Source organism: Aspergillus sclerotioniger (genome assembly GCF_003184525.1).
Source record: "Aspergillus sclerotioniger CBS 115572 chromosome Unknown BO94scaffold_56, whole genome shotgun sequence".
Lineage (NCBI taxonomy): Eukaryota > Fungi > Ascomycota > Eurotiomycetes > Eurotiales > Aspergillaceae > Aspergillus > Aspergillus sclerotioniger.
The window spans coordinates 34954-101598 of NW_020291046.1; the positions used below are offsets into that span (position 1 = coordinate 34954).

Sequence of the window (66645 nt, forward strand, 5' to 3'; positions counted from 1 at the left end):
TACTCTATCTTCTATCCTAATAAGTGTCAAACCCTAGGATCGCTTCTCCCTGTTCCTGTTAGCTTAGCTCCCGTTCCGATACGTACCTTGTGAACTGAATCAAAGGTAGTCAGGCTGTTGACTATCTAAAGGTGACTTGATCTTGAACAGAAGAAGAGAAGTAAGGCCAGATAGTGCCGCGCAGCTATCCGTAAGTAAGTGTGGACGAGTGTTATCGCTAAGCTCTACTAAAATGTAGATTACTTAAAGACAATTTGAATTGAGCACGAAGAACAGAACTAGCTAAGTATATGAAAGAGTGTTTTTATATCCTATCCTTCATCATGGCGTCGCCATGATATGTTATGTTGCCGATATATTATATTATAGCACTGCCATGTCTTATCATAGCACTGCCATGTCTTGTTATAGCACTGCCATGTTATAGCATGTTAATGATATATCTGTTATGGTTACGTGTTGTATAACCATCCCGGTTTATAGGCTGCTCTGATCAGGATTCTATTTGATAAGAGTTCTTACTCTCCGGACATGGCCTTCTGCCTAACATATCCGCCTTACTAATTTGTTTAGCTAGCAGGGGTCTATAATACTACTCTCCTTCTTTCAAGGTTTCTTGTCCCCAAGAAACATAAATCTGCAGTGCCTCTCTCTTGAAGTAAGTATCTGGTATCATTTTCTAAAACTTTATTCAGATTATTAACCATGTCATCTAGTTCTTCCGTTTACAAGAAAAGTCTTTATCAGCGGATTGAGAATAAAGATTTTCTTGCGGTTTTTCCTTGCGAGCGCTGCATTCATCTTTACAAGATTTGTATCAAATCTGAAAATTCTGATTACTGTAGCAAGTATGTTAAAACGAACAGTGTTCATTATAAAATACCTGATCCTTCCTTCTCTGACGCTGAGTGGAAGTGTTTAGTCAAGGCTCAAAATTCTATTAAAAAAGAGAAAGAAGTCATTCTGGCAAAACTTTTTCAGTTATAGAAACAAAAACAGCTATTGCAAAAACAAGCTGGTGATTTCATAGCTCATGATATAAAGGAAATCAAAGAGCTGGAGAAGCTCAAAAAGCAAGAGTAAAGAGAATGTGAGGCGCAAGCGAGGCTGCACGATCAACGAGCTACAATATCTAAGGCCAAGGCTAGTACTGTCGTGGGTAGTGTTAAGCTAGCCACCGTATCTGAGCTTGATCTTAGTTTATCTTAACTTGTTGGCTCTTCTTCTTTCTAAACAAACTTTAACTTGCTTGTTAGTAATACTGTTCTACAAACTGGTAACAGTCTGTTAAATTCTTAATAAGTTTTCATATGTTCTCTGAGATATTATATCCTATCTATTTTATCAGATATTTTAATCTATCACTAATCTTCTTATAATCTAGGATCTTTTTAACTTCATATTCTTTCTTTGTATTATCATTAATCTCTACATTTTCTATAATTCTAGTATTCTTTGGTGCAGGTTCCAACAATAAGATATAAAATACTAGGTGAATTTTGCTCATCAATTTTGGCAATCTTAACTTGTAGTTAACCAGTCTCTTCTTATCTTTAATAATAAATAGTCCTAGCTTGTAATGATCAAGCTTTTAACTTAATTATTTTATCTTGATATTTCTGTAGAGTAAGAACACCTTTTTCCCTCTTTTAAGGTCAGGCTTTCTTCTGTATTTATGATTATAATATATCTTGCTGTGTAAGTTCATAAACTTAATATCTTAGAACAACTATAGATATATGTTTTTCATAAATATAACAATATTCTTAGCTATATCAGTAACTTACTGCCTTTTTAATAGTGTTTCCAGAAACCTCGGATAATATCTGTAATTAGTATAGAACAGTAAAACTCTAATAATTAAGTAACTAGTATTATTATATAAGAACTGTATTATTAATAATAGATTTGTTTAATCATCCTGCTGGTAGTTCATGTAATGCTTTAAATATTGCTTAATTATCTGATTAATTCTTTCTATTTGTTTATTTATCTGCGGGTGGTAAGTCATTATTATTTATTCTTTTATTTTCATGAGATCTGTGAGTAATCTCTAGAACTTTAAGATAAATAACTTGTCTTGATCTGATGTGATGTACTTTGATATCTTATAATATGTAATAATATTTTTTAGAAATAGTTCTATTATCTATATTACTGTTATTATTATCTTACTTGGTATAAGATAAATGTATTTAGTAAGATAATTAGTAATGATTATAATAATATTAAACCTCTCTGATTCCGGTAGTAGACTAACAAAGTTAATTATTATCTATTTCTATAGTTGTTGTGGCGCCTTCTGTACTTGTATTTATCTGTAGGGTTAGTATCTTGCAGGCTTATTCCTAATATAAGTTTTATATTATCTAATATAATCACGTACTTTCTGTCTGAGGTTTGGAATATAGTAATTTTTTGTGATTAGTTCAGTTATCTTTTCCACTTTTAAGTGACTCTTAAGCAGTTCATTATAGTATCTAGCCATAATCTTTATTCTTATTGTAGTTAGTACAAAGATTAATCTGTGAAAGTATGCTAGTCCTTTTTTATTAATAATGATCTTATCTAATGAGTCCTTATTCATTTTCTAGAGTATTTTATCATTTTTTATATTTTTAATTAATTACTTAGTTAGGTTGCTGCTTATTTCCAATATTGCTGCTAGATTGGTCTTATTATAGTTAATCAACTTATCCGTGTTTTGCTTCAGGATGGCTGGTTTGATAGCCTTTTTATCTAATTCATAGTCTGGCCTGCGGCTTAGTATATCTGTGTATCTATTTTCTACTTTCTTGCAGTGTATGATTCTGAAGTCATATTATAATAGAATCTCAGCCTATCATGTCTGTCTTTAGGTCAACTCTTTGGTTATTATGAAGTAGGTCAAGTTCTTATGGTCTGTCTTTATAATAATGATATACTTTATCTCTTCAAGATAGATCCTTTACTGCTTGAACATTACTACTATAGCTAGCAATTCCTTGTCGTGAATGTTGTAGTTGAGTTCTGCTTAAACCAACTTTTTTGAGTGAAATATAATCAGTCTTAGCTTTCTATCTTCTCCGGGTTGCGTCATATACATATTAATAGTGTAGTCTGATGCGTTGGTTTTGATAGTTGTTTCTTTCTCTGGATTGTGCTATACCAGTATTAATGATGTAGTGAGTTGCTGCTTGATATCTTCAAATGTGCTCTACTGTGGTTCTTTTTACTGGTACTTCTTTAACTTCTTCATAAGCTTGAAGAGTGGTATTATATAGATAGCGTATCTGTTTATGAATTGTTGATAGTAATTAATTAATCTGATAAACTGCTGTAGTTCTTTCAGATTCCTAGGTTAAGATTAATCCTGTATGGCTTGTACTTTTGCTCGCTCAGTATGGATTCCTTTTATAGATATTTAATATTCTAGGAACTCTGTTTTCTATACATGGAATTTATACTTCTTCAGCTTATATTATAATTAATATAGACATAGTTTATATAGAACTAGTCTTATATACTTTACATGTTCTTTCTTAGTTTTTGAGAAGATCAATATATTGTCTAAATAAGTGATTATAAACCTATCAAGATGTTCTCTAAGAACTTTATTAATGTATTGCTGAAATGATACTAGTATGTTAGTAAGTCTAAATAGTATAATCAAGTACTTAAAGTATCTATACTTTATTCTGAATATAGTCTTCTATTTTTTACCTTCTGTAATATGTATATGATAATATATATTTATAATATTGAGTTTAATAAATCATTTTATTTCTCATATCTTATCTTGGATTTCTGAAATCAAAGATAACAGGTGTTAATTCTTAATCATAATAATATTTAGTAACTGATAATCCATGTATAGTTGTAAACTGCTGTCCTTTTTTAGTATAAATAGGACTCTATGTTCTGCTAGTGACTTTGAAGGCCTGATATTACTCTTAACTAGCTGATTATTAATATATTCTTATAATATCTGTAATTTCTTTTTAGATATCAGGTAAATCTTTCTGTATACCGGTAACTTTTCTTCTTTTATAAGAATAGTATAGTCATGCTTTCCATGCTGAGATAATTCAGGTTACTCTAGCTGCTTGAACAAGTCTTTAAATTACTCATACTATGGTGGAATCTGTGTGTTACTCTTGACTGTAGCTAGAAGTTTCCATAAGTTTTCTAATTTCTAGATAGTTATCTTGATCTTTATGTCAGAGCTGTTAATGCTGTACTCTTAGTACTTGTTTATTATTATTAATATCTATCTTGATAATTCTATGAGCTAATTTTTTTATAATGGCTTGGTTACTGTTATTACTTGTATAACTATATTTGAGATATTATTTTCCTTTAAGTTATCTCTGATGCTTGGCGTGTTAGGCTTTTGTAGCGATCTTAACCTCTCCTTACTAGATTGCTTAGTCCTTGCTTCAGCTTCATGCTGAGTAGTGGGCTGTACAGATCCAGACCCTATATCTAGTCCTTGCTGGTGTTGTCTTGGGCAATCACAATTTGTGAATTAAAGACTTTCAGTCTTCTAATCAATCTGCAGGTTATGATTCCTGAGCTATAAAATCCTTAATATAATGTTATACTGTTTTAAAGGTGTCACATTAAAGTCTATATACTTATAGTAATCCTTTATAGTTATAGATACTGGTCTTGACTTGACTATTAATATAAGAGTTTCCAAATTCTCTCTATTTAGTCCTGTGATTGGTTTAGGTTTTTCTTTCTGTTATCTGAATATTCTAAGCTGTTATATAAATCGTGGGTTCATAAAGTTCCCGGTTGCTCCAGAATCTACCAGTACTTAGACTGGTTGATTTAATATAATTACTTGGATCTTCAGATATAGTCCTGACTTTGTGACTGTTAATTACTGTTTTGGCTAGTTAGGTTTTAATTACTATAGATATTTTCTTAGAAATCTTGAGTCTTTTATCTTTACTGCGTAGTGTATCATACACTGATTATTAAAACATGTTAGCTAATATATTAATCTATAATAAGAGTGTCTCTAGTATTCTTTACACGCGCACTTAAAGGTATTACATGGACAGTAGCTTGCCTTAGTCCTAATTACTTCCAGTATTTTAGATCAGTAGTTAGCAATATATTTTTAATCATAGTATATTAAGCATATATTTATATAGCATATAAGTTAAGAGAGTTTATTATATTTCTAATAATCTCTGTTTTCTTTGAAATGAATGTACAGATATGATTTATTATATTAAGACTCTGTTTTTGTAATATTTATCTTCTGGCTAATCTTTAATAGCTGGTAATAATAGTTTATATTATCTTATCTATATATTAAATAAACTTTCTGATGATAAGGGCATCTCTGTAGATATTATTTTCAAGTCTTATTCTATAATTCTTAATATTTTAAATCTTAATGTGGGCAATGCTGCATGATTATTTTAAGCTCTGGGCAGAATCATGCTAGATTCTCCGAGATCTCTTTCAAGATATAGTCTAACTAGTAAGTAATATTTTCTTAATTATTCTTCTAATTCTCTTTGTCCTCGTCTCGCTGTGATGGACAGAGTTTATTAATTTCTAATAAGGATTTTTTAGGGATATCAGATATCTTGCTGAGTCTCTTCTTACTAGATTTAAGGTCTTTAAGCAGTATATTATATTCTTTATCCAACGGTTCATCTTCATTCTAAACTATATTAGGATAGTTATTTCTTGAAACTGGCTTATAACTATTGTTATTAACTTCTATAGTCCAAACTAATGGTACAGATAATTATTAATCCTCTTGTTGGCTAGATAGTACTGTTAACTCATCCAGTGTGGTCTGTTGTCTTAACTAATCACGGTGCGTTCTGTTCTCTGATAGCTGACTATGCTGAATGGCATGTAACTTCTTATTACCTGGTGTCCGCGTTGCGGAATCTGTCTAAATCTTGTGCTGAATAGTAATGATATCATAGACTTCTCTGTCTTGATCTTGATGCATAGCCCTCAATTGCTTCTGAGACTGTTGCTGTTTCTGACTACAGTTTTTTGACTGGTAATCTGCTTTGCCGCAGCTGAAGCACAAGCGGTCTTTTTTATACTGTTCAAGTTTTTTCTTGGACACTTGAGTCTCTTGAGTCTGATGCTGTGCTGCATCCAGCTCCATAGGCTTTGGCCTGTAGGGATCTTTGTATCCCAAGCTTCTAGGTTGTGCTGACCTTCTGTTGTTGGCTTGGTAACCTGGCTGGTTATTGTGTTGAGATGTAGACCTGCTGGTCTACTGACCCTCTTATTATTTTATATTGAAGTTATATAGCTTATTATCAATCTTTACTACTGCTTCGATCATTTTGGCCAAGGTGTCTAGTTGTTCTTGCTAAATGATCTTCTCTTGGATCTTTATCTTGAGTCCTTTTTTAAATCATGAGATATAAGTATTATCATCCCAGTCTAGGTAACTGATAACTTGCTGAAACTCCGAAGCATATATAGATATTAATCCTGTCTACTTAAATTACTATAATTTTTGTTTAATATTTTATACTGTATCAATATCTCCGAATGTTTGTTTGAGATGCTGTTTAAATCTGGTATAACTAATAAAAAGTCGTTTTGTATCATTGTCCTGGTTGCTTACTAACTTCTCTTATTACTTATGAATATACAGTTTAAACTAATCAAATATCATTCCGGTAAGGTACGTAGACGTGAAAAAGATCTTATCCTCTTTATTCTTGAGCTTTTCCTTATTTATGTTGAGGTATAAGTCTAACTGGGTCAAGAAAGCCCTGAGCTTTGCTTGTTTGTTGTCAAATGGCTCGGGTGGTCGGATCTTGACAGATTTAACTGATAAGCGACCTTCGAGTAACTGGTTTTTTTGTTCTAAGGCCGTGATGCTTTCTTGTAGCTAACTAATCATGTTCATCAGTTTCTTGGTTATTAGGCCCTGCTGCTGAGGCGCTCGCGATGTGTTTGATATAGTTAACATGATGACTGGTTATTACTGGGTAATACTCGTACTGACTGGTGCTTAATGTGTTAAATCCTAGGATCGCTTCTTCCTGTTCCTGTTAGCTTAGCTCCCGTTCCGATACGTATCTTATGAACTGAATCAAAGGTAGTCAGGCTGTTGACTATCTAAAGGTGACTTGATCTTGAATAGAAGAAGAGAAGTAAGGCCAGATAGTGCCGTGTAGCTATCCGTAAGTAAGTGCGGACGAGTGTTGTTGCTAAGCTCTACTAAAACGTAGGTTACTTAAAGACAATTTGAATTGAGCACGAAGAACAGAACTAGCTAAGTACATGAAAGAGTGTCCTTATATCCTATCCTTTATCATGGCGTTGCCATGATATGTCATGTCGCTGATATGTTATGTTGTAGCACTGCCATGTCCTGTCGTAGCGCTGCCATGTCCTGTCGTAGCGCTGCCATGTTATAGCGTGTCAGTGACATGTCCGTCGTGGTCACGTGTTGTGTAACCGTCCCGGTTTGTAGGCTGCTCCGATCGGGATTCTACTCGATAAGAGTCCTTGCTCTCCGGACGTGGCCTTCTGCCTAACGTGTCCGCCTTACTAGTTCGTTCAGCTAGCAGGGGTCTGTAACAATAAGCTTTGACTGTGTAGCACCCTGGAACCATTACTAAAGCAGATCTTAGATCAGGCTGCTTTGATTAAGATAGATGATCATACTGAATAGAAAATAGAACAGATTCTGGAAAGCTGTCTACAGGCAGGCATACTATAATACTAAGTTAAATAACTGGGATTTGATGAGAATAATCACGAGTAATATCCAGCTAGGAATTTAAAGAATATCTCTTTCTATCTATATAATTTCTATACCCGCTACCTGTCTTGTCCAGGGCCACTTAAACAACTCCCTATATAGATTACTGCCGCGGAAAATGATGAATTTGCACCAGATCATGAGGATGACAATGTTCTCCTGACTAAGGACAGGCCTAAACGGGGGGATGATGTGACGGCGGCGGACTCATTTATCACGTGACGCTTATGTCATGCTGTTTGTCCTGTTTGCCTTTATATTGCCAGTGTTGTATGAAGCGAGGCCCACAACACTTCGTGTTTCTGTTTTTTCCCCTCACGTTTGAAGTTCTAGAGTAGTTAGCACCAATACGACCTCATATTGTGTTGAACGGCCGTCTCATCAAATACATTACTTGAAACCTCGCACGGCCAGGCGAATTTGTAAACTATGATGATATGTCAATATGGATACTATAATCTAGGATATCAGAAAGCCGGTATGCTAGTTATTCCTGTTTATCTCCATAACCAGGCTTCAATATTTCTGGGTATCATTTCATAACCTATTTCAGTTCATTTTGACTTGCCACGACAGCACCCCCCCAAGCTAATAATTTACTAGTTATATAGCCCCGATGGTACCAACCCAAGGTAACTACCAGTCACATTAATATTAAAGAATCCCACGTATCATGCCTCTAGACAAAAGCAAACTCTGCTCATGGATAATCTTAAGAATAGAGTATTATAAAGCAAATCAAGAAACATCATGTTTTTCTTACTCTTCCGCGATTATCCCTGATGGGCTTCCAAGTACAGTATAAAATATTAATATATAATGATTCGAATAATCAACGATAAAGCGGTAGGTGGGTCCATTATTAGGCTAGTGAAAGGGTTATGGTGGGGATACCTACCGTGTCCGTGCTATTTTAGCTGGGATTGACACCGGCCCTTTTACCGTTTACGGTTTACGAGCTTAAGTAGAGAGAATTGCGGGAAGTGGGCATTCAACTTAAGGATAGAGAATAATACCAAGTTAAATATTAAGCTTATCCGATGAGTATAAAGTCTGGGGATCGATCGGCAACCTACATGGACACAACTTTTCCAAGAAATCCGGAGATTATACTCCTGTAATAGACAGCAACGGCAACAGCAACAGCGAGTAAATAGAATAGACTTATATAGCTGAAAGTATATGACTATAAGTATATAGAAGATAGTGATCATGGTCCATGCTTGGACTAGACCTAGTTATCTCTGTATAAACATTCACGAGCCTTCTATAAACCAATCTATAGTATCCAAGTAGATATATCATTATCATCACTGAACTCCCCTATACATGCTAAGCCCTACCTGAGATAAGTGCGATCATTTCAAGTCATATCCCTCTGATTTGCAGAATGGTGTATCTTCCAATCGATTAAGTAACTAATAAACCAACTAGATTAGCCTCATTATCTCAATCCAGATCATAGTCCATGCAAGAAAACAAACCATTTCTTCACCCCCCTATCTCATAGAATATTCTGCATCCTATAATCCATACTAACCACCCCACAAGCCGTACACTCCCTTAAAACCCACCAAGTCAGTCCTCATCTCCAAAAAAAAAATACAAAAAAACCTACACCCACGCCTTTCTAAACGCCCCCCTCAACTCCTCCCGTTCAACACCCCCCATAAAATTCCACACATCAGCCACCCTAACCCCCAGAACCACCCCCATCACTACAAAACATTCAAACCTACCAGGAACCCACTACCCCTCACTCTGCTTTTCTTTGCATTGAATTAATCAAACCCGGCATACTTGAACACCCCATCCTAGTTAATATCTCAAGTGCCTCAACCTCTATCTCACTTCTAGCTGACGTTTCCGTAACCGCCTGCTTAGCTCAAACTGAGGCATTTTGGTCAAAACTTCCCTACCAAGATACCCTACACCCGTTATTAAATCCATATACTTAATGAAGGACAAGTATGTACGTACTACATATGGATCTTAACCACTGCAATGGAAGGACCTTCACCAGCAAGTTTGCATACTGTGAATACTGCACGTACTTCAGAGATGATTTTTCCTTCTTCATGGTCAAGTTAATCGTAGATATCTTCCTGTTCTTGGATTTTTTGTTCGAGGGTCCAGGTTGATCCGGAGAGGAAGGTGAGGGGTAGGTTTGCGTAGTCAGTAAAGGGGAACCAGGTTATGTTGGTAGGGATTATCATGTTGAGAGATTGGGTTTACTGGTGCTTGGTGCTTAGAGGGTAGGTAGAGGTGTTTGGTGGTGGGGTTAGGAGTTAAAGAGCCGCAAGGTAAGAGGCAGAGGTCAGCTGATTGGGATGAACCAAGGGCGGTAAACAAGGCAATAGATAAGATACCAGGCGAGTCACGGCTTGGCGAATCAGACCCTGGCCTTGGCACTGGATGTGGAGATGGCGATTACTGTTCCAACCAATTGGTTGGTTGTCCGGCGTGGGAGAAAATTCCGCGTTCTTTATTGATAGGCAGATTTCATGATGTCTTGGCTAAATAGATTATAGATGTGGAGGATTCAGTGCACTTCTTCAAGATACACGTGGAGTAGTGGGGAGTGAACTTTCATAAGTAAAGCAGAATGACTTCATCTAATAATATTCAAGATCAACAAGTCCAGTATTACTATATATTTATTTCTCCGAAATATCAAGTAGATACGAGAAAGCAAGTAACTACCAATCAACACCATCCTATATATCTTAATCAAACACTCATCCTGACAAGAGGACCTTACAGCACATCACCCCAATATAGTAACTCCAGCTGTTGACTCTCATAATACCCCTTCAAAATCAGAGACAATACCTTCTCCCCCATTTTTTCAGGATCCTGCATCCCCACAGCCATAGCATTTGCATATTCCCATCTTATTAGAGACAATACCCAATTCCATGGATCATTCGAGTACATGAAAATCATTTACAGATTTCCGGTCACAGCGGTTCAATCATCCGCGATATAAAAGACCTTGTTACTGATAACACTCCCTACACACGTCCGGGCAAGAAATGCTGCCACATCAGTTTCCATCATATCGAGGAATGGGGATATGAATGGTGTTACGGAGGATGAGATGGCTGAGTCGAGGATGAGTTGTTAGATGGCGTGTTTGGAGTTTGTGGATAGGACGATGAGGGAACGGGGGTCTGGTTTCTTATCGTATACTTCAGCGAGGATTTGTGTAAGAAGCTGTGTGGGACAGATTGTTAGTTTAGAAATGGAGATGGTTTGTAGGGTTGGATAATAGTAGGTTCATGTTTGATTAGATTGATTCATCGGTGCAGAAGATGCTGACGAGGGGGCCAGTTTCGCTATCACTTTTTGGCTGGGTGGTGGTGCGTTTTATTAATATAGGCAGATTAAATTAAGATGTTTCGGTATTGGAGGTGGTAAAGGTGGCATTTTTTGATAATATAGGTAGACTGTGACGAGACATCTTGATAGTATTGGTGGTGTTTATGGTGTTGGTGTTACAGGGCTACTTATGTAAGTACAGGACATTGGGATAGGACAAAGCAATCAGAGTTTGTCTTGTATACAAGTCAGTGAAAGAGGTCAGCTATGGAGACACGAGGACAAGTCTATTATAGGGTCAGGAACTTCCCGTCTTGCTCTGTCATTGCTTTATTGAATCGCGATGGACATGCCTTGGGGAACACCGGGTGATTCATTCAACTTTTATGGTAAATAAATACAAAGGAGCATTCCGGATCACACTTTTGGAGACTAGACAAATGATAGTTTTTGATGAAACCTGGGTTCTATCTCGTATTGAGTGACTTCAATAAGTCAAGTAAAGTTGCCAGAGGATGGTGAGTGAGCTCTAGAGAAGGCGAAACAAGGTAATTTGAACCATGGTTGATATACTCAACCTAGGTATAACGCGTGGCCCATCCAGGGTAGTATCGTCTTCAGAGCGGTATAAGTCTGCTGGTGTAGAAGATTCATCATGGACCTGAGATAGAGACCATGGCAGATAGCCTTGTGTAGATGATAACAACGAGAACACGAATGTGCGGGACAAAAGAGATAAACAAAGGCGTGAACGATGCCCGAGTCACCTGACCAGCCAGGAATCTACGGTTTATGAAAGTTCCGGGAATTGTGGGTTTTATCAACTCAGAAATCTCCTGAAAGGTATGGTTTTAAAGGGATACATGTAAGAATACTATACTGCTCCAGACCAGATCATATTAAGACTCGTATGAACAAAAACCATCACTCAAACTAATGCTACTAACCCCCTAAATCAGACTAAATACCACTCTCGACCGTGATGCCACCCCCCTAATAATCCCCATCAAGCAAAATCGCGTCGTCCTCCAGCTCCTCCACAGCAGGCTGCCCCAAAACACCCTTATACACCCCATCCTCATCCACCAAGTCAATCAAAAAATCAATAGATCTCGCTCCATGATTCAGCCTTGTCGCCTCAACATTGGCATATTCCCCTGCCACCCGAACCACTTCCCATTCTTCCGGATTATACCCAACAACGAATAGAAGGGAATCGTCCTCGAGCGTTTGCGCATCCGCAATAAGCGAAATTCTATAATCAAGAAGCGAGTTTTTGGGGACACCTTCAGCCAGAAAGGTCTTGATGGCTTGAGTGTTCCAGCCCAGAAACGGTGAGACGAAGTGCTCGGTGATGGGGGGGCTGGTGACGTCGTCAAAGGTGAGGTTCTGGAGCTGGTCGGGGGCGAGGGTGGTCATCAAGATGAGGGATCGCCGGAGGTAGGGCCGTTTTTCGTAGGCGGCAGTTAAGATATGATCAAGGGTCTGGGGAGGAGAGGAGTTAGTAGGAGTATTGGGGTTGATAAGGACAGGAGAGGAGAGGAGAGGGGGGGGGTACGTCAAGTGGGATCTCGACAGTGCAGAAGATTCCATGGATTTCGCAAGTGAGATTCGTTGGTCGGCTTTGAATGGGATACATTGCATCGGACGGTTTAGGGATTTTGGTATGGAAGCGAGTAGATTTGGTTATGCTTGGGAAGTGGGATGAAGAATGTGTTGGAGAGGATGAGAACCAAGAATGAAGATGGCAATGCCGCCGGATATGACTAACGGACCCCTCTGCTATTTCCTCCGAAGTCACACACCTTGTGCAATTCTGACAGACCACTGTAACGGACAGACTGATGTTACTTCCATTTCGACAAATGGCATTCCTTATTCCTTGTGAGCAATTTGTGCTGTGATATGCTGTGAGGCACACAAGGAGGCTGGAGACTCCGTCGTGTGTGATATGGAAGTTATGGGATAGTGGGTTTGTCTCTCCCTTGGATGCCGCCCCTCAAATGCGTAACGTTTCCTTCTACCAAGTATACAAGCTTAGGGAGCTTGATGGCTACATTTATGCAATATGCGAAAGCCCACCATTTTCAATTCATACAGATAATCTCCCTCGCATAATAGTAAAATCCCGACCTGTCTATTGGTCGCACCGTGCAACCGCAAGGCTTAGCAGCGGGGTCATTGGATAAAGCTTCTGTTACGATCGTGCACTTGTAATAGGAAGTTCAGCTATCAATAATAGCAAGATTTCACAGGTCTGCCGTTTAGCAGAGGGCTGGAATCCATCAGGCCTGGAATGCGCATCACTTACGTAGTTGGTTAGCCAGACCTCTGCAATCTGTACTACGGTTTACTAATAAGAGCGAGGAGAGGCGTGTCATAACTCGAGATGGGACAAGAACAGGGTAGATAGTGTGTTGATTCACATCTGGCCAGGCATCCTTGGGATAGGTTTCAGACATATGCAATGCATTGGCACAAGGATATGGGGATACTGCAAGGCAAGATGCAACCCGGGACAATGAAAGGGACAATGAAAACGTTCTTATTCAGTTGTCTTTGTTCCAAAAATAAGTGTACCGCTTCTCAGTGGCCCACTCCTTAACAGTCTTGCCCGTGGAATCCCTCGCCTCGGGATCTGCCCCATACCGCAAAAGGGTGTCGAGTACTTGGAAATTGGGATAAAGGTTACTTTGGACATAGAATGACAACGGAGCCCGTCCGAGTTCATCCTTGGTGTTCACATCCCTATCTGCCCCATGTTGAAGGATGTATTCCAAGGCATCCAACTGGCAACCTCTCATTGCGATATGTAACTGTCTCACCCGCTACCGTTCGACTAAGCTTGGCTCCAGCTTCTAAGAGAAACTCCATGCAGGCAATGTTCCTAAAACCCATGACACGGTGGAGAGGGCTCCAGCCGTCGGGGGAGCTGCAGTTTACTTCCGCGCCCTGGTCGATAAGAAACGATAGGAGAGGAAATTCACTACCAATTGCTTCATACTGAGCGGCTAGAAGAAAGGGAGACCAACCGTCCTTGGTCAAGTCGTTTGCCAGGTTATCCAAAATATTTCGCGAAATTGTCCAGAGCAGCTTCACGACTTCTAAACAACCAGCCTTGCACGCCGAGTGAAAAGGCAGGGCATCATTGTCATCCCGCGCTGAAGGGTCCGCGCCATTTGCGAGCAGCAGCTCTACAGTCTCCAGGGGTGCCTGATATGCCGCGACGTGCAGCAGAGACCCGCCGACCGGTTGATACATGTCCCCGCTCCCAAAGTTCACCAGTCTTTCATTAATTCGGTCGCTCATTTGCTGAAAAGAGCGAACAACCTGAGGATTTCCATTCTGGACTGCAACATACAGTAGAGTGTCACCCATTGGGCTAAGGGCCTCCATGTCTGCACCGTGATCAAGCAGCATTTGGATTGTTTCCATACCCTGCGCCGTCGAGACTGCGTAGTATAAGATTGGCAAAGACATCTCATCGTATGTCCAGTTTGGGTTTGCCCCTCTTGCGAGAAGAAGTCGCAAGACTTCAATCTGAGCTTGCCATAGAACCTCTTTGGAACGAATTCTTCCTTCGTTCTCGTCCCGGATACAGTACGCCGCAGCCTTGGCCAGGCCTTCGTCTAAGATCCGTTGAGGAACGTCTCCAGGATAGCATCGCAAAAGAACTTCCAGGGGCTTCGCATGCCAATTTTCTGCAGCCAGAGCGACCGCATCTTCCCATTCTGCAGTGGTGATCTGATCGGGCGACAACCAGTCAATCAGGACCTGCATCACATCGGCAGCATCCCAGTAAGCCGCTGTGACAAAAGGAGTCCGTAGCACCGAGTCTGGCCTTTTCCTCCCAGGACGATCATTCTGATCGAGTCTGATAGGATCCGCACCAGCCCCAAGAAGAAGGCAAGTAATATCCGCCTTATTATACCATGCGGCGAAATGCAGAGACGTCATACAGGGGTTGTTGTATGCATCACCACCCTTTTCCTCGACTCTGTAGCCACGGTCAATTAACCGCTGCACGACTTCCACATAGCCGCCCATAATAGCCTCATGAAGTGGATTACGCCATTCGAACCGCAAGCCTGCGGCTTTTACGTCCGGGTCATCCAGAAGCCGAACTAGACCATCCCAGTTCCCCGTTCGAGCCAAAGACTGGATGTCTCGGGTCCACCTGGTATGCTTCCTTAGGGAAGGTGACAGTCGGGTTGTCATTAGGAATCAGACAATTCGAGGCCGGGGTAGTGAGTGCGAGAAGGGACGAGATTTTGGGTGGGTTGGGAGAACAGATGAAAGATAAGGAAGGCGAAGCGAACAGACTGAAATCGTCTCTCATTTGTTTGCTGGTCGGAAAGACGAAATTCTCCAGCTAGTGTCTAGTCTATAGCTAGCGGTTGTCCGGCTCGACCTAGCAGCTAGATCGCATGCCATTGAAGGCATCATATAAAATTAATTCAAATGAAGGTCCTCTGGTCCCATGACTGGGGCTCCCCAGGGCCTCAGGCAACCCCTTCGTACGGGGCTGAGTGATGCTCAGCCTCGTTGTCAGCTTCTTTTTGGTCACACGTCAGGGGGCGTGCACATACCCAGCCTTCCCAGCTCATCACGGGAAGGTCGATGGATGGGGGTTCACCCTCATAACAACTACACGATCAGGCTAGTCTGTGCGCCCCCCAAGGAACAAACAGCGGGCATCGCGATGCCTGAGCAACATCATGACGAACTTGCCAAACCTGACCATGATGCGTACAGGCTGGGACCATGAACAAACAGAATATGGTGATCGTGTGTAAACCCCTCCTTTCTAGAGGCTGTTGCCCGCCTTATGCGAGTAGCCGACGCCATACCCCATTGTTGGTGATGGAGACGCTTCATTATCGTACCGGCATGATCGTGTCAGAGCCGCTATCACTCTGGATGGTTCTACTCAGAGGCTCGAAATACATTTCTTGACATTTGATAGATTTTCACCGTTTGCTGCAATGTTGAAAACTAAATGCTTTAGACATATGCGATCTATTTCCCCGCTAAATCCTCTTTGATCAAGTCCACTGCCCGTTCCGCAAGGGCATATACCATTGTCTGGGGATTAGCCTTGGGCGCAATAGGGATAACACTGGCGTCTACAACCCGCAGTCCCTTGGTGCCCCAGACCCGTAAGCGGGAGTCTACAACGCCACCCTCCTCCCGGGGCAGCATGGCACATGTACTTGTCGCATGATATGTGCTTCTCCCGGCAGATTTCACGTAATCTTTGACTTCGTCCAGGGATGCTGTCCGCAGATCATCGGGCACACCGGGGCTGCGTTTACCACCGGGTTTCAACATGCAGGCAAGAGGCTGCGATGAGGCAATCGCGTCAATGAATCGCGTATGACGGGCCGACATCTCCAGATCGGCGGGGTGACTTAGGTAGCGTGGGTCGACGATGGGAGGCTTAGCTGGGTCGGCGGATGAGACGTGACATATACCGCGCGACAGCGGGTACAGTAGAAAGGAACAGATTGTAATATAGTTCTCAGGGAACTTATGATCAGGTTATTTGAGAATCAACGCTGGAGCCTTTGGAATTTCTCCGGGCAGGGTAAGTGAAATAGCCGCCTGTTGCTTCGCGAGGATTTTGCAGGATAGAACGGATAAAGGCAGCAAAATCTGCGCTTGATGAGTCCGGTACAGTGGCTGCAAGGATGGTGGCAAGATCTTCGGAGCCGGTGTCTGGCTTGGAGAAATCGGAGAGGGGGAGGAGGGTGGAAGAGTAATTGCCTCCGATGGTGAAGAGGCCGAATTATCGGGTTTTGTAATCTTCTATAGCTGCTCCAAGAACTTCGGGAACCCGACGCATGAGATTATCTTTAGTGTTGATAAAGACTTGGACCTCAAAGATGACTCCTGGCAATGGGTGGTCTTGGAGATTCTCGCCGACATTGGGATTGTCCACTACTACCGGGGTGTTAAATTTTTCTAGGGTATCTAGTGAACCAATGCCTGACAGCTCAAGAACTTTGGGTGAGTTGAAGATTCCGACTGAGATAATGACTTCGCGGAGTGCTTTGACGGTGAATTCAGTGTCGCCCTTTGTGTATTTGGCACCGGTCGCAGTGACATTGCCATTGGGAAGGGTTTCCATTGACCAAGGCCTCACTCACCACATGGAGGTTCGGATGTCCTTTCGCAGGCAGATAATATGCGTTGGCCGAGAAACTGCGTGCAGGATCGATAGCTGCTGCATTGGTATAACCCCCCAAACCATCTCCGGAAAATGGATCGCTGGACATGGGATAGCCCAGCCCTCTCACAGACTCAATCCAGGCGTTGGCGAGGGGTCATCAATTGCATCTGGGAACAACGCCTGGAGAGGACCGTCGATACCATTTAGTTTCGGATCCACGTATTCCAGCCCAAGCTCCTTTATTTTTTCCTCGGACGAGAGTGTAAGACTAATTTTTCGATAGTAGGGGCTGAACGTAGCCCAGTTCCAGCCTTCATTTCCCAAAGCACCCCAGGTATCGACATTGGCTCGGGAGTTGGCGATAAAAGCCATTCCATTCATGGCGCTGGTGCCACCGAGCATCCGGCCATGGGGCAGGGGAACATGTTGGCCGCTCAGAGATACCTAACAGACCGGTTAAGCCAAGCGAGGCCAAGGGTTGGACGGAAATACCTGGGGCACCGTGATAAATTACCAGTCAGAGTCTGTGGCTACCAGAGCTGGCCATAATTCTGGAATACCCGGAGGTCCTCGGTCTAGTCCTGACCAGCTTCAAGAACAATAATCTGGTCGGGGTTTTAGGATAGACAGGCGGCGAGCACGAGGCCGACGATATCTGCCTCGGTGACTGACATTGTACGCAGGATATCGAGCTTTTATTGAATCTGTAGATCCTGTAGAGCTCGCATAGTTACTGTGGTGTTAACAAAAAGAAAAACATACAACAGAAGGGATTCGCTGGTGGTCACCCACCCAACTACTAACCTCCCGGCGTGTGGCTTAAGTACGGCTGAGCGGACGGGAAGCCCTGTTTTCCACACCCTGTGGTCGTATGTACTGATTATATCTCCAGGACAAATTATAGAGGGACGTCTGCTGAGTAGGCGCAACGCACTTCATACCTGGTGTGAGAAAGTGGTCAGCAATGCCCCAGTCATACGCTCACGGGCCAGCGTACAATAGTAGCAGAAACCTTTGGACACACAGCCACAATATGCGTATGAATAAAGATAGGACGAGAATAAAAGAGGCAGTAGATGGATTTTGGTTAGTGAAAGCCCGTGGTGGCTGTGAGGATAGGTCACATTATATACTATCATGGCCAACGGCTACAAGGTGGAGGAGGGCACTGGAATCAAGGACCGTTGGTCAGAACAAAGGACATCCCTCACAGCCTTGTGATGGCCTGGCCGATCACAAAATAGTCCATAAGCACTAAACAGGTACAGCCTGTCAGAAAGGAGTATCCAGTGTTAACTGGCGGAGTGGCGGACATTGTCCGACCAGTGGTGGGTGAGGGGTGGGGGAGGTGGATTGCAACGGGCGATCCCGCCAGCGGTCGGACGAAAGAACCGGCGTCTAAAACGTCAGCACTAACAGCACGTGATTGTAGGCCACCACGTCTTAATGTTGGCTGGTCCCGGTTCTCCCTTTTTTCAATGGCTGCTACTGGCTGCTGCGTCTACCATTTCCCGTCTCCTTGTTGCCCACTCAATGCTATCCCCAACTACCGAGGAGCTTTGCTCGCGCCTGAACAAATCCGGTAAACAACGACAAAAGCAGTGGAGGCCCAGGTCTAAGACTGGCTGCTTCACTTGCAGGTACGAGACCCTTGCTGCCCGGGTGGACAATGTATCATCCGGTACCTGGCTGACTGCGTAGAATCCGGCGAGTCAAATGTGATGAGTCCAAGCCGAGGTGGGTACAACAAATTCCTTTCTGGATTTACTCCCGTTCCTGATCTCCTGGGCCAAGCGATGTCCACTAATCATTAGAGTACTTGCAGCTGTCGGAAATGCACTTCCACGGGCCGGAAGTGTGATGGCTACGAAGGCCCGAGCAACAAGCGCACAAAAAGCACACTCACTTACACCCACAACTTGGTACAGGTGCCGTCGGACTGGAATCTTGTCGGGCATAATTCAATGGAGAATACATATTTCAACTACTTTCGCATGGTGACCATCCCCAGTTTGACGGGTTTCTTTGACTCGGGGATCTGGTCCTACCGATTACCCCAGGTCTCACATCACTACCCGGCTCTGTGGCATGCAATGGCCGCGCTTGCGTCTTTGCACTGGGACTTCCTTGAGGAAGAGACACCCATCACTCCTGTACGGGTATCTCAAAGCAACCGGGTTCAATTCGCGTTGAGACAGCATACCAAATCCATTCAGCTATTGAGGGAGATGATATCATGGACGCGCTTGACGGTCCACGATAAGTTGGCTATTCTTGGGACCTGCATTATATATATCTGCCTCTTCAGTCTGCAGGGCTTACACTGGGAATCTTTCAAGCATATCGGTGGTGCCTTGATGATATGCTACAACTGGCGTCTTGAATTCGAGGCACATGACTCTGTGGACATGTCCCCACTAGTTGTTCTCTTGGCCCAGCTCGACAGCCAGGCCCGTCCAATGTTTCTGCTCCAACAACTTCCTATCCCTTGGGCGCAGACCCAGTTTGCCCTGCCTGCACCCCAAACCCATTTCACATCTCTCCCCGAGGCGCATGAATCCCTGGAGGTCCATATAAATAACATGTTACAAGTTGTTACAAGTGGCTCTGACATCGCTGCGGCGGAAGGGCCTGCTAAACTCGAGAAGTGTCATGAGGACTTTCGTCAATGGGATGAAAGGCTTGCCCGGTATCTTGCGACTTCTTCCCCCGATCGGGAGAACAAAGGCTTGAACATTCTCTACCTTCGGCGGTTATATGCGAAAGTGCTGCTGTGTCTGGATCCATCCAAGGGTGAACTTGGTCATGATGACTTTATCGATGACTACGCGCAGATGCTCCAACTGGTTGGTACAATCTTAGAAGACGAATCCTTGGAAGAGGCATTGACTCCTGCTTTAATCCAACCAAAACGGCACTTCAGTTTAGAAAGCACTGTTACCGAGGCTTTCTTCCTAATTGCGGCTCGTTGTCGGGAGCCGATGATTCGACAAAAGGCACTAAAATATATGAAACTATATCCTCGTCGCGAAGGCATCTGCGGGACCATGCTAGCATTACATGCCGGAGAGAAGCTTATTGAGATTGAGCGCACAGCATGCCAAACAGCTCCACTTGGGTCATGCACCCACGGGCGATGGGTATGTGCCAACCATCGCATGGCAGTTTTACGATTCGCCGATCTCACTGGGGAGAGGGTTTCCTTTGAGATGTTAACCGCGGAGGAGGCGAAGCGTGGCATACCGGGCAGAGTGTTTATATTCCAAAAGACCCGGTAGCCCATCCTGGTTCCATGTTAGAGTCTCCTGTACATACTATATGACTTATGATGACATGGTCAGTGCATAAATGTCCGTGATTCTGACGCCGCATTGAACGGATAATGGATACATACCGTATTTACATCCTCATAGATTGCTTGGATCTCCGATCCATGGTGCGATACGGCTATCGGACCCATCGGCATTCGGTCCGACCGAACCGGGGATTATCGGTTATCCGACTGATAAGCATCGAGGTTATCAGACCTTATCACCTTATCGCCCCGCCTCTCCAAGTGCTTCCCGCAGCCCCGCCCGGATGGCCTCACCCCTCAGGCAGTGGAAAAGTTACCAGATCCCACCGATAAGTGGTTCAGCACATTGCTTCAACAAAGTTCAAACAACAAACCTTCAACCACAATGACTCAACAAACACACGATCACCCTCTTCAAACCCCCGAGATGATCAATGAGGTTACCAAAGCCATCGACGACGCCAGCGAGGAGCTGCGTGCATTGAACCTCGAGGCAAGTCACATTCTTACTTCAATTCCATCAACTCTAACATCCCCTCTCTATCTAGATCTTCAACAACCCAGAAGTCGCATTCTAAGAGGTTAAGGCCTGCAAATTACTCTCCGAATGGCTCGAGAACCGCAGATGGAGCGTCCACTGTGGCGTCTACGGAATCAAAACCACCTTTAAAGCCCGTTTCTCTGTCAAAGAAGGTGGTCGTACCGTTTACTTCAACGCCAAGTACGGTAAGTCTGCACCATAATCTCCTAAATACTCAGGCAGTCTAATAATTTGTCAGACACCCTCTCCACAATCAGCCACACCTGCAGCCACAACCTAATTACCACATCTGCTCTCTTCTCCGCCATCAGCCTCAAATCCATCCTCAAAGCCTACTCCATCCCCGGCATACTTGTCATAATGAGCACCCCCGCTAAAGAATTCTAAGAGGGGAAATGACTCATGGCATAAAACGGCGCCTGGAAGGGATTCGATTCCTGCGTTATAATACACAGAATGCTGGATTTTAGTATACCAGTGTGCTACATTAAGGCATCATTGAAGTTACATGCTAAGTTCAGGGGTAAATCTGCGCATACAGCAGCGGGGCCCTGAATAAAAAAGAATACATATGATGCAATTATACATACATATACAGGGATTATCTTGTTAAGACAATATATTCAAAAGAGTGAGAGTATCCAGAGATGTATATTAAAGGTGGGAAAGATAGCCAATATAATTCCGGATTATGCGGAGGGGCTGTTTAGTGTTAGGGCAATAACAGTGAAGGGCGTGGAGAAGTTGAGGGAGAGGATGGAGAGGGTGTTTCAGGGGGTGGCAGAGGCGACTGGGTGTAAGGTTGAGTTGGAGTGGTGAGTTCTCTTTTTTGATAAGTGATTTGATTAGGGGTTGGTAGTTTGGAAGGGGTGCGCTAATAAGTGGTGATAGGTTCGCCCTTTATGAGGACGTCGTGACAAATGATACTCTCGCGGAGCAGTACAGGCAATATATGTTGCAGTATCTGGGATTGCAGCCGGAGCAGATGGTACTGATGAAAGAGGCTAGAATGGTCCATGACTCACTGGGAAGCTCGTGAGTTTTTATATATATTGTTTGAGAGAGAACCACGGGTGCTAACTACAGCAGTGATTTCGGGAGCTGCTCATATATCTGCCCTGGTATTCAAGCAATGTTCAATATCAAGGCATCAGATCTTCCACATTTGATTGGATTCCGCGAGGCAGCACAAGGCGATATTGCACATGAGAAGGCACTTCGGGCTGGCAAAGCTAATACTCTGATATTTCTGGATATGTTGACAAATGATGCTTTTACTACGAGGATGAAGGACGAGTTTAGGGCAGCGATGAAGGAAGCTGGGCGTCTATCTGAGTAATCCGGTCTTATTCAAAACACTACCCACGAAATAATTCCAAGCAGGGGGTTATCAGCATGCAACCTAAAGCCTAGATAAGACCCAATGTGCAGATGAATCAATCATTTCACTCCTCCACCTTGAGACCATCCAACAAATTACCATATGAAGCCTCAACATCTCCACTTGTATCAACCTAATAAACCATCAATACCAACCAACAAACAATAGAAGACCACCTACCTCAACCAAGAGCCCCCTGCGACCATAGTGCCCCAGGACTCTCTCATTCTCAGCAACATAGTGACTATATCTCTGATCGAACGTCTCTCCATCATCCACCCGACCAGGAATATTCCTAGTCCGAAACCTCTCCTTGGCGACCTCCCTCGGACAGTTGAAGAAGAGGACCAGATCCGGCGACCCGATCTGCTCGAGTCAGCACGTAAAATGAACATGCAGGAGGCGTATCCTTACAGCTTCCTCAACAGGCCCTGCCTGCTCCAGCACGCGAGGAACGCCATCAATCACGAGGTTCTTCTTCCCCTCTCGCTCCAGGCTCTCAACCTCATCTCGGAGAATCATGATCAGATCTTCGACGTCGACCAAAACGTTGCTCTCAATTGCCTTGGTGGCCTCTGGACTCAATTTGTTCGAGTTGGACCAGTCGCGCAAAAGATCGCCGACTGAGAGGTGATGGTAGTGATACTCTTCAGCTAGTTTCTTGCATAGTGAGCCCTTTCCTGCGCCGGGTGCACCTGCATAGGTGTTTTAGTGGAGTTGTGTGAGGCTGGATCTAGCACTTACCTATGACGTAGATACGGGAGTATTCACGGGATTCCATGGTGCTTGTGATGTTGAGTTTTTTATTTCAAGTTGGAAGTGCGGAAGTACAGGCTGAGAAATGGTGGGTGACATCTTAAAAGCCATGGATTTGTCTTTCGGTATATTAAATATTAATAGTGTGAATTATGAAGAAATTTTTTCCTCGATAGTAGTGAACATGGCCTGATGAATAAAAGCTTGGGATGTGAAGTTTTGCTTCTTTCACCCGTAGTAAGAAGTATGGTTCTGCAAAGCCACCAGTCCCCGCCTTTGCAGTATCACAAGAAGAAGAAAAAAGTTTGCGAACTTGATTCACCTTTCCACTAAAGATCTCTGCCCTTGATGCAAAGAGGTTTATCCCTATAGAGCTCCAGACTCTGACAGCTGTGCTAACTCCTTACTCCATACCAGACAGAAACCCTCACACACCAACCTACAAATAAAACCCAACACTCCTCCCTTCTACCTCAACGCACATCCATTCCCCAATCCATCCACCCCCAACCCTCCAACCTCCAAAAAAATGCTCCTCCTCGAAGTCGAACGCAAATTCCCCCGTCTCACTACAAAACTCCACCTCGCCCCAACCCACCACCACCCCCCTTCCGCACCATCAACTACCTCGGCACCAAAACCCTCCACGACACATACTACGACATCCCCTCTTCCTCTTCCAGCAGCACCCACCCCCACTACCTCTCCACAAAGGGTATCTGGATCCGAAAACGCAACAATACCTGGCAAGCCAAGATCCGGCGCGGAGGGAACTACACCAACTCCCAATTTCAGGAACTTTCCTCGCCTGCAGAGATCTCCTCCTACTTGGCGACCATCACTGGTGTGAACAAGCCCGAGAAGGTTAACTTTGGACTCGTGCCGATGGCGGATTTTGTGACTGTGCGGGAGAGTTGGATTGCGGATAGGGAGTTTACTATTGTGCAGGATGAGATGGATTTTGGACATACCGTAGGGGAGGTGGAGATGGAGTGGAAGGGGGAGTGTAAAGGGGATGTGGAGGGGTTTAGGAGGAAGAAAATGGAGGAGATGGATGGGAAGATTGGGGAGTTTATGAAGAGATATGGGTGGGCTTTTTGTGGGGGGGTGGCGAAGGGGAAGTTGTCGGCTTATTTCGAGATGAGAGGGGGTCGTTAGGTTGGTGGGGATGGAGAGGTGGAAGGATTTGAGGTCAGAATAAAGGTTGATAGTGGATATGTGGCTGTGGGATACTAGTGTTGTGGTTGGAATCGGTATTGGGTAGAGTACTTGGGGTTTGGTACGATGTGTGGGGGAGGTGGGTTGGGTTTGGAAGCTATTCGCATACTGCAAACAAGTAGTAACCTTAATACACATATGTTCTAACTTTATATTAGTCTACTACTACCACAACTGTTTTTCAGCGCTGCGATTGCCATTAGAAGAGCTATTGAAGACTTTCCCTTATTCTCGTTTAAGCAGACCCATAGCTCCACCCAAGCGTTCTTGATATAAGATCTATAGGAGTGGGTCAGAGTGGGCTGACAAGATGATATGGAGACGGGCGGGTCTCCCGAACAATGCTTTCTCGGCATTGAGCTTAACTTGAAGTCAAAAAAGAATGAACCATTGAATGTATACAATAGCTTCCGGATCCGTTTCCATGGAACTAGAGTTGAGCTACATTGGATGGTTCCCCCACCAATCAATATGCATGGCTACAAGGGGAAAGCCGAGGCATTAGGATGCCTACTATGGCCTAAGGCATGAATACTACAAGGGTGGCGGTGTGGCGGTGTGGCGGTGATCGTAGTGTGGCTGTAGCGCTAGTAGGCCTCAGAATCCTGTATGGAGTTGTCGACACCTCTCCGCTTAGTCTGACGGGCCTCCCACTCTCCTCGGTCGGTTAATCGCAAAATTGGTGAGATTCATTCTCTGCCACCCCCAGCATAATGAAGACCAAACGGCAACGAGCAGCGACGCCAAGATCAAGAACAGGATGTCAAACCTGCAAGTAAGTCCAAAGCTCAACCGCAGATGTGCCTATCTCACTAACCCAGCCTCTGATCAGGATCCGACATGTCAAATGTGACGAGCAACGGCCCGAATGCCATCAGTGCAAGCGAACAGGAAGAAAGTGCGATGGATACACCCAACAGCGCCCGCAAAGCGACGTCGTACCATCCATGAAACCAAAGTTAAGCACCGACCATCGGATCGTCCTTCGGGCGGGGTCAAGAGAAGAACGGCATTACCTATACTTCTTCAACACACAGACTGCCCACGCGCTATCCGGGTTTTTTGAATCGGAGCTCTGGGGACGCAATCTTCCGCAGCTGAGCGAGTGCGAGCCTATCGTCAGACATGCCAGTGCGGCTGTGAGTGCAGCCCATGAGCGGGCACTCGCGCTGCAACAACATTCATCGGGCGCAGTCCGACGGAACAACGACCGGTTTATTGTGTATCATTATAACGAAGCAATCCGGCATTTGATGGCGTATCTGGCATTTCCAGGTGAAAAGACTGATTTGACTCTCATCACATGCTTTCTGTTCGTGTGTCTCGAGATGCTGAGTGGTAATTCCAGACAAGCTCTGGATCACATGGAGGCGGGATTGAAGATCATTCAACGGGCAACAGACCAAACAACTGGGTCAAATGCGACCGACAAAGAGCTTTTGCATTTGGGTCTCCGATTGAATATCCAACTCGCAATGAACGGACGCTCTATGGTTTACTTCGATCTTGAGTCCATATGTCCTGAAGAATTGGTAAATGAAACACCCGTTTGGTCGAATACCTCTCAGGCCCGACATGCGTTGGATATACTCATGAACAGGACATCAATGTTTGTCTGCCTGGCAGGGTATGAGCCCACGGATCGCACACACTTGGAGCCCCAGCAGCATCAGCTCCTCCAAGAATTTGCGACATGGAATAGGGCGTTCAACGCCCTCAAAAGTAAACCACGACGTTCTGCAAAAGCAGACCCCAGGGCGCTGCTGCTCCTTCGCATGCTGTACCTTGACTGCTGGATATGGGTGAAAACTTGTCTGTCCAGACACGAGACCGTATACGACAGCTTCACTTCTGCTTTCGCAGAAATTGTGAATTGTGCAGCCCAGATAATTGATATCGATGCTGTCGTCGATCGGAAATCAACCAAATGTGCTCCGGACATGTTCACGCTTGAAACCAGTATCATCACCGGTCTATACTATACAGCAATCAAGTGCCGCAATCCAATCATTCGTCGAGAAGCCATCCGGCTCTTGGATCAATGTACCAAACAAGAGGGACTCTGGAATAAGCGTGTTGTCGCGAAGGTCGCCCAAGTGATCATGGAACTGGAAGAAGAGAATCTGTCATATCTCCCTATCGCAAAAAGAATACCGGAGGAGAAGGACCGTATATATGAGACCGTCAAATCTATTCCGGTGGGCGAGAGTATGCAATGTCGCCGCCAGTTGGTTCTGTTGTCGAAGCCAAACGGGCCAGACGGAGCATGGCTGACTAGATTCCGTTTTGTGGAGTGGTAGCATTATTTATAGGCTAGATTATTTTTTTTCTCGCATTATCCGTGTCACTTATCATTCGCACCTATGCAGCCCTGCTATTGGAATACGTGTAATCGATGATAGATAGTATGGTTGGCATCTCGCTTGATACACGACTCAGCCAATCAGAGTGCATCGCTATTAGCGCGGTTTGCGAATTTTCCAGAATGGGTAATCCGCTGGCGCGGCCCGTGCCCAGCGCACGAGGCTTGCCAAGCTAGGATTCAGGCCCCAGCGCTGGATTCAGCATCACCCGATTCTAGGCATGGTTTTGTGCCTGGGTCGTTGTCGACGGCATCGCGGATGATGAAGGTCAGTACATTTCCACTCTGGGTGGGTTCTTGGTCAAGAGGCCTCCGAAGTGTTACAACGGGGTGAGTTTGCCAAAGACCTTTTTCTCCGATGGTCACATCCAATGACTCAGGCCCCCTACTGACACATGCTTTCGAGTTCTGTAGAACGGCACTAGAAGGGAATGACGGTTTAGATCCACGGTGGTAATGGCATGGTATAGCCTAGTTTATCCAATTTTTCGCCCGTCCGTTTACTACTTACCTTCTACTGTTACTAACTTCATCGCTCTCTAAAGGGCTCCAATCTATGCTATGTCAGACGGTCGATCACCGAAATTTGGAAGCATTTTTCAAACATTGTGCCCTATCTAAGGCTACACTCATCCCTTCAACTTCCCAAGACCAACCGGAACACAGTTCCTCGTCGCTTTCCGAAAACTAAGACAAGTGATCCTAAGGAGAAGAACAATTCGATCTGTCGAACTAGCCTCATATCTTGGACCTCCTATCCCTCATTGGGTGACGATTATGGTCATGGTGTTAAGCCTCTCTTTGGTGAAGCCGGTAGTTGCTTTGCGCCAGGAGAGTGGGGATTTCCTCCTTCCCTGCATTTCCGAGCGTACAATTGAGCTTTGGTTCTACAGGACAGGATTTGTGCCCCCCGACAACGGTCAGTACATATCGTCAGGTAGCGATCCACATGTTGAATATGTCGACATGTTTGATGACACAGATAAAATTCAGCAGGTAGATCTGAGAAGACTTTCAACGAAATGCACCCGCTGTTCCAAGTTCTCCAATTCTCGCGGGATGGCTACAAATTTGATGCCATGCTTTTGGAGGGCTGCACGAAACGCCCGACCGAGTGATCTCCATTCCTCGGTGTCATAACATTTCATCCTGACTCCATCGCTAGTTAGCCAACTCTCATTGCCCGGCTCGCAGACAATGACAAGTGCGTTCTTCATCCGCTCCTTGAGTATATGCCATTCCTCAAGTGCGGTGAGCTCCTCTGCCGCAGATTGTCCGAGAAAAAAGCCGGCGTATACGATCGGGTCGATTCCAGATCTGTCTGAAATAAACCAGCTTTCGTCCAGTTTCATTTCAGTCTCGAACTGAGCCCGAAGAGTGCGCTTCTGCAGCTCTAGCCCCGCATTTGGCTGTCTGACATGGACTGCAGAGAAGCCGTCTGTGCGCATGACGTGTCGGACAACCTCATCAACACTCTTTGGCCCTTTTGTATTTATCGCAAAAGAAGCTATGTTGGTCGATAGATAATTTTTCAGCGCCCCATGGAGGGTCGTCTTGCCTGTACAATGGGCACCAACCAAGTAGATGTTTGGCGGGTGGATCATGGTGGAGAGATATCCACCACGGTCACTGGTGTATGAATTATCAGTGTGCGTTCAAGCGCTGACGTCAATGGCGTACCTTTTAAAACAGCTTTGGCAATATGCGATCAAATATTTAACAAGAATGTGCGCTTGTGAGCAAAGGTGGCGTCTAGCCCAGTATTAGGGGTGTTCAGTAAGCCCTAGAATCTGCTGTCATGATTTACTCCAGTGTGATTCATGCATCATTTGCTGATATTGTGATAGCCAAGATTATATTCACAACAGCAGCAGCGATGTGATAAATTCTGACAGAAACCTGTCAGCATACTTGACTTCACTCCTTGCTGAAACTAATTCACAAAGTTACTCAGCAATACTACCAGGTGGAATCACTGCTATGAAAGTTAATGACAAGGTTTTACTAATTCTTTCTCTCTTTGTCATTCTTGGACTTGCTGTCTTCGTGCTTTTCTTATCCTGGTTCACAAAGGCATCTAAGCTTTTCAACCCTCCAAAATGCCCTGTCTCCGTGAATTATCATTTTACCCGGCAGTGCAACAAGAGTTGTGGCTTCTGTTTCCATACTGCATCTACTTCCCATGTGGAAAGTATTGAGAATGCCAAGCGGGGACTTGCCCTCCTCCAAGCCGCAGGTATGAAAAAGATTAACTTCGCCGGCGGGGAGCCGTTCCTGGACAAACAACGTCTTGGGAAAATGATAGACTACTGCAAAGAAGACTTACACCTCGAATCAGTCTCCATCGTCACAAACGGTAGCTTAGTCACCAGGAACTTTCTCGCTAGACATGGACATAATATCGATATTCTCGCCGTTTCCTGTGATTCTTTCAATGAACATACCAACACCAAGATTGGCCGGGGATCCGGCGATCAAGTTTCAAAGCTTTACAAGATACGAGACCTGTGCCGCGAGTACGGTATCAAGTTCAAGATCAATACCGTGGTCTGTCGGCTTAACTTCCAAGAGAATATGAATTCCTTCATCGAAGACCTACAGCCATTTCGCTGGAAGTGTTTCCAGGTACTGCTCGTCGACGGAGAAAACGAATCCGATAAACGACTTCGAGATGCACGCAAGTTTCTCATCACTGATGAGGAATTTGAGTCTTTTTGCAATACACACAGCCACCAAAAAGCATTTGTACCAGAGTCGAATGCTCTCATGGCCAAGTCATATCTCATTCTGGATGAGTATATGCGGTTTCTAGACCGAGATGGTCGCGACCCGTCGCCTTCTATCTTGGAAGTTGGAGTTGATGAGGCACTTGAGTGCGTATATTGGGATGAGGACAGTTTTAAGGCCAGGGGAGGAGAGTATGATTGGTCGACACATCGGGGTATTTGCTCGGATGCTAAAAAGGGCTTGGAGTGGTAGATATTTTGTGATAATCTCTTGTTAGGGTTCTTATCTGCTTGGATGTTTCTTGGAGATGCATGATGCGTTGAGGTATGATATCCCGACATTGGGCTTTTGTCGAATACTTTCAGCCTTGTACTAAGATAACTTCCGACCATGGTCAGTTGAACCAATTTTGATACTGGGCTACGATAAATGGACTTCAATTATCTTGGATGAACTCCTGCCCTTGATATTTTATCCGGTGGAGTACATTGATACTTGAGTCTGGGGACCTCTGAGCTATACGGCAAAGCATCTATAATTTCGTTTTTCCTATGTTGATTACGACCAACCCAGCCTTCTATTACCCCGAGACATCTACTCAACCTTGCTCCAAACTGGCCCCATATGCGACCCTGCTACTTGTCACTTCGAAGACGAGCAGTAAATGTAATCAACCTCGTTCTTCACTCCTAATTCTTTTCCCTGCGTTGCCAAATCCAATCCCTCCCCTAAACGCCCAACCGCCGCCCATCCCTCTCTTTTCTACAAAGATAACCCTCCAAATCCAACACAGACATATCCTGACGAACCCCCTCCAGCGCCCCCATATATTCCGAAGCAGCATTCCATTCATCCACAACATTCTCCAAACGAAACGGCACCACCGCTGGCCCAGCCCGCGCCTTCGCATGGAATTCACAGGTTCCAGCCCCCGCATCCCCATTTCCCTTCATGTACTGAAAGCTCCCCTTCAGCGTACCCATCTTAGGATCTATGCATATCCTCCCTTTAGTGAAGTTCTTATTCCATATAAGATCATTCGGCGACGATTCCCTAGCCCCACGCCAGCAAAACGGTAAATAGATCCCATCGTCGGATAACCTAGGCCCTGAGTCAACTAGAAACAGGCCCGTGGTGTAGCCGAAATCAAACTTGCCCCAGATGCGATCATAGTCCCAGAGCAACCAAATGTCGTTCCCATATTGGGCGTTGGGAAGTTCTCCCAGTTGAACGTGGTAGGTGTTTTGGATGTTGCGGAATTGGTGGACCGCGTCTTCGGTGCCGTTGATGCTTCGCAGCCAGGTGTTTTCGTTGAGGGTTTTTGCTGCGGGTTCGTTGATACTGCGACGCCAGTTGTCCATTGTGTTGATGCTGGTTTCTTTGGTCTTACGTGAGGTCTTTGTTTGTAGTGGTATTCGTACCTTATCGGTGTGGCTTGGCGGAGTTGGGTTTGTTGTGTAGATGATGTGAGGGCGCATGAATTCAACAATGAGAAATGCCAGGCATGGAACACTTTTTAGACCCTTTATGTAGGCGGGTGCGCGTTATAGACTCCCAACTTATGTGGAACGCCTCATTCAAACGATGGGCGGGATCCGCTGGCTCCTGAAGTACCCCCCGCGAGGCGCCGGGATCTTCCACAAACTGGATGCATTCTGTGAGGAACAACACTAGTTTGAGTTGTGTAGTCATATCTTTGCTCCCGAGGATAATGTTATATAATATCGAGGGAGTCATTACCCGCAGGCGTATCCTCCTTGGAGAGGGAACGATCCCTCGGTTGCTATCATGGTCGAACAATTGATTCGTGTTCATAAGCCCACAAGCCTGTAATTATTCCCGGGAGGGGAAAGTTTCATTCGTTTATGGGGTTATCGCCTATTTCTGTCACAGATGGGCCCTGTGGATGATATTCCGGACCAATTACATTATTTTGCGCTCTATATCACTTGCTTCTATGTTGTGTCCTGTACATACGACCACAGGGTGTGGAGAACAGGGCTTCCCGTCCGCTCAGCCGTACTTAAGCCGCACGCCGGGAGGTTAGTAGTTGGGTGGGTGACCACCAGCGAATCCCTTCTGTTGTATGTTTTTATGCCTATATTTTTGACAATTTCCGATTCTTCTAAATCATCATGTTAAATACAAATACTGGTCGCGCTGCCAACCCACCCCTTTCTCTATTATTCTCATACTAACACCACTGGGTCGCCCAAATCGTTTGCCTTGCTATGGTTTCCGGTCTATCTCCAAAGTCCGACGTCTTCTATCTAGTCGAACGTTCTCTACCAGAACGTTGCGAAGCTCGCAAGAGAGGGGTTTCGGAGGATTCGTGTCCCGGATACTAGGGAATAAGACATAGATTTCGCAGCATTGTCCAGGTAGACATATAAGAAATACCCATTAACAAGCTGTGACCTTTCAGCCTGCTAGCAAAATGTAGCTATGTGTGGTAAATAATAGCATCTCACAAGATATATTCAGGTCCTCCGACTAGATTTTACTGAGCCAGCTAGATGAAAATGATTTCCCAAGCTTTAAAGATGCACATTTGGCACTTATTATATCATCATCACCATGAGACGAATTCTACTAGACACCAGCCCAACTAATAATCAATCGCTTGAGATTTAGGGGGTGCTATTGCCTCTGGTTTCTTGTTTTCCAATCCTTCCATATTTTGCCATTATTAATACCCTCCGATCATGTGTCAAAATATTGAACACCTGACATATCAAATCCTCGATGGTCTAACGGTCATGATTTCCGCTTGTCAATCCCAATCGGGAACAAGCGCGGGAGACCTGGGTTCGACTCCCAGTCGGGGAGATTTGCCTTTTGCTTTTTGGCCACTATCTGAAGCTATTTTGAGGTAGCCCACGAGCTGCAACTTTCTACGCAGCCCATGCTGGCTCTGATGATTTTGTATAGCTTCTTAATTTCCAAGGTATCAGATCTGGTTGAAAATAACTTTTCATGGTGAATATATTTGCCATTCGACTGAGGTCTTCGCCGCCTAATAGAAATATATTGTCCACCCATGTCCTAAGTTACTCCTACATTATACCTGGATATCAATCGCTTCAAAATTAGCTGCTTGTATATCTTTGATGTATGAATATAGCGATTGGCGCACATTGCCACCTCAGGCCGCGGGCTCAAAATTGGCTTTCGGGACGCGAAAACGTCGATTTCTCGCCCGTCCGTTTCAGGGGCAAATTGACTCTCCTCCCACAACCTTATACCCGGACAATCACCCGCGAAGCTCTTTCGCCCACCGGTCATCCTGCATCTTAATCCTTGTTAACCTTCATCAGTCCGTGCGTAGCCCGTGTTCAGTGCAAGATGCCGAAGGCGCCAAGACGTGTCGTCGGCAATCCGGTCGATAGTCGCTTCGGTCGGCCGCGCAAATCGTGCGATACGTGCTATTCCCGCAAGGTGGATATCACACTCCCCCCAACTCATGGTCAATGGGTGACTCATGGCTAAAATACCAACCACAGATTAAATGTATCGAAATCACTGGCTCAGACCAATGTGAATGGTGCATGGATCAAGAGTTACCATGTACCGTTCCCCCGAAAGGTTCCCGGCGCCGGAAAAGTAAAACGAAAGCAGGGTCCAGGTACTTTCCTTGCAACGTCGCTGTCCTTCGGAATGTTGACTGGTATCTAGTACAACACCAGAGAGTGTTGATACTAATCCTGCGCGTGCAAGTGAAGATATCCAAGAAGGTAAGCCATGGTCTGTTTCCCATGATTGTTGCAGTTCCTAATGCCAATTCAAGAGAAAAGCGCCACAGTCACTGTTCAAGAAGAGCGTCGTTTGCCGCTCAGTCAATTACTGAATCCACCTGAGCCGACATCTCCAGATGAATCTCCTAGGCAGGAAAGACTGAAGAATCTCTTTCGATACTACGGGATCCCTCTTTTCTCCACCACAGCCCAAGACTGGATTCGCAGTCACTGCCAACCATCGAATACTCTCAGCAATTTGTCTTCTTTGAGCCTGCCATGGATCAATCGGCAGGATAGACCTGCATTCGCTTCGCAGAAGTCAATTCCCTCTGATATAGAAGCGACGACAGTTTATCTACCCGACCGTTTCATCACAGAGGCATGCGTGGCTCTGTATAAGTGTGGCAGAACCGGCCTTTTCTACCCACTTGTCGATGCTGATGCGTCAACCAATATAATAAAAACAGCCTATTCTTCCGCCGACAAGCAACAGCCGGATGTTATCACTGCCCGAGCATTCGTCTTTTCCTTTGTTGCATTCTGCTCATCGGCAGGCCATAGCGAAGAGATGACATACCCAGTCGACGGTGGGACATGCGCTTTAGCAGCAAGACGATTACTTCACGCGGTAGATAATGAACCGCCATCTTTGGAAGCTTTGCAAACAACAGTATTCCTGGTCAGCTTCGCCTCATTATTCCGTGGCACTCTATCTGGCGCAACACATACTAACCGGATCAAAGGTACTCTACCATTGCTTCGAAGGCTGCCTATGGGCTGTAAGAGGAGTCTTGCGCATTGCGTCCCACCTGGTCAAAGACCTTGCTCCGGGCATGGGATTCTTCCAGCCGCCCTCTTCTGATCGCAGCACCATTTTCCGCAATCTCTTTTGGATTTGTTTCTTGATCGACAAAGAGCTTTTTCTTCGGTTAGGGGAGACACCTCTACTCCCTGCTGAATCGTGCGTTCCGTCTGACCACGGGGAAAGTCCCTTCCGCCATCTCTCACGATTATTGCCATGTGTTCCTGGCGTCTACACCAGCACATTTCATCTATCGATTCTGATGTCAAAAATATACTCGGAACTCTACGCACCAGAAGCCGTGGGGAAAAGCGATATCGCGATCTTAAGAACGATTCGCGCTCTTGACGATGAGCTGGAAGAATGGCGACTGAATATCCCAAAGGACATTCGACCGACAATTCATGCCTCGAACCAACCCGCCAACTTGCAATCTGATGTTGATGTACTTATCATGCATCTCAAGTTCCACAACTGCTTAGGGTGCATCCACCAGGCAGTAAGTCGCTGTCAATCTTGGTCGGGAGAGGCTGGACCAGTGAAAGAAGCCCTCCGATCGAGCCTGAATGTGTCTACCCAGGCGAGCGCAGCGTCTTTGGAACTTATGCGGGCTAATCCACTAACGCTCAACCGGGAATGCTTCTGGTATGTTCTCTCCATCTGATTCGACTCTAGCATTTTTCATGGACTTACCAAAATCCTAGGCTACTTTGCTTTTATCCCCTATCCGCTCTCTTAAACCTTTTCTGCAAGATTGTCGCGGATACCTTCGATTGCGAGAGTCGCCTTTACCTTAGTATCATCAAACGCATTCCTGAATACTTCCGAGAGGTGGACACTCGCCACGTTACCGCCATTGAAAAGGAACATCTGCATCTGATGATCCTGTTTAGTACAGAGTTACTCGCTCTCGCGGAGCAACAGGTATCCGAGAGTTGAGCTCTGGACAGTGATACCATGACCCATCGATTCGTGGGATGAGACAGAAGCAAACATACTCACATACACACATACTCCAGAACATCACCCGATCATACTCATATTCAAGCCACCGGGTTGCTGACAACAATTATCTCTCCCACCCTCCTAGACGCTTAACATCAGATGCGGCAGAGTCTATGTGATACTTACAAACTCGAAACTTCACCCACGACCCTGAAATAAGATCCGAGTGACTCAACGGAGCGACCACACAGCCACATACTCTTGCCACAAAGCTCTACCTGAAGACTAAGCAAGAGCCACCATCTCATGGCGGCTGAAACCTCCCTCCACACAAATCATATCACGTCACAGACCGCTCTCGATCAAGAGGCGGCTTTCTCATGTTCAATGGCGGGGAATCCGTCTCGCGCGACAAAAAAGAGGTAACCCATCATCAGACCAGAAATACGCAAGGAAAGGACAGACGTCTTCATAACCTCCATAATATCACGAGTAAAGAAGCACTTTTGACTGATTCCCATGTTATCAGAACAAAAATTGTGGCTCTATTTCTATCTATAACCTCAGGTGTTGACGACCCTATCAGGGGTGTTATATAAGCGGTATTTAGACAGATAAGCGGTAATTCACAATACAGCCGAGGCTAGTGATATTGACAAGGATTAATGCATAATGCAAATTAAGAAACGCCTGCATTAGAGACTCATAGACGTGCATGGATGCTAGAGATGCAGGGTGCATTAGCCGGTGTGCGGGAGAAAAAAGTCCCCTATCTAAGACCCACTATTCACTGTAATCTGACGTGTAGCCAATTATAGAACTAGGTTGAGAGATCTGCACTAGTCCCGAAAGGGAAATTGGCCGAACTGAGTCAAGTCCGAGGAAACATTGGGGAAATTTCGGATCTCTGAATGATGCCGGTGAGGTCATCATCTATGGCATCTGACTACTGAGTTCACTATCGGGTTAAGTGGGATGTCGGATCCTACAATGTTTCCGATCATGGGGAATGGGCACTTCCCAATCACCAGTTCGTCTGATGTTACTGGAGGGACTTCTTGAGCTATGCTATGAACCGATTAGTGAAAAGGGTCCATGCCAGTCTCCACTATATCTCCAAGAACAAATGCCTGCTGGATTCCCGTCATCTTGCCGATATACCGACTGCGGCTTACGATCCAGTTCCGCTGCGTATCCGAATCGGTCAATTGGCCGGCATTGAGGAGTGGCCAGAAGAGGAGATAGATGCCTGCCGTGGTGGGTATACCGCCGGGGGAGTTGTGGTTGATGGTGTCTTCGGATAATGTGGCATGCTGTGTTGGTGATGAACTGCCTGCGAGGAGCGGTAAATGCCCGCAGTATTGGGGTACGGAAGCGCAAATGTCCAAGATGAGCTGTTGTATGGTTGTGGTTGAATGCTGGTGTTGGAAGGCGTCGGATAGAGAGAAGGTATGTGGGGATGTATCAAGCACGACTTCTAGTTGGGCCTTGATCTCTTGATGTAAGAGTAAGCGACATGTTCGGATATTGTTCCATATAGCTGCCACCCATACATCAGGGTAGATGTGATACTGAGTCTCCAGGACAAGGTCGGATATTCCCTCTGTGTCCATTGTTTGGAAGTGACATTGGGAAGGCATATGCTCCGCGAGCGAACAAAGGTCGCGGTCTATTTTGTTGGCAGATTCGATTATGCTGGACGGATCACAAAGGGCGTGGTCCTTGATATCCGCGCGAAAAGACGCCAATGTAAGCATGATATCGGACAGTTCCCACGCCGGATCGTCTGCATCCATATAGACAGTGGCGTAACGGTGTAGTTTGATCAATCCTGCAGGCATCCGAACCGAATGCATTAGGCAACTCACAGAGAGACATAGAAACACCTGTCGAAATAGTTGAAGTCCGCGACGAGACTGGAACAAACTGACTCCTCGAAGCTCTACAATGGTCGTTATGCCTCTCAAATGAGCTTCCCTGTGATATAGCGAATCTTGGGTTTCGCAAGTGAGAGCCTCAAACGTATTAAGAAACAATATAGAGATAAGGCTTCCATCTTCAGCCGCTTCCCGGCGGCATGATAACGCGGAGTTAATATAGCGAAGAGACGAAACGTAATACCGTCTAGCCTTTTGGAGTAGACCCAGGTGCTGGAATTTGTAAGCGTATGCGGCCAACGCAACTGCGTTTAAGCTCGCGAGGACCCTCTTATCGGTCATGACATCGCTCTTGAATGCAGACAAGTACTCATAGTGGCCCCTGATGAGACCTTGCTCCTGGAAGGCGTGAGTTGACATGAAGAAGTCGATCGCGCGGCATTCTATTCGTTGTATAATAGTCGGTGGAAGCGTGGAAGCTGGCGTGTATCGGACGTTATCTGTATTTCTAGAAAGCTCTATCTCTTTCATGGATCCTGTATATGTTTGTGAGGAGTATCTGTTAAGATCTATGGGCGTGTGATGCAAGAACATCCGGTCTATAGAATCATTGTACTGTGGACACTTCCAGCCAGCCTTGAGGCATTGACTGCAATGCGGTCGGGCCTGGTCACACTACTATTGTCAGCCACTGTACATAATGTGAAGCAACAAGTGGATTAGTACCTTGATCTTTCGTTTTCTACAGACCTGACAGCCTTTCGACAATCTTCCGTGGCGGGCCATCCCGGCGGTCTAGACCAACCCACCGACACCGGTGCGGATAGTGAGAACGGCAGTAGCTAAGACAAGTAGAATCCTAGATCTTAACAGGCACTCTTATCGTATGAGTGTGCATCGCTGGAACTTGGATGATGTCGGAGAGACGGAGAGACGAGGGGCGCCCGGCGGAACAGCCGCCCCGTCAGCACTAGTCCTATTTGGTAGGTATTGCGAGGTAGCCAATCAGAGCGCTCTTGATGCCACACGCCTCATCAGTTTGTTGCGCTGCTCCTCTCTTCAAACGTCGTGTCATCATTACAAATGCTATTATCTCAACATTCGTTGCTGGAAATGGCGCACTGCTCAGAGCGATCGATAATTCTGGTTTATCATCCGGGCTACTCAGCCAAGCATATATAATAGGCTTTCTCCCCTCCTCAGCTCTCCAATATACTTACAATTTCTTCAAACAAGCCATTCACCTGAAAACCTTCTTCAATTCCTTACCACTTATCTTTCGCAATAAAGCAAATCCACACGGTCGCAGGAAGCCTCAATCCCTTACTCCGCTACAAAATGTCCGATAACAGGAAGATCCTCGTCGTATTCGGTGCCACTGGCATCCAAGGAGGTTCGATTGCCCAAGCTATCTTGCGCGATTCTGCGGCCTCCGAAGAGCTCAAGGTCCGCGCTGTTACGAGAGACCCTTCCAAGCCTGCTGCCGTAGGCTTGGTTCAGCAGGGTGCGGAGGTCATAAAGGTAAGCCACTGTAATAAGATACTTCACCCATCCACTGACGAGAGATCAATAGGCCGACCTTGGCGACAAAGATTCCCTTCGCCTGGCCTTACAGAACGCCTACGCTGTCTTTGTTATCACGAACTTCTGGGAAGTTCTCGATCCTGAGACAGAGACAAAGCAGGGCATGAATATCGTTGATGTTGCCAAGGTTAGAGTTCTTTCTACATTGATGGAAACCTGCTAATGAAAACAGGAATCGGACGTTAAGCACTTCATATGGAGCAGCCTACCTCATGTTTCCAAGAGTAAGACAACTATCCTCATGCCTGGTCACAGCTAATCAAAGCATCAATAGTCACCGACAACAAGCTCACCGGAGTGGTTCACTTTGACAGCAAAGCCCGGGTTGACGATTATATCCGCGAAATTGCAATCCCTCATACTATCATAACAGTTGGCACATATACGTCGTTCTTCTTGGAGATGCTGACACCTCTCCCGACCACTCCTCCCTCTTATGGATTATTCTTTCCCGTACCAGGCAGTGTCAAGACAGCAGTGCCAATCATTGACCCAACTGCCGACTTGGGAAAGTTTGTCAAGGCTATTCTTTTGAGCCCTGAGAAATCCCTTGGTCGGAAGTTCAATATCGCGGGTAGGAGCCACACTGTCGAGGAGGTAATTGCCGTCGCGAAAGGTCTGGGTGTTGATGTAACTTTCCATGCCGTGGACAAGGAGACCTTCAAGGCAGGTATTGCTTCAAAGGGATTACCTGAAGTCGTTCAAGAGGACATGTCGCAACTCGTGCAGTATACGCATGAGTACGGATACTTTGACGGAGCTGGATTTGAGGAAGCCCATAAGGTAAGTTGCAGCAGTCGAGGCTATCGTATTTTTCTGTATGATGTTGCCAGCAAGCTAATAGTCAATAAATAGCTTCTAGTCGACCCTTTGACTACCCTCGAAGAATCGTTCAAGAACAGTGCGGTCTTCTCGTCTCTACAGAAGAACTAGTTACCTCCAGTCGAAGGGATGGTATGTTAGCAGGTTGATGAAGTCCGAAAGGCTTCACATACCATGTGGTCATTCGTGCTGGTTCGTGGCTCACGGGAAGGGCGTCTTCACAGTGATGCGCACTTCCAGCTAGAGAAATATATTTGTCTATAATAATGATCTAGATTATTACCAGGAATTTACATATAGGATCTACTTGGTCATACTATCCACCTTCCGCTTAGCAATCCGCTTACTACGCCGTCGATACTCCGTGGCACGTCGACAGGCGACACATTGGCCGTCCTCATCAAAATAATGCTCATCCCTAGAACATGTCAGCACTTTAACCCAGCAGCCAACAGAAGAAGACTCACATTTCCCCCTCACAATCCTCATGCGGCACCTGATCCTCACAGCGATCGCAAACCCGAATGCGATACGTACAATCCCACAACGAAGAAGTCAAATCGGACCACACATGATATAAACTCGTCTTGAAAGCCGGCCTCTCCCCATCCACAAGGTCATCTGCCCTCCCCACCTCAAACCCACCCCACTGACAATCCTGCACCGACACCCTCTGAACACTCAACAATGGATCCTTCTCCACCTTTTCAACCCACACCCACCCCGTCTTCTCAACAATCAACGCCCCCTCATCCCACTCTGGCTCCCAGTCCTCCATCTCCGTGTCCATCGTCGGCCCCCAGTCCAAATCGAAGTTTACCACCCACAAGCCCATCTTCTTGATGTCCTCCCAAGTCGAACATCCCTCCGGTACCACCAGAATAAAACTCCGATATCGTGTCCGGTAATCATACGGTCCCCAGAACCGCACCGCACAGCACCACGTCGGAACAATATGAGGCAATGGCTCCTTGCCTCGCAACATGGCGATCGCTTCCTGCACCGCCTCTTCCTCATCTCTAACCTCATCATCCCCACAATCCTTCGCAAACGCTTTAGCAGCAGAATCCGCCACCTCCCTCACCATCTCTCTCTTCCTCTCCGCCCGAAACACCTTCTCCCGCCGATGATGCTCAATACACGCCTCAATACTCCCCATCGGCGGATAAACATCCACCCTCGGCCAGTGGTTCCGGGCATTACCCCAGCCTTGAATACCATCACTGGAGAGGAGATCTCGGCCCACGGTCTCGGGGCTAGGAGATAACGGTGAGAGGGAGTACAAATGGATGCTGAGTTTGCGGATGGCGGGCGTGGTGCTAGTGCATCCGGTAACGGGGCCATCCACAACGGTGTAGACTTTGCCTGTGTGGTCTGGATATTGGTGGACGGTTCTTTGTTGCCGGTGGGGTGCACATCCGGGTGTGCTTTTGCGGGCGGTTTGTTTGGTTCGGGCCATGGTGATGGATGTACATAAGTAATCATTGTGGTTGGAAAAAGGTATGTGGGGTGGAGGGGTATTTATGCAGGGGCAGGTGGGGCGATGGGGATAGGCATAGGCAGCAGGGTGGGGGCGGTTGCTTAGTGGAATTTAGTTTTGATGTACGATTGCTTGGAGGTTGAGATTGGGATAGTAAAAAGTAATAAGTTGTGTGATCGAGTATTATCAGGACCAGATGACATGACCGACACTTGAGAATGGGAGCGCTGGGTTAAAAATAGAAGCCAGGGATTACCTGAGGGAACTCTCCGTTTGGGCTAGCTTTATTAAGGCAAGTCACGTGGGGAAATATCCGTAGAAGGCGCTTACCTTTGTTGGTCGGAAGGTGGTGCATCAGACGCCTTTCGTTCGCTTCTCATTCCTTCTTGCGCTTTGGCCATGATAAAAAAATCGCGGTGTATATGTCTTTGTATGACTTGCCAGCTTCCTCACTATTCTACCCGATAGACCAAATTATCTTCATATTTCCCCAGACAGCGTAAAAACCATAGGAAGACCCTTGATACTCAAAGAAACAGGCCTCGGTAATATCCAAGTATACAGTGCGATATTATCATTCTTATTGACATTTGATCGAGTTTTATAAGGAGCCCTATACTCCGTCTTTCCAACTTGTGTGATCTCATCTGCATCTTTCCAACTTGTGCGACCTTCACCATCATTATGCTTAGCAACTCCCTATTTTCCTAACTACACCTAATGCCATGACTGTGTTATATTGCATCGATTAGAAACCATCACTCAGTTCATCAAAACCGAACAGACTTACCCGAAATTGCAATCGGTGCGCCATTGTGTGGTGGCCGATCGCAGATAACAAGCTCCAAAGCAGGTATTAAATCAGCTGGGTTGATGTTGCATCAATCATGAAAAGACATTATTTTGGACCGCAATATGACCTATCGGCAGACTCGGTCGCATTTGTTGAGATACTCCCTGACGTATCGTGGTTAGACCGAGATGGGCTATACTTACTACAGTCAATTGACGCCCTGGTAGTTCCGGGACCAAGTCTGTGTTTTCGCCTGCAAATCTGGATCCTAGGCTCACATGAGACCTCCTGGAGAAGTGTACGGGGCTGGCATCTGTGTTGTCATTGCCGGCCTAGTGACAAAATCTAGACGCTGGGTCATTCCGCCTGAGGGTTGCCTCCGGCAAATTGGTGGGTCTTGACTCTCCGGTGTACACATGTCCTCTCTGCTATATGGAATTTCAGATCTAAACTGTGACTACCACGTCTGAAGGGACTGGTTTGATCATTACCAAATGGATTGATGTCGGACCTGGGTGAGAGGAAAGGAGGGTGATTGGCGCTGGCAGAGTAAGAAGGTCTATGATTACTCTCATGTCCTGATAAGAAAACCACCTAATGAGAAGCTAAGACATCGATATAAGAGGAAGAGAAATATATCTGTTGAAGAACTGACCCACAGAAACTAGTCGTTGCTAAAAGACAAAGCATACATGAGCGAAACAGAGCAGATTGAGAGCAACCGCTGGATTTTGCGGGGGAAGCCAGGTGGTGTTTAGATAGCTGACATATGAATCGAGGCTTTGATACCGTGTGAGGACAACGAGAAACCAGCTCTGTATTTTCATAGAATTGGATTTACCCTGAAAATCTATCATGCGTTCGTTGATGAAATGATAACCAGTCATGTATGCCAATACCACCACCCCCTCCCCCATTATCCAACACCAACAATCAATCAACTATCAAATAATCCCTTATAACTCCGGCGTATCCGGAAGAATCGTCATCCTAAACACCTCGTCAGCCAATATCCACTCAACCCAACCCCAACTCCAACCCACCCACCCATCAGGATACCTCTCCCCCTCAAACCCCGCCATATCTACCAACTCTCTAATCTCCACCACCTCCTCCTCACTCAACACCACATCCACCGCCGCCGCATTCTCCTCCAAATATTTCACCGACCGAGTCCCGGGAATCGGGAAAATATCCGGTCCCTGGGCGAGCAACCACCCCAACGCCACCTGCGCCGGGGTACACTCATGCTTTTCCCCAATAGCCTTGAATCTCTGCACGATAGCCAGAATCTTATCCAGCCCGGACGAATACCGAGGAATTATGCGTCGGAAATCATCATCCCCCAATTCAGTACTGGATGTGAACTGACCGGTTAATAACCCCCTACCTATAGGACTATACGCCACGACGGCAACACCGAGCTCACGACACGTGCGCAGTAAATCCGACTGCGGGTACTCGATGTCCAAACAGAAGGGACTGTATTCCATCTGTACGGCGGTGATGGGGTGGACAGCGTGCGCTCGACGTAGGGTTGTGGCGGATACCTCTGATAGACCTAGATATTTGATTTTTCCTTCCCTTTTGCAACCCCCACAGGATTAGCCACTATCACAACCCTCACCTTGTCTCAACCCCCAAAGCAAAAAAAAAAAAAAAAAAAAAAAAAAAAATAAGTCACATACCGTTTCAACTCCACCATCGCCTCCACCGTCCTCTCAACCGGTGTCTTCCCATCCACCCGATGACAATAAAACAAATCAATCCAATCCGTCCCCAAAACACCCAAACTCCTCTCACATGCAAACCTCACATACTCCGGATCAGACCGAATCTCCTGCTTCATGTTCTCAAAGGAGAGTCCGAATTTCGTGGCCAGGAAAATGTCCTCGCGTTTGCCGGTTTGCTTGAACCATTCCCCGATTACGGCTTCGCTGGAGAAGTAGATGTCCGCGGTGTCCCAGAAGGTTTGGCCTATGGAGTGGGCGTGCGTTAGGAAGGCGAGCTTTTCGGACAGCGTGTTTTGTTGCTTGTAGGCGCCGCCGAGACTCATGGTGCCGATGCCGATGCGGGGGAGATGGGGGCCGTTGGGGCTGAGGGGCTGAGGGGCTGAGTGGGGGTTTTGGAAAGGGGCATGGTGGTGGTAATGAAATGGTGAATGAGTGGTGATGGTGAGGATGTTAAAAGGGGGGTTATCTGGAGGTTTATATATCGCAGACGGGATAATCATTTGTCAGTCATGTTGGGATGAATCATTTAGTTAGTTTGATTGATTTCTCAGCATGATGTTAGAATGGAAGGTGTTCAAATAGTAGTTCTATGCGGGGCGGAGCTGCGGCCAATCGCGTAGTAGGTAATGCGAGCGGACCAATAAGGGGCCGCAGCCGTCCACCCAATCAGAGCGCTGCTTTCCCGAGTAGATGAACCAAGTTTCTGTTGTTGCGCATTCACGAATCTCCAGCTTATTGCAAAATAACGCAGTGGAGCTGTTATCGTATTTGAAGCACACGTACTGGTGAGTATGCTCAGTTGTGGAGAAAGGCCCAGATAAAACCATAATCTGCAGAATTCCTCAGACCGTTCCGACTGACACTGAGAGTATAGATAAATTCCTCGTTGAATATTATGTTATCACGTGGCATACCTAAAACTCCTCTTCCCAAGGCTTCATAAGCCATTCATCAGGAATAATTTCCACCGACGTTGCTCTAACCTCAGGGCCCCAGGTCAATATCTTTCGAATAAACCGCAGAAACGCTTCCTTTTCCTTCCCTGGAGGGATTGTCGTCACAAAGTCTTCCAGGGAGGTTTGCGGAATCGGTGGATCGGATATCCAGTTCCCTATTGCAAACAATTAGTTGCATTCCTGACTATTCTCAGAAAAGATAGCGCACCTTGATCATCAAAAAACATCGAAAACAGAGGACTCTGCCGTATAATTTCCACCGGCGGTGGACCGAGATAACCAATGTATTGAGCCAAAGCCAGCGGAAGAACATACTGGTCGTTGGTGGGATCAATAGGATCGAAAAGGTTTCTCCCTTCCAGGAGCTCAAGTGTCTAGTCATACAATGAGTAAGGACGGACTATATACGGATGCGTTCTCACCATGACACCAATCGACCAAATATCAACGGGAAAGCTCCACGGCAGCTGCAAGAGCACTTCCGGCGCACGATACAGATCAGACATCCACCAGTCGCAGTTGGCAGGCTCTGATGGTCGCATTTGTCCAAAGTCCGTGAGGATGGGGATGCCGGATAATTCTAAAGTGAGTGGTCGGGAGTGGTAGATAGGTATTCCTTGGCTTATGATTGGGGTGCTGGGGTTTTGGGATTCTTGCTCTTCGAGATCTTTTAAGCTGCTGTCGTCTTCGAGTTGCATTAGTATATTCTGGGGGGAAATGTCTGTTTGGAAGTCAGTGGACAAGAAAGAACTCTACGCGTGCACAGGAGAATACCGGTATGAATCAGACCGCACGTAGCGTGGAGCCAATTGACCGACACAAACAGTCGGTGTATTAGTGACTTGACGAGAAGTTTTGGTAACTTCGCATTGGGGAATACTTCTTGTAAGACGCGAATACTTGCTCCCTGGGGCTTTGTGACAATGCAATGGTGGGTTCCGGTAGAGGTATGGATCTCGAAGATGTCTTGAGCCAGGCGAGTAAACTCCAGCCCTGGATTCTCAGCTTCCTGTGCACATGTTCCCAAACGTTGGAGCATTGCGACTTCATTGAGAACAGGTGACCGCTCCGTGTCATCCCTAACGCAAATCTTTAAGGATGCATATCTCTTCAATCTGGACAGGTAAGCAGGGTCAGTTAGGGAGGGAGGAAGGAGGCGAGCTACCTATCATCCCATCCAAGCCAAACGGTAGAATATGCCCCATAGCCAAGCTTGGAAATTATACGGTAGCGATCGTTGAGTTTCTCGCCGGTTCGCGCAGGATAATAGTGCTTTTGATGGTAGAAGGGAAGTGTTTGTTCTTCAAGTGGTTTGGCAGCTCTATTGTTTGCTATCTTGTGATTGTATCGCGAAAATGACCGGAAAATTGTGACTCGACGCGACTGAACGCGTACTGGGAGGTGGAGGAATGGCGGTGTGAAACGCATCTCAGGAGTCGGCTTTGGGGAAGGAAGAATACAGACTTGGAGGTATGTGAGGTTCCGTCAAGGACCCTTGTATATGCTATTTTGCTCTATATTATCCGTTTCTATGTTGCATCTGGTACATACGACCACAGGGTGTGGAGAACAAGGCTTCCCGTCCGTTCAGCCGTACTTAAGCCACATGCTGGGAGGTTAGTAGTTGGGTGGGTGACCACCAGCGAATCTCTTCTATTATATGCTTTTTTTGTTAATATTATAATAATTATACAAGTTCTACAGGATTTACAGATTTAATAAAAGCTTAATATTCTGTATATAATATCAGTCACTGAAACAGATATTATTAGCCTTGTGCTTGCTACTTATCTATCCTAAAATCCTGATCTCTAGATTATTATTCTTAAAGCTGGTCAGGACTAGACTAAGGACCTTTAAATATTCTAGAATTATGGCCAGCTCTAGTAATTACAGACTCTGACTAGTGATTTATCACAGTGCCCCAGATATTTCTATCTAACCCTTAGCCTTACTTAGCTTAACCAATCTGTTAGATATCTTTAAGCAGCCAATATGTTTCCCTATCCTATAATCAGATACTCAGTAGTATTAATACTATAAATAAAATAGCTTTTATTGATAATTCTCAAGTCAATGTCAATATCTGAGATACTTTAGAAAATAAAGGCTGGAACTGGACTATATTCAGCCTTTATTATTGAAAAATTAGACTTACACTCTCGTCCGAGAAAAAAATAAAGAAGCTTAGGCTAGAATATATAGATCCAAAATTAAATAATATTAACAATTCTCTCCAGACATTATTTTCAGATATAATTAATAATCTTTTATCAATATCTAGATTAAGTTTATAAGAGAATTAGACTATCCTATATCTAGTAATCCATTTTCTGAAGATAGTTTAAAAGATTATATTAATATAGCAGCTATCAATCCTATATATAGTTTTTTAATTAATATATATTATCTATCTATAAAAGGACGTCCGAATCTCTATATAATAAATAAGACCTTGATTAATAAAAAGCCCTTTTTAATGATAATATTACTGCAACCAATGCTAAATATATAAAGAATAATACTAAATTTACTATTAAAGTACTTTATAAAATCATTATCTTAGTTAGAAATCTTTAACTTATTTAAAGTTCTTAAATTATGAGGTATTGGTTTACCAGATATTCTAAAAAAATTTAATACTCTAATACTAATATTAGTAAGAATCTCCAAGACCATCTATTACTAAAAATCATCTTTAAAGTCTAAGTCTTTATTAATACTAAAGATAATCTCATATATCAAGTCTCTAAAGTTTTTAAAATAATTAGAAAAGATTATAAAACCTAATAATTCAGTCTTTTTATTATTAAAGATAATTATTCTTTTATTCTTCTCTCTTTTTCTAATTTCTCTAAACCAGATACCAGCTCTAAAGGTCTTGCCACTATCCTTGTAACTATTATATTAGACTTATTAAATATAGATCTTATTATCTTTATTCATTTTATCCTGCAAGATCCTTGTAAAATAACAAATAATTATTTTATTTATCTTATTTAAAGAAATTTTAAAGACTCCAGTATTAATTCTTAAATAACTTAATTATAAATTTTCCAAGAATTATATTATAATCTATTTCTTTTTACTATACTTACTATTATATAATATATATTATATCTTATCTATTAATCTAACTAAGCTTTCTGTTATTAACTCATACTATCTAAGTTATTCTGCTAATCTAAAGATATTAGTCTATTATATATAATTTATTAATATAATTATTTTATTATAGTCTCTTGCCTGCATGTTGAAACTCAGTAATAAATATAATAATATATCTGATAATCTATAAACAGCATCTCTAGATAAAGTTAAAGATTATATAAAATCTGCTAAAAATATATATTAAAGCTGTCCAATAATCTGCAGACACTATTTCTGGATAAAGTCAAAGATTATATAAAGTCTGCCAGGGAAAGTACATATTATGTAACAAGTATATGTGCCATGCTGCCCTGAGAGAAGAATAGTATTATAGACTTTTACTTATAGGTTTAGAATATTAAAAGACTGTGGATTATAGATATTAATATTATTCTTATTATATCTAAAACTAATTTTTAAATAATAATATATATTTTTATAAAACAGACAGTAGACTTAGTTAAAGAAGATTTAATAAAAAAAATAGATTATATATATCCAAAGTATTTAGTTTTTAATATTATAATAAATAATAAAAATTTATTAAATATTAAGAAATATATTTTAAGTCTCTGAGTAAAACTATCTAGATTAATAGCAGCTTCAATATAATCATGCCAGTATAATAATAAAGTATTTCTATTATTAATAATAAAGTATAGTATTAACTACTTATATAAGACAGGCAACAGCCTTTAAAAAAAGGATTTATATATAATGATTATATTCTGTTTATTTATAGTCCGAGCCTGTATATATTATAGTTAGTTTTAGCAAGTTTATTATAATATTACTTAAATATTATAGTACTTACTGTTTATTTCTTAAAAGGCGCACAGACTAGTCTGATCATGTAGTTATTATAAGGATAAATCGTTATTTATTAATATTTTTATAATAAGCTAGAAAGACTAAATATATATATATCTTTTAATATATAATTAAAAAGAAGCTGATAATAAGGCTGAATATTACTTAACCCTGTATAAAGAGGTTGCTGTCAAACCCTAGGATCGCTTCTCCCTGTTCCTGTTAGCTTAGCTCCCGTTCCAATACGTACCTTCGAACTGAATCGAGGTAAGTCAGACTGATGACTATCTAAAGGTGACTGGTCCTGAACAAGAGAAGAGAAGTAAGGCCAGATAGTGCCGCGCAGCTATCCGTAAGTAAGTGCGGACGAGTGTTGTCGCTAAGCTTTACCAAAACGTATGGTTACTTAAAGACAATTGGATTGAGCACGAAGAACAGAACTAGCTAAGTACATGAAAGAGTGTCCTTATATCCTATCCTTCGTCATGGCGTTGCCATGATATGTCATGCCACTGGTATGTTATTTCATGTCACTGCCATGTCCCGTCGTAGCGCTGACATGTTATATTGTGTCGGTGACATGTCCATTGTGGTCACGTGCTGTGTAACCGTTCCGGTCATCGGTTGCTCAGATCAGGATTTCACTCGATAAGAGTCCTTGCTTTTCCGGACGTGGCCTTCTGCCTGATGCGTCCGCCTCACTAGTTCGTTCAGCTAGCAGGGGTCCGTAACACTTCTGTTGTTAGCTTGGTAACCTGGTTAGTTATTTTGTTAAGGCATAGACTCATTAGTCTATCAGTCTTCTTTCTATTTTATGTTATATTTATATAACCTATTATCAACCTAATTACTGTTATGATTATCTGTAGTAACATGTTCAGTTATTTTTACCAGATAAGTTTCTTTTAAATCTCTATCTTGAGTTCTTCTTTAAATTATGTAATATAGGTATCGTCGTCCCAATCCAGGTGACTGATAACTTGTAAGAATTCAGAAGTATACTTAGATACTGATCTAGTCTATCTGAGTTATTATAACTTTTATTCAGTGTTACATGCTGCGTTAATATCTTTAAATATCTGTTCAAGATATTGCTTGAATCTAATATAATTAGTAAAGATTTGTTTAGTAGCATTGTTCTGATTATCTACTAACTTTTCCTAGTATTTATAGATATATAGCTTAAACTAATTAAATACTGTTCCAGTCAGGTAGATGGATATAAAAAAGATCTTATTAACCTTATTTCTAAGCTTCTCTCTGTTCATGTTGAGGTACAAGTCTAACTGGGTCAAGAAAGCCCTGAGCTTCGCTCAGTTGCTGTCAAATGGTTCCAATGGTTGGACCTTGACAGACTTGACTACCAAGCGATCTTTGAGTAGCTGGTTCCATTACTCTAAGACAGTGATGCTTTCTTGTAACTGACTAATCATACCTATCAGTTTTTGTGTTGTCAGGCCCTGCTGCTGTGGGGCACGCGATAAGTTCGAAACTGTTAATATAATGGATAGTTATTACTTAGTAACACTTATACTGGCTGGTGCTTAATGTATTAAACCCTAGGATCGCTTCCTTGTTCCTATTAGCTTAGCTTCACTGGTATATATACCTTTGAACTAAATTGAGGATGTATCAGACTGATGACTATCTAGAAAGGACTAGTCTTGAACAAGAGAAGAGAAGTAAGGCTAAATAGTGCCGCGCAGCTATCTGTAAGTGAGTATAGATAAGTATTATTATTAAGCTTTCTAAATATATGGTTATTTAAAGACAGTGTTATTAAGCATGAAGAACAGAACTAGCTAAATACAGGAAAGAGTGTTCTTATATATTCCAGTCTTTGTATACTAAGTTATATACCTTCCTGTATACTATATATCATATACTATATACTCGTTTGTATACCATCCCATATACCCGTAGTCATGTAATGCGTAGCTGTTCCGGGTGTCGGTTACTCAGATCAGGATTCTACTCGATAAGAGTTGCTGCCTGTCCGGACGTTGCCTTCTGCCTAACGAGTCCGCCTTACTAGTAGCTTCAACTAGTAGGGGTCCGTAACAAATACTTTATAAACTTATCATACTCTATAAGATTATTATAATAGTAAATAGTAACAGTATTCTGTAATTAGTTATTTAATAAGTTAAATAGATATTTTTTATAGTCCTTATCATTAATCTTAATATTCTATATAAGAATACTAAAGTCTGTAAGATACTTATATAACTAGTTATAGAAATATAATTCAGATTCTTAAGTTTATACTTTATCTTCTTGTTAAGATCAGAAAATACGGTTTTTATATGATTAATAACATTCTTCAGCATCTTGTAACAGTTCTTGGACCTTTCATGCAAGCGGGGCTCAGCATGCTTCATTACTTTACCGGTCATTTGAGTGAGGGTGTACACAATCTTTGCTTTCTTAATAAAATAGCAGTCCTTGTTTACTCTTATATTACGCTGCAGCGCCCTAACCCAGGTATTAGAAAAAGGATTCTTTCCATTATCTAACTCCAGGATGTTAAGTAGTTTAACTTAATTTATTAATAATTAGCTTATTAACACGCGAGCAGATCCCTTAATAATGATAAAATATAAGATAAAGTTATCTTATTATTTCTTAAGCTTATCCTGCTTATTTCAGAGTTAAGCTAACACAGGATCTTTCTTAATAATGTAATAAACAGTCTCAGTATCAGTATTAACTATAGCAAGATTATTCTTTAATTCAATAATATAATTCTTTATATAGGTAGCTTAGATATAAATTTAGTTTAAGTTTATCTAATTTTAATAAAGAATTTTATAAAGAATATTCTAGACTATCTTTAGATGTTTTATAATGATAGTTAGAAAATTTTTCTTATTAAATTCTTTTAGTTCTTTAATCTTTTCCATATCTTTTTCCATATTTAAAGATATTAGTAAAATTTAGTAATTTATTTTATAATTTCCAGATCTGTTCTGTAGACCCATGTGTCAAACCCTAGGATCGCTTCTCCCTGTTCCTGTTAGCTTAGCTCCCGTTCCGATACGTACCTTGTGAACTGAATCAAAGGTAAGTCAGGCTGATGACTATCTAAAGGTGACTGGTCTGAACAGAAGAAGAGAAGTAAGGCCAGATAGTGCCGTGCAGCTATCCGTAAGTAAGTGCGGACAAGTGTTGTCACTAAGCTTTACCAAAACATAGGTTACTTAAAGACAGTGTTATTCAGCATGAAGAACAGAACTAGCTAAGTACATGAAAGAGTATCCTTATATCCTATTCTTTATATACCATTTCGTATACCATTCAGGATAGATCAAGGATTGATCTAATCACGTTCCTGGATTCCGTATACCATATCATATATCCTCGATGATAGATCTAATGATAGATAGTCACATAATATAGTATTATCTCGGGTGTTATCCTAACCGGGATCTTACTCAATAAGAGTTGCTGGCTGCCTGAGTCCTTCCTAGTCATTACCTTTCTACCTGACAAGTCTGCTTCTACTAGTAACCTGGCTAGCAGGGGTCTGTAACATCACTCCCCCTTCTTCAAGATTTCTTGTCCTTAAGAGACATAAAGATACGTGTCCCTCCTGTGTTAGTTAAGTTTTCTTAATTTCTCTTTTTTTTATGATAGTCTATCATGTCTCGTTGTTGCGCTAATCATGATCAGGTAAAGAAACATATTTATCAGTCTAATAAGATTCATGATAATAGTTTTATCACTAAAAGTTTCTACAAACATTGTTTCCTGAGAAATATTCCTTATATCATGGATTTAAAAAGCTGAAATTGTGCTGCCTGTACTTGTCATGGCTGAAAATATGAAAAATGATTTCACAGTGATAGAGAATGGAATGAATTAAAATATAATTAATCAGATATATAAAATGAACTCGCTGAGATCTTTACTGAACAGGCCTGTATTACTGCCAAAGTGGCTCGCTTGTTTAAGCAACAGCAGTTTCTAAAAGATCATGGTGAGCGGATGTTGAATCATGACTTGACTGTGTTAGAGCGGCTGGATGATAAGGATCCTCCAAGCGCTGAAGACCTCCGAGAGCTAGAGCGTCTGGCTGACGAACACAATACTGCTCAACTCGCTGCTGCGTCAGACACTCCTAGTCTGACTCAGTTAATTGGTTCCCCTTCATTCTGGGCGAACTTTGACCTGTCTGTCGGTGGTACTGCTTCACAAGCTGGTAACAGCCTGTCAAATTCTTGATAGATTTCCACATATTTTCTGAGGTATCATATTCTACCTATTTTATCAGATATTTTGATCTGCTGCTAATCTTCTTATAGTCTAGAATCCTTTTGACTTTGTATTCTTATTCCGTGTTGTCATCAATCTCCATATTTTCTGCGATTCTAGCATTCTTTAGTACAGGTTCCAACAATGAGATATAAAACACTGGATGAATTCTGTTCATTGATTTTGGCAACCTTAACTTATAGTTGACCAGTCTCTTCTTGTCTTTGATAACAAATAGTCCTAGCTTGTGATGGTTAAGTTTCTAACTTAATTATTTTATCTTAATGTTTTTGTGGAGTAGAAACATCTTTTCCTCTCTTTTAAGATCAGGTTCTCTCCTGTATTTATGATTATAGTATATCTTACTATATAAGTTCATAAACTCAATGTCTCAGGATAACTGTAGGTACATGTTTCCTATAAATATAACAATATTCTTAGCTATATTAATAACTTGCTATCTTTTTAATGGTGTTTCCAGAAACCTCGGGTGATATTCATAATTAGTGTAGAATAGTAAGACTCTAATAATTAAGTAACTGGTATTGTTATATGAGAATTATATTATTAATAACAGATTTGCCTAATCATCCTGCTAGTAGTTCACGTAATATCTTAGATATTATTTAATTATTTAATTAACTCTTTCTATTTATCCATTTATCTGCGGGTGGTAAGCTGTTATTATTTATTCTTTAATTTTTATAAGATCTGCGAGTGATCTCCAGAACTTTAAGATAAATAACTTGTCTTAATCTGATATGATGTACTTTAATATTTTATAATATATAACAATGTTTTCTAGAAATAGTTCTGCTATCTGTATTACTGTTATTATTATCTTACTTAGTATAAGATGGATATATTTAATAAGGTGATTGGTGATGACTGTGATAATGTTAAACCCTTCTGATTCTGGTAATAGATTAATAAAGTTAATTATTATCTATTCCTATAGCCGTTGTGGCGCCTTCTATACTTATATTTATCTATAGGGTTAGTATCTTGCAGGCTTGTCTTTAATATAAGTCTTATATTGTCTAACATAATCGCGTACTTTCTATCTGAGGTTTGGAATGTAGTAATTTTTCATGATTAGTTTAGTTATCTTTTCCACTCCTGAGTGACTCTTGAATGGTCTGTTATAGTATTTAGCCATAATCTTTATTCTTATTGTGATTAATATAAAGATTAATCTATGAAAATAGGCTAGTCCATTTTCGTTAATGGTAATCTTGTCTGGTAAGCCCTTACTTATTTCTTAAAGTGTTTTATCATTTTTCATGCCTTCAGCTAATTACTTGATTAGATTGCTATCTATTTCTAACATTGCTGCTAGATTGATCTTGTTATAGCTGATCGACTCATCCGTGTTCTGCTTCAGGATGGCTAGTTTGATAGTTTTTCTACTTAATTCATAGTCTGGCCTGTGGCTCAGTATATCTGCATGTCCATTCTCTGCTTTCTTACAGTATATGATTCTGAAGTTATATTATAACAGAATCTCAGCCCATTGTGCCTGCCTTCTGGTCAACTCTTTGATTGTGGTAAAGTAGGTCAAGTTCTTATGGTCTATCTTTATAATAACAGTATACTTTGTTTCTTCAAGATAGATCCTCCACTGCTTAAATATTATTATTATAGCTAGTAATTCCTTGTTATGAATATCATAGTTAAGTTCTACTTAAACCAACTTTTTTAAGTAGAATATAATTAGTCTTGACTTTTTATCTTCTCCGGGTTGCGTCATACGTATATTAATAGTATAGTCTGATATGTTGATCTTAATGGTTGTTTCTTTTTCTAGATCATGCTATACTAGTACTGGTGATATGGTAAGTCACTGCTTAATGTCTTTAAACATGCTTTACTGTGGTTCTTTCTACTAATACTTCTCTGACTTCTTTATAAGCTTGAAGAATAATATTATATAGATAGCGTATCTGTCCACAAATTGTTAATAGTAGTTAACTAATCTGATGAACTGCTGTAGTTCTTTTAGATTCCTAGGTTAAGGCTAATCCCGTATGGCTTGCACTTTAGCTCGCTCAGTATAGATTCTTTCTATAGATATTTAATATCCTAGAAACTCTATTTTCTATATATGGAATTTATACTTCTTCAGCTTGTATCATAACTAATATAAGTATAATTTATATAAAACTAGTCTTATATGCCTCACATGTTCTTCCTCAGTCTTTAAAAAGATTAATATTTTGTTTAGATAAGTGATTATAAACCTGTCAAGATATTCTCTAAGAACTTTATTAATATATTATTAAAATAATGCTGGTGCGTTGATAAGCCTAAATAATATAATCAAGTACTTAAAGTATCCATACTTTATTCTGAATGCGGTTTTTCATTCTTTATCTTCCATAATATATATATAATAATATACATTCATGATATTAAGTTTAATAAACTACTTTGTTCCTTATATCTTGTCTTGGATTTCTGAAATCAAAGATAACAGATGTTAATCCTTAATCATGATAATATTTAGTGGCCAATAATCCACGTATAGCTGTAAACTGCTGTCCTTTTTTAGTATAAATAGAACTCCATATTCTGCTGGTGACTTTAAAGGCCTGATATTATCTTTGATTAGCTAGTTATTAATATATTCTTATAGTATCTGTAATTCTTTTTTAGATATTAGATAAATCTTTCTGTATACTAATAACTTTTTTTTCTTTATAAGAATAGTATGGTCATGCTTTCCGTACTGAGGTAATTCAGGTTACTTTAACTGTTTAAATAAATTCTTGAATCTCTTATACTGTGGTGGAATCTGCGCGTCACTCTTAATCATAGCTAGAAGTTCCTATGAATCTTTTAATCTCTGGATAGTTATCTTGATCTCTATATTAGAGCTGTTAATACTGTACTTGTAGTACTTATTTATTATTATTAGTATCTATTCTGATAGTTTTATAAACCAATCTCTCTATAATGGCTTGGTTACTGTTATTACTTATATGATTATACTTGAAATGTTATTTTCCTCTAAGTTATTTCTAATGCCTGGCGTGTTAGGCTTTTATAGCGATCTCAATCTTCTCTTACTAGATTGCTTAATCCTTGCTTCAACTCCTTGCTAAGTAGCGGGCCGTACAGATCTAGACTCTATACCTGGTCCTTGCTGGTGTTGTCTTGGGTAATCATAATTCGTGAATTAGAGATTCTCAGTCTTTTAATTAATCTATGGATTATGATTCCTGAGCCATGGAATCTTTAACATAATATTATACTGTCTTAAAGATATTATGTTAAAGTTTATATACTTATAGTGGCTCTTTACAGTCATAAGTATGATTCCTGACTTAACTATTAATGTGAGAGTTTCTAAATTCTCTCTGTTTAGTTCTGTAATCAGTTTGAGTTCTTCTTTCTATTGTCTAAGTATCTTAAGCTGTTATATAAATCCTGGGTGTATGAAGTTTCTAGTTGCTCCAGAGTCTACCAGTATTTGGATTAATTAATTTAATATAACTGTTTAGATCTTCAGATATGGCTCTGATTTTATAACTATTAATTACTGTTCTGGCCAGTTAGGTTCTAACTACTGTAAATATCTTCTTAAAAACCTTGAGCCTTCTATCTTTACTGTATAGTATATTATATACTGATTATTAAAACATGCTAGCCAATATATTAATCTATGGTAAGGATATCTCTGGTACTCTTTATATATATAATCAAAGATATTATATAGATAGTAGCTTATCTTAGCCTTAACTACTTCCAGTATTCTAGATCAGTAGTTAGTGATATACTTCTAATCATGATATATTAAGCATATATTTATATAACATATAAGCTAAGAAAGTTTATCATATCTTTAATAATTTCTGCTTTCTTTAAAATAAATATACAGACATGATTTATCATATCAAGACTCTGTTCCAGCAATATTTATCTTTTAATTAATCTTTAATAACTGGTAATGATAGTCCGTGTTGTCCTATCTACATGTTAAACAAACTTCTGGATAATAAGAACATCTTTGTAAATATTATTTCTAAGTCTTATTTCATGATTCCTAATATTTTAAATCCTAATATAAGCAATGCTGCATGATTATCTTGAGCTCTGGACAGAATTATGCTGGATTTTTCAAGATCTCTTTCAAGATGCAGTCTAACTAATAAGTAATATTTTCTTAATTATTCTTCTGGTTCTTCTTATCCTTATCTCACTGTAATAAACTAAGTTTACTAATTTTTAATAAAGGTTTTTCAGAGATATCAGGTATCTCACTGAGTCTCTTTTTACTGGGTTTAAGATCTTCAAGCAGTGTACCGTACTCTTTATCTAATGATTTATTCTTATCTCAAATTATACTGGGATAGTCATTCCTTAAAACTGGCTTATAATTATTATTATTGACTTCTGTAGTCCAAACTAATAATATAGATAATTATTAATCCTCTTATTAACTAGATAGTATTGTTAACTTATCCGGGGTAGCCTGTTATCTTAACCAATCACAGTACATCCTGTTCTCTAACAGTCAATTATATTGAATAATATATAGCTTCTTATTACTTAATATCTATATTACAGATTTTATCCAAACTTCGTGCTGAATAGTGGTAATATTATAGACTTCTCTACCTTGATCTTGGTTTGTAGCTCTTAATTGCTTTTAAGGTTGTTACTGTTTCTGACTATAGTTCTTTAACTGGTGACCTGCTTTGCCGCAGCTAAAGTATAAGCAGTTTTATTTACACTGTTCGAGTTTCTTCTTAAACACTCGAGTCTGTTGAGTCTGATGCTGTGCTGTATCCAGCTCCATTGGTTTTAGTCTATAGAAATCTTCATATCCCAAGCTTCTAGGTTATGCCGATCTTCTGTTATTAGCTCGGTAACCTGGCTGATTATTGTATTAAGATATAGACCTGCTAGTCTACCAACCCTCTCATTATTTCATGTTAAAGTTATACAGTTTATTATCAATCTTTACTACTGCTTCAATCATCTTGGTCAAGGTGTCCGATTATTCTTACTAAATAATTTTTTCTTAGATCTCCATCTTAAGTCCTTCTTTAAATTGTAAGATATAAGTATCATCATTCCAGTCCAGGTAACTGATAACTTACTAAAACTTTAAAATATACGCAGATACTGATTCTATCTGCTTAAGTTATTATAACTTTTATTCAGTATTTTATGCCGCATTAATATCTCCAAATATCTATTCAAGATACTGTTTAAATCTAATATAACTAGTAAAAAATCGTTTCATATTATTATCCTGATTACTTACTAACTTCTCTTATCACTCGTGGATGTATGATTTAAATTAATCAAATGCCGCTCCAGTAAGGTAAGTAAACATGAAAAAGATCTTATCCTTCTTATTCTTAAGCTTTTTCTTGTTCATGTTAAGATACAAGTCTAACTGGGTCAAGAAAGCTCTGAGCTTTGCTCGTTTGCCGTTAAATGGCTCAGATAGTCAGATCTTAACAGATTTAACTGATAAGCGATCTTCGAGTAACTAGTTCTTTTATTTTAAGGCGGTGATGCTTTCTTGTAGCTGACTAACCATGTCCATCAGTTCCTTGGTTGTCAGGCTCTGCTGCTGAGGCGCTTACGATGTGTTTGATATAGTTGATATAATGACTGATTGTTACTGAGTAACACTCGTACTGACTGGTGCTGAATGTGTCAAACCCTAGGATCGCTTCTCCCTGTTCCTGTTAGCTTAGCTCCCGTTCCGATACGTACCTTGTGAACTGAATCAAAGGTAAGTCAGGCTGATGACTATCTAAAGATGACTGGTCTAAATAGAAGAAGAAAAGTAAGGCCAGATAGTGCCGCGCAGCTATCTGTAAGTAAGTGCGGACAAGTATTGTTATTAAGCTTTACCAAAACATAGGTTACTTAAAGACAGTGTTATTCAGCACGAAGAACAGAACTAGCTAAGTACATGAAAGAGTGTCCTTATATCCTATTCTTTGTATACCATTTCGTATACTATTCAGGGTAGATCAAGGGTCGATCTAATCACGTTCCTGGATTCCGTATACCATATCATATACTCTTAATGGTAGATCTGATGGTAGATGATCACGTGACACAGCGTTACCTCGGGTGTTACCCCAACCGGGATCTTACTCAATAAGAGTTGCTGGCTGCCCGAGTCCTTCCTGGTCATTACCTTTCTGCCTGACAAGTCCGCTTCTGCTAGTAACCTGGCTAGCAGGGGTCTGTAACACCATGGGTCTACTCTTATTTAAATTAATTATTTTAATAACTTCTTAATATAAAGACTTTATATCATTTATATGATTTATATGATTTATATAATTTATTCAGATTTTAATTATTAAGTATTATTAATCATATAATATAATTAGCTGGTTAGTTAGAGCTGCCATTATGGGTATACTTACTTAGCTAATCACAGCTAAGAATGAAAGAGAAAATAGATGATACTTAATTTTATATTACTACCATCTTGCAGATAATCAAGAACTGAACTTACTAGTGATTATTTCATAAAAAACTAAGCATAGAAAGGAGAGCTAACTATATTAATATACTGTAAAATAAAGTCCTTCTAACAATACTAGTCCTAAGAAAGAAAGCAGTATTGCAGATGTACTGGCAGAACCCATTAACCTTACAATCACACTATACTAAACTCACCTTTCAGCTTTTTTCATCAGATTCCACGCTAGCAGTCGTGACAGTATCTCTATTATAATGAAATATATAAAATCTCTAGATATTTATTTATTATTAATCTATTCTTACTGTATTAAATTAATTAAGAATAATATATTAATATAATCTGCTCCAATCAGGATAGATAATACTTTAATCTTATTTTTATCTTTAAAGAAAGTTTCTAAAATAACCTGTTTAATCTTAATTAATAATATATGACTGATAGTTCTCTACCAAGATACTCTGTAGTTATGGTTACTTTAATCCTATTTCTTAACACAGTACTGCGGACATACATACTGCATGTGGACTTTTATTACTGTTATTAATGGGCCATTTCCTGCAATTTTAGAACAGATAAATATAGCTTAAGACTATAATATAAGCTTATAATCATCACACTCCTGCTGGCTGTACAGGTCTTTACTCTCTTTAAACTTTCTCTTAAGCTTCCAGATAGACCCCGCAGGAAAAAGAAGTTCTAGACTAATATAATCATTCTTATTAAATTAGATAATATTTAATGAAATCTTTATAATCTGCCAGGGTTTTAACTAGGAGAGTTAAAAATGGTTAAGGATTTGCTAAATTGTGGTTAACTGGGGAAAGTTATGACTCGCAAACTTGGTGCGGTAGCGGACTTGGCCAGCGGATAGCAAAGCCGGTCAACGTTCAAAATATATCCAATCGCTTATATATAAAGAGAACCTCATATATAATTCTAAACCATCACAAACAGGAAGAGAAAATACAATAATCTAAGAGAAAGTGAATATAGAAAAGTATCAAACTTTAATAAAGAATAGATATTTAAGCCTGGATGTTAACATTGCAGGACTGACCATTATATGGTTTAGCCATAGATCACCAACAGAATAAAGGATTGATCATTTTCCAACATAATCAAACGTTTTTGTCTGGTGGTTGTACACGTAGGCATATTCAGCCACGTCAAATCCCCAGTCTCCAACGACTTTGGTACTCGCGCTGCACAGATTACCTTTATCCTTGGCATTGAATGCCTTGCAATAGGGTCTACTCGGAAACAAGTTAGATCGGCACATCCATCTCGCCCTGAAAGATCTACCGGGTGGTTAATGCGGTTGTTAAAGGATCACTCACCCAATTATTGCTGTTTTCCCAGGCGTAACTTTGAACCCAGTAATCTCAAACCAGGATCTGTCCGAGCCTTTTGCGGTCGCATTGTATGACTGTATCTTGTTCTTGCTGTAGAAGCTGTGCAACGAGTTTTTCTGCTCCTCCTGCGAGTTCAGTGTGACCCCCACTAGGATTGCACTACAGGTCACCATCAAACATCACACTGTTAGTCCTACTTCTGAATGTACACTGCAAGACCAAGTCGAAGAGAAAACATACCCAGCTCCCCCGTCAACGGTGGATGCGAAGGGAAATTCTTCTGCTGATACCCATCCTTGATTATTTGCCCAGGTACTGGTAGGGGGGCTGGATTTGATCCCATACTTGGCCCGGTGTACAAAGGGTTGCTTTTTGGCGGCACTGCCGTTCTTTACCTGTCGGTGCTTATCGGCTGCTTTGGTGTCCGTCTTTTGCCTAGATCTAGATCAGCGAACTGGGAACACCTCAGATATACCGGACTTGGGGTTGAATTTTCCGGATAGAGTCACATTATTGCAGGCTTGCCCTTGCATAGCATGGCCCAGCAGTCCACATCATAGGTCAGGGCATCTTCTCCGCGGATCTCAATCTCGGCCTGGATAGGATTGCTTTTGGTGTTCCCTACGGTGGAGCGTGCTTCGAGGGGTTTAGCAGTACCTGTGGGAAAAGCAAGGACTTGGTAAAAGCCTGGAGCCCACAGAAGGGCTGTGAGGAGCACAATGGCGGTTCTCATTTGTATCAAGATAGCTAAGTAGTGGTTAAGTGAGTGATTGTGATGGTTGATACTCTGCCTGCATCATGTCTTTCTCTTGCTGTATATATAGTCTTTATATTTCAGGGGCATAGTCGCCTAGGAAGGTTGAGTCAGACATAATCTGCCATCGACTCAGTAGGTGTGAAACATATTGCGTTTCTCTATTGCCGGGATTGATGCTGGTGAGCTGAGAGTACCAGGCTATAGTAGGGTGCCTTTCTGATGCGAATCACAATTCGGACCGGACCCCAATGGGGCGGTTGGTGTTGGGGATTACAGCCATAGCAGTGTTCTGGAGTGAATTGCCTCGCCCCCAAAGCAATTGTGATTCAAACCAGAGCAGCTTACTAGATTTATCTTTATATAGTACTAGTAGTTATGAAAATGGTGGGGGCGGACCTATCCACCGTCCCACCGCGGCTAATCCTTGCCGGTTAGGCAGCGAGGCTGTCACCTGTCAGCTCAGCCCTGTCCGCCTTTTCCCTTCGCTCATCCAACATCACTTTTTCTCAGCGTCAATCGCCCATCGCAATTACCCACCGCCACTTCCCATACTCTATACAGCCATGTCTGTCTTCTTCCTCTTCTGTACCGCAGACATGCCAGCCAGCGTATAATAGCCGTCCCCTACTCCCCTGTGACAACTATAACCCCGCTAATCTTGTTTTCTGACCCCCGCAGATGTTGAACGATTTCATGAACCAGTTCCGCCAATACCACAGTGAAGATTGTCCCAACTTCTTCTGTGTCGTCCGTACCCCAGATCAAACCGACTTTGGCCCGTGGGGCACCGAACTCCCAATCAGTGACTTTTCCACCGGCTTCCAGAATGCGACCGATGCCGAGCTCCGTCTCTTCGCTCGGAACAAAATCTCACAGCTCAGCGACGAAGGAAGGCTAGGGGTGCTGGAAGATTGCTGGATCGCCATAATGGATGAAAATTCGCGACAGGATGGAACCGTAGTCATGCAGTTTAATAAAGAACTATCCATGTGGACCCAGGATTTGGAAGATGCAGAAGAGCCATTTGAGATCCCGGGTGATACGGATGTGTCGGGGGACAACATCTGGTGGAAATGGCGAGTTACATTCGCAGGCGCCCCGCAGCTGTTTAATAGTGTGAATGATGGTGATCCTGTTATGATTCGGTTGTATTCGCGCCCGGAATACAAAGACGAGGACGGAGTGATTGATGTGGACATTCCTCGAAAAATTATCCGTGGGGAAATCAAAGATCCAATTAACCAGGAGAAGAGTTGAGCGGGTAAACAGGTGTGATGGGTTGTTTAGCTATTTACTTAATGCTACCTACCGTGGAGTCGAAGTATCCGTGGTGCTGAAATTAGTTTAACTAGATTGAACACACACACACACACACACACTGAGGATATTATCCCATAATCAAGTGTCGGCGTGAGACAGGAGCAGCTTCATCTAGGCCAGGAGATGAGTTTTGGCAAGATCTAGGACCAGCTAGACTTGCTTTTTCTTCGTGGCCAGTATCCGTAACAGAGTACATCACGAACGAAAGCGGAATGAGATCATCAGTTCTCCGCGGACATTATCTGTTGTGTAACAGTGGTAGGTCCGTGAGAAACAGCCATCGGTTCCAGTAAACGGGAACTCATGGGTGCTTTGGAACAGGATTGCAAACAGAAATCATCTATCACAGTGTTTTCGGTCATTTTCTATACGCTGCCCTGGCTATAAATGCAAGGTCATATTTTCTAATTTATCCCATCTCCAACCTTCTCTCATAAACTATTGTTTCAGTTGAATCACCTGTGCTCTGCTTATAGGAATTTGACGTCCTTGACCCAATGCCACCCAAGCCAGAACCCAATGACTGCGATGGTTAGGTACCAAACCCAGGACGTGACCACAACGGTACATTTCATTCCCCTATATATCTGATGAAAAGGGGAGATGATGGGGGTAAAGACCTGCTAACTCCCCTTTCGTTCCTTCATAGACAAATACGATGATAAAATAGCCAACAATGTCATCAACTCCACCCACATCTTACATTTCACCTTACCTCCGGAGCCCGGAAAATACCCAACTGTGATCCACCTAATCGGTGGAATCATGAAATCCTTTAAAGCATCCGATGAAGACGAAGATGTCTTATATGCTCACGGCTACATCCCCGAAGCAGTCACGCAGCGTATTCCAGCCCCTCCAGATGGCATTCGCGTGTGTATTGCAGCCAGCAAGGTGTACAGTTATTACTGTGGGTATACACCGTTTAGTCACGGGATTACGTTCCAGTCTGCTGTGATTCATGGAGTCGCCCGGGTGATCGAGTATACCGGGACCACTTCGCAGTGTAAGGCGATGGTTGGGGAGGACGAACACCTGGAGGAAGAGAAGTTGTGGGCACTGCACAATATCGTCGGTGGGATGTTTGGTGGCGACGAGAGGTGGAAGGATACTCGGCTTCCGTTTAAGAATGAAGAAGTGAAGCGGGTGTTTGTGCTTCGAGTCGATATTGATAGGAACGCGTCCGAGGTGCATTCGCGTCAGGGGATCTTCGGCCTCGAAGCGGGCTGGGAGTATTCCGATTCAGGAGATAACTATTGGGAGGGTGCGATTCCAATTTGGGAGACCTATGGGGATCTGATCAAAGGAAACACTGGAATAGACCAGAGTCCGCAGTATCTGGTGGATCTTTTCGATAAGAGAAAGGGTGATAATAAGGCTGTTGCTGAGGAGGAAGCGAAGAAACCGTATCAACCGTGAGACTGTGGTCAGTTGAAACCCGGGGGGTAGTTCTTATTTGTTTTTGTTTTTTTGAAGTCACCTTTTGAAATGGAGACTTGCTTTGCTTACCTGAACATATTCAGGCTGCCATTCAAGAATAGACGGAATTCAGTAGGAGAAAAGGGGCACCCCTTTCGTGTAGACATTCAGTACGAAAATACGCGACGGCATTTTCCAAACAATGCCAGAGGGTCTAGTACTTGGCTCTCTTTCAACGGGTGGCGGGTTTAAAGCAATGGCTGGGGCGCATCTCCGAAATCTGTACACTCCTCATGCTTAATTCACATTCGCCTCTATTCCAATTGACCCAGTCAACCATCTGTGGGCCAATCCAAGATAATCGGTACACTTGTTCTATGTAATATGCGGGCCTTGGCAACCAGAAACCTAGCGGAATGCCGGGGGTTTACAAGCTCAGCTGCTTACCACCAAGCCACATGTGGTGTTTAGAGAAGAATGGGCCCCCAGTATTGAATTTTTGAGACTTGGACTGTTCAGGATACAATCACGGCTAAACACTGGAGAGAACAATCTTCCATAATTAGAGCTTGCGCACAAGTGCTTCCCCCTGCAGGTACAAAACCCCTGGTTTAAGGCACTTCCTATCCTTCTTATTATCAAAGTAAACCTTGTTCTTTTCAAATAATAGAATATAATCCGATCCGCTGTATTTGAGAAGACCTAACTCATCTTCTTTCTTGATTTTAGTACTCTCCTAATCTTTTGCTTCTTTATAATCCTAATAGATAAAGAAGATTTATATTATACTAACAGCGAATAATACTATATATCTTATATTAATATTCTTAGAGTCCATCGTATCAAAGATCCATATCCCACAGACTTGATTCCACTGATACCCTGGGTAGTCCTGAACTTCGACATCACCGCCGCCTAGAGCTGGATTTAGCTTTGGCATCATTCGTCGCAGTGGAGACAGTAACGTCTGTTTTTTCTCATCTATGGTCATCTCAAGATAGACATCTCTGGAAATTATACAGCAGATAATAACCTTTCCACTGATTAAGACATGAATATAATAATAATTATTCAGTGAAAGGAATAAATATATAAAGATATTATTATTAAACCTTTTAATCAGATTATCAGGGACATCTTGTAATAGTTTAATAATTAGCTAGTTAAATCTTTTCAGATTAACAGTTTTAAAGCTGAAATTAATACTTCTTTTATTGATCTTCTAGTAAAGATTAAACTTAGTATTATACAGACTGGTAACAGTATTTTAATAATTAATTAATTAGTATTCTGCTTTTACTTTCCGAGAAAAAACTTGTTGAAGTTCTTCTAGCTGCCTTCAGGTTTCTTATATTAATAGACTGTGTATTTAGGGTTATTAATAAATATTAAGACTAACTTAGTAGAGTCTTTTATATTTGTTTATTTTCTAAGACTATTTACAAAATCATAAAATTATCTGAATAAATTAATTTATTAATTAATATAAGCTAAATTGATTAGCATCTATAAGTCCATTATGGATTTCTGATTAAAGATAAAGTAAAATATTGAAAGTATCTAGAGTAGTATATTGCGGATAGAAATAATGGACAGAACCTATTTTACATAGCAGTTACATAAATCAAGAAAGGATCTCACAGTCTTAGTATCTGATACCCCTTGGTAGATCTGGGCTTCAAGAAGGTCCTTCTTAGCAGTATCAAATACACGCCTAATTCCTTCAGTAAAGATGCTTTCCCAGTGCTCGTTCTTGGGATCATGGATCATGTTATAAAGGTCCCCGACAATTTTCTCGTAATGTCAGCCATGGTGGAGGACGTGTTTCGGATGTTTCTGTTTCTGTAATTCTGACAGACAGCTTGATGATTTCTTTGATCTCATCTGATTAATGCTACTTCTTTGATGATTGAACAGGGGTTTTATAGCAGAAATACCATCGTCCTTCGGCAACCACCGTGAATTCTCACCACATACGATGACGATGATTCCACCACTCCTCAGTGATCATTGTGAAGTCTGTCGTTCACTGTTACCTTCAACCCTCACCAAAGGGTTACTCTGGTCCATTGCAAGGAAGGAACTCCCGCCACACTCTCAGGTTATCATGATACGTCAAGCTGCTTTCAGCGACGGTTACATGGTCCTCCAAGATAAAGAAAGATGTCATGGTAACGCAATAAATGATATGCTGCCCATCAACCCTTGAGCGCGGTGCAGTCATTGCCCGTTGCGGTTTGCCATGTAACACAACATTCCCAACACACATTCACTCTACCTGTCACTCCGCGGAGTGGATCCGTGTATGACCAATCCACTTTCTATTGGAATTGATCTGCTCTAAGGAATCAGAATGGCGTGGCGCAGCTGGGTCGATGCATCCGGCCTTACTATGATCACTTTACGGGTGGTGAGGTCACATAGTCACATAGTCACTCAGGTAATGACGCCCAGCTACTGTAATTATATTGAATGTATGCAGTCTGATCAATCTGGTAATCATTTCTCATTGGTCGGACAGTTTGCAGAACTTCCGGTCATGTTGACTGGTGCATAATAATGACGCAACGAAGACACTTCCGCCCATACCCCAGTTAAACCTCCCTTCGGTGTCGCTTGAGTGCATCTTCATTGTAAGTGACCATTCGCAGCCTTGCCTCTGACAATGATTGCACCCAAAGGTCATTGGTGCGGTTCTTCTTTCTGAGCTGGTGCGTGCCCAGTACCCCCCAATGCTAGAGAGGTTGATAATAATCAACTCTGAACTCCTTTCTGGAGTTAATATAACTTATAAAAAGATACTAGTAAGAAGAAGTCATTGTGTAGCTATTATCTAGCTACTTAAACCTAGTCTCTAGGATAGCATCT

General features: G+C 42.4%; 21 protein-coding genes and 1 non-coding gene across 22 annotated transcripts; 11 read left to right on the forward strand and 11 right to left on the reverse strand.

The window, feature by feature from the left end:
• Positions 1-12021: 12021 nt before the first annotated feature.
• On the reverse strand, positions 12022-12773 carry BO94DRAFT_504664 (uncharacterized protein). The gene is made up of 2 exons (XM_025609515.1): positions 12630-12773; positions 12022-12556 (listed from the first exon to the last, which is right to left on the reverse strand). Exons 1-2 carry the CDS (start codon positions 12708-12710, stop codon positions 12065-12067), a joined length of 573 nt encoding a protein of 190 aa, XP_025461495.1. The 5' UTR covers positions 12711-12773; the 3' UTR covers positions 12022-12064.
• A 996-nt stretch (positions 12774-13769) lies between these two features.
• BO94DRAFT_504667 (ankyrin repeat domain-containing protein) lies at positions 13770-15471 on the reverse strand. Its single transcript, XM_025609516.1, has 2 exons — positions 14929-15471; positions 13770-14649 (listed from the first exon to the last, which is right to left on the reverse strand). The coding sequence occupies exons 1-2, from the start codon at positions 15287-15289 to the stop codon at positions 13820-13822; spliced, it is 1191 nt and encodes a 396-aa protein (XP_025461496.1). The 5' UTR covers positions 15290-15471; the 3' UTR covers positions 13770-13819.
• Positions 15472-16090: 619 nt separating this feature from the next.
• Positions 16091-17917, reverse strand: BO94DRAFT_570340 (GMC family oxidoreductase; the record flags this gene model as incomplete). The annotated part of the gene is made up of 8 exons (XM_025614799.1): positions 16091-16600; positions 16629-16837; positions 16913-17147; positions 17206-17365; positions 17419-17676; positions 17758-17794; positions 17830-17848; positions 17885-17917. The coding sequence occupies 8 exons, from the start codon at positions 17915-17917 to the stop codon at positions 16091-16093; spliced, it is 1461 nt and encodes a 486-aa protein (XP_025461497.1).
• A 463-nt stretch (positions 17918-18380) lies between these two features.
• On the forward strand, positions 18381-20521 carry BO94DRAFT_591324 (Zn(II)2Cys6 transcription factor; the record flags this gene model as incomplete). Its single annotated transcript, XM_025616105.1, has 4 exons — positions 18381-18426; positions 18676-18883; positions 18945-18980; positions 19069-20521. 4 exons carry the CDS (start codon positions 18381-18383, stop codon positions 20519-20521), a joined length of 1743 nt encoding a protein of 580 aa, XP_025461498.1.
• A 402-nt stretch (positions 20522-20923) lies between these two features.
• On the forward strand, positions 20924-22418 carry BO94DRAFT_561504 (uncharacterized protein; the record flags this gene model as incomplete). Its single annotated transcript, XM_025614222.1, has 8 exons — positions 20924-21031; positions 21087-21104; positions 21126-21264; positions 21318-21433; positions 21506-21602; positions 21678-21894; positions 21971-22114; positions 22169-22418. The coding sequence occupies 8 exons, from the start codon at positions 20924-20926 to the stop codon at positions 22416-22418; spliced, it is 1089 nt and encodes a 362-aa protein (XP_025461499.1).
• Positions 22419-22637: 219 nt separating this feature from the next.
• BO94DRAFT_426127 (nucleoside monophosphate kinase) lies at positions 22638-23156 on the reverse strand (the record flags this gene model as incomplete). The annotated part of the gene is made up of 2 exons (XM_025607442.1): positions 22638-22826; positions 22875-23156. Coding segments are annotated over 2 exons (471 nt in total), but the record flags the coding sequence as incomplete, so codon positions are not given.
• Positions 23157-23819: 663 nt separating this feature from the next.
• Positions 23820-24374, forward strand: BO94DRAFT_614185 (thiamine-triphosphatase; the record flags this gene model as incomplete). Its single annotated transcript, XM_025616724.1, has 1 exon — positions 23820-24374. A coding segment is annotated over one exon (555 nt), but the record flags the coding sequence as incomplete, so codon positions are not given.
• A 696-nt stretch (positions 24375-25070) lies between these two features.
• On the forward strand, positions 25071-26778 carry BO94DRAFT_629207 (uncharacterized protein). Its single transcript, XM_025617539.1, has 2 exons — positions 25071-25209; positions 25267-26778. The coding sequence occupies exons 1-2, from the start codon at positions 25148-25150 to the stop codon at positions 26732-26734; spliced, it is 1530 nt and encodes a 509-aa protein (XP_025461502.1). The 5' UTR covers positions 25071-25147; the 3' UTR covers positions 26735-26778.
• Positions 26779-27585: 807 nt separating this feature from the next.
• BO94DRAFT_529072 (ATP/GTP-binding protein) lies at positions 27586-28506 on the reverse strand. Its single transcript, XM_025610445.1, has one exon. It carries the CDS (start codon positions 28398-28400, stop codon positions 27786-27788), a length of 615 nt encoding a protein of 204 aa, XP_025461503.1. The 5' UTR covers positions 28401-28506; the 3' UTR covers positions 27586-27785.
• Positions 28507-28538: 32 nt separating this feature from the next.
• BO94DRAFT_338205 (radical SAM enzyme) lies at positions 28539-29958 on the forward strand. The gene has a single exon (XM_025607015.1). The coding sequence runs from the start codon at positions 28777-28779 to the stop codon at positions 29773-29775; it is 999 nt and encodes a 332-aa protein (XP_025461504.1). The 5' UTR covers positions 28539-28776; the 3' UTR covers positions 29776-29958.
• A 293-nt stretch (positions 29959-30251) lies between these two features.
• Positions 30252-30884, reverse strand: BO94DRAFT_614186 (uncharacterized protein; the record flags this gene model as incomplete). Its single annotated transcript, XM_025616725.1, has 1 exon — positions 30252-30884. One exon carries the CDS (start codon positions 30882-30884, stop codon positions 30252-30254), a length of 633 nt encoding a protein of 210 aa, XP_025461505.1.
• A 1378-nt stretch (positions 30885-32262) lies between these two features.
• On the forward strand, positions 32263-32352 carry BO94DRAFT_t308. Its single transcript has one exon. It is a non-coding gene; the product is annotated as a tRNA-Asp (tRNA).
• Positions 32353-32748: 396 nt separating this feature from the next.
• BO94DRAFT_338246 (uncharacterized protein) lies at positions 32749-35194 on the forward strand. The gene is made up of 6 exons (XM_025607016.1): positions 32749-32961; positions 33027-33148; positions 33199-33257; positions 33311-33939; positions 34004-34707; positions 34767-35194. Exons 1-6 carry the CDS (start codon positions 32869-32871, stop codon positions 34999-35001), a joined length of 1842 nt encoding a protein of 613 aa, XP_025461506.1. The 5' UTR covers positions 32749-32868; the 3' UTR covers positions 35002-35194.
• A 469-nt stretch (positions 35195-35663) lies between these two features.
• BO94DRAFT_529079 (Zn(II)2Cys6 transcription factor domain-containing protein) lies at positions 35664-37779 on the reverse strand. Its single transcript, XM_025610446.1, has 2 exons — positions 37611-37779; positions 35664-37559 (listed from the first exon to the last, which is right to left on the reverse strand). The coding sequence occupies exons 1-2, from the start codon at positions 37668-37670 to the stop codon at positions 36087-36089; spliced, it is 1533 nt and encodes a 510-aa protein (XP_025461507.1). The 5' UTR covers positions 37671-37779; the 3' UTR covers positions 35664-36086.
• A 198-nt stretch (positions 37780-37977) lies between these two features.
• On the forward strand, positions 37978-39581 carry BO94DRAFT_540792 (NmrA/HSCARG family protein). The gene is made up of 5 exons (XM_025612990.1): positions 37978-38405; positions 38458-38595; positions 38641-38692; positions 38743-39251; positions 39324-39581. Exons 1-5 carry the CDS (start codon positions 38223-38225, stop codon positions 39399-39401), a joined length of 960 nt encoding a protein of 319 aa, XP_025461508.1. The 5' UTR covers positions 37978-38222; the 3' UTR covers positions 39402-39581.
• On the reverse strand, positions 39482-40749 carry BO94DRAFT_504690 (uncharacterized protein; the record flags this gene model as incomplete). Its single annotated transcript, XM_025609517.1, has 3 exons — positions 39482-39708; positions 39758-39891; positions 39994-40749. 3 exons carry the CDS (start codon positions 40747-40749, stop codon positions 39594-39596), a joined length of 1005 nt encoding a protein of 334 aa, XP_025461509.1. The 3' UTR covers positions 39482-39593.
• Positions 40750-42490: 1741 nt separating this feature from the next.
• On the reverse strand, positions 42491-43813 carry BO94DRAFT_629214 (aldo/keto reductase). The gene is made up of 3 exons (XM_025617540.1): positions 43252-43813; positions 42611-43147; positions 42491-42553 (listed from the first exon to the last, which is right to left on the reverse strand). Exons 1-3 carry the CDS (start codon positions 43794-43796, stop codon positions 42520-42522), a joined length of 1116 nt encoding a protein of 371 aa, XP_025461510.1. The 5' UTR covers positions 43797-43813; the 3' UTR covers positions 42491-42519.
• A 397-nt stretch (positions 43814-44210) lies between these two features.
• BO94DRAFT_614205 (protein kinase) lies at positions 44211-45680 on the reverse strand (the record flags this gene model as incomplete). The annotated part of the gene is made up of 5 exons (XM_025616726.1): positions 44211-44407; positions 44461-44626; positions 44675-44973; positions 45027-45367; positions 45418-45680. The coding sequence occupies 5 exons, from the start codon at positions 45678-45680 to the stop codon at positions 44211-44213; spliced, it is 1266 nt and encodes a 421-aa protein (XP_025461511.1).
• A 14344-nt stretch (positions 45681-60024) lies between these two features.
• On the reverse strand, positions 60025-61023 carry BO94DRAFT_614214 (uncharacterized protein). Its single transcript, XM_025616727.1, has 4 exons — positions 60791-61023; positions 60522-60716; positions 60267-60440; positions 60025-60179 (listed from the first exon to the last, which is right to left on the reverse strand). Exons 1-4 carry the CDS (start codon positions 61012-61014, stop codon positions 60032-60034), a joined length of 741 nt encoding a protein of 246 aa, XP_025461512.1. The 5' UTR covers positions 61015-61023; the 3' UTR covers positions 60025-60031.
• A 509-nt stretch (positions 61024-61532) lies between these two features.
• On the forward strand, positions 61533-62295 carry BO94DRAFT_529091 (uncharacterized protein; the record flags this gene model as incomplete). The annotated part of the gene is made up of 2 exons (XM_025610447.1): positions 61533-61646; positions 61717-62295. The coding sequence occupies exons 1-2, from the start codon at positions 61602-61604 to the stop codon at positions 62293-62295; spliced, it is 624 nt and encodes a 207-aa protein (XP_025461513.1). The 5' UTR covers positions 61533-61601.
• Positions 62296-63027: 732 nt separating this feature from the next.
• BO94DRAFT_479984 (uncharacterized protein) lies at positions 63028-63777 on the forward strand (the record flags this gene model as incomplete). Its single annotated transcript, XM_025608773.1, has 1 exon — positions 63028-63777. A coding segment is annotated over one exon (750 nt), but the record flags the coding sequence as incomplete, so codon positions are not given.
• Positions 63778-66461: 2684 nt separating this feature from the next.
• BO94DRAFT_479977 (uncharacterized protein) lies at positions 66462-66614 on the forward strand (the record flags this gene model as incomplete). Its single annotated transcript, XM_025608772.1, has 1 exon — positions 66462-66614. A coding segment is annotated over one exon (153 nt), but the record flags the coding sequence as incomplete, so codon positions are not given.
• Positions 66615-66645: the final 31 nt, after the last annotated feature.

Excerpts from the sequence above, each read along its gene's own strand:
- BO94DRAFT_529079 (XM_025610446.1), bottom strand. The coding sequence starts at position 37,670 with ATGGCCCGCCACGGAAGATTGTCGAAAGGCTGTCAGGTCTGTAGAAAA. Across the intron at positions 37,560-37,610 it reads GTAGAAAACGAAAGATCAAG|TGTGACCAGGCCCGACCGCA; the intron begins GTACTAATCCAC and ends TGACAATAGTAG.
- BO94DRAFT_614214 (XM_025616727.1), bottom strand. The coding sequence starts at position 61,014 with ATGAGAACCGCCATTGTGCTCCTCACAGCCCTTCTGTGGGCTCCAGGC. Across the intron at positions 60,717-60,790 it reads AAGGGCAAGCCTGCAATAAT|GCAAAAGACGGACACCAAAG; the intron begins GTGACTCTATCC and ends ATCTAGATCTAG. Across the intron at positions 60,441-60,521 it reads ACCGTTGACGGGGGAGCTGG|TGCAATCCTAGTGGGGGTCA; the intron begins GTATGTTTTCTC and ends GGTGACCTGTAG.
- BO94DRAFT_629207 (XM_025617539.1), top strand. The coding sequence starts at position 25,148 with ATGAAGACCAAACGGCAACGAGCAGCGACGCCAAGATCAAGAACAGGA. Across the intron at positions 25,210-25,266 it reads ACAGGATGTCAAACCTGCAA|GATCCGACATGTCAAATGTG; the intron begins GTAAGTCCAAAG and ends GCCTCTGATCAG.
- BO94DRAFT_338246 (XM_025607016.1), top strand. The coding sequence starts at position 32,869 with ATGCCGAAGGCGCCAAGACGTGTCGTCGGCAATCCGGTCGATAGTCGC. Across the intron at positions 33,258-33,310 it reads AAGTGAAGATATCCAAGAAG|AGAAAAGCGCCACAGTCACT; the intron begins GTAAGCCATGGT and ends TGCCAATTCAAG. Across the intron at positions 34,708-34,766 it reads CTCAACCGGGAATGCTTCTG|GCTACTTTGCTTTTATCCCC; the intron begins GTATGTTCTCTC and ends CCAAAATCCTAG.
- BO94DRAFT_338205 (XM_025607015.1), top strand. The coding sequence starts at position 28,777 with ATGAAAGTTAATGACAAGGTTTTACTAATTCTTTCTCTCTTTGTCATT.
- BO94DRAFT_504664 (XM_025609515.1), bottom strand. The coding sequence starts at position 12,710 with ATGTATCCCATTCAAAGCCGACCAACGAATCTCACTTGCGAAATCCAT. Across the intron at positions 12,557-12,629 it reads CTGTCGAGATCCCACTTGAC|ACCCTTGATCATATCTTAAC; the intron begins GTACCCCCCCCC and ends TCTCCTCCCCAG.
- BO94DRAFT_540792 (XM_025612990.1), top strand. The coding sequence starts at position 38,223 with ATGTCCGATAACAGGAAGATCCTCGTCGTATTCGGTGCCACTGGCATC. Across the intron at positions 38,693-38,742 it reads CCTACCTCATGTTTCCAAGA|TCACCGACAACAAGCTCACC; the intron begins GTAAGACAACTA and ends AAGCATCAATAG. Across the intron at positions 39,252-39,323 it reads GATTTGAGGAAGCCCATAAG|CTTCTAGTCGACCCTTTGAC; the intron begins GTAAGTTGCAGC and ends GTCAATAAATAG.
- BO94DRAFT_629214 (XM_025617540.1), bottom strand. The coding sequence starts at position 43,796 with ATGATTATCCCGTCTGCGATATATAAACCTCCAGATAACCCCCCTTTT. Across the intron at positions 43,148-43,251 it reads GCGATGGTGGAGTTGAAACG|GGAAGGAAAAATCAAATATC; the intron begins GTATGTGACTTA and ends GGGTTGCAAAAG. Across the intron at positions 42,554-42,610 it reads GGGGAGAGGTATCCTGATGG|GATGACGATTCTTCCGGATA; the intron begins GTGGGTGGGTTG and ends CGAGGTGTTTAG.
- BO94DRAFT_529072 (XM_025610445.1), bottom strand. The coding sequence starts at position 28,400 with ATGATCCACCCGCCAAACATCTACTTGGTTGGTGCCCATTGTACAGGC.
- BO94DRAFT_504667 (XM_025609516.1), bottom strand. The coding sequence starts at position 15,289 with ATGACAACCCGACTGTCACCTTCCCTAAGGAAGCATACCAGGTGGACC. Across the intron at positions 14,650-14,928 it reads CAGACTCGATCAGAATGATC|GAAGAATTCGTTCCAAAGAG; the intron begins GTCCTGGGAGGA and ends ACGAGAACGAAG.